The 72,089-nt window shown below is 40.4% G+C and overlaps 2 long non-coding RNA genes across 2 annotated transcripts; both read left to right on the top strand.

Moving 5' to 3' along the window:
• The first annotated feature begins 20,009 nt into the window (after positions 1-20,009).
• LOC121685515 lies at positions 20,010-21,160 on the top strand. The gene is made up of 2 exons (XR_006023373.1): positions 20,010-20,517; positions 20,754-21,160. It is a non-coding gene; the product is annotated as an uncharacterized LOC121685515 (long non-coding RNA).
• An 11,900-nt stretch (positions 21,161-33,060) lies between these two features.
• LOC121685521 lies at positions 33,061-44,066 on the top strand. The gene is made up of 4 exons (XR_006023380.1): positions 33,061-33,073; positions 33,628-33,630; positions 35,605-35,608; positions 43,988-44,066. It is a non-coding gene; the product is annotated as an uncharacterized LOC121685521 (long non-coding RNA).
• Positions 44,067-72,089: the final 28,023 nt, after the last annotated feature.

Below are 72,089 nucleotides of genomic sequence, written 5' to 3'. Positions count from 1 at the left end.
ACACTATAACATTACAGCTACTTGTCAATGTGGACTTGTAGTGCAAGGCGTATAATTATAGGCTGTTTATCTTATTGACTCCGACACAGTTGTAGCCTATAATTATTTGTTATTCTTATAATATTTGTCATTTGTTATACATACAGGGTTGCCAACTTTGGGTGTTTGGCTGGAGTGAGATTTTGTGAAGTCATAGTGCGTGTGCATTAAATTTTTCCCTAAACCTAATTTAAAAAATGTCTGTCCCCTGACTTTTTTGCTATGTACAGTATAATCTCTGATTTATGTTCTTTTTTTTTAAACTAATAGAATGGAAAAGTTTCTTTAAAATGTACAATTAAATTATTGATTGCACTTTGCAAAACAAGACCAGTGTTTAACCCCGTGGCATGGAAGGATTATGAGCCACTGGGCCCCTGGACACAGACATGAAAAGGGCCCCCCTGCCCACCTGAAAAAGGTAGTAGCTCAGTAGAAAAAATTGAAAAATAACCCCTCAAATGATGACTTCTGGCGAGTTTTGTGGAAAGAAATGGACAGATTGAGACTTATGAATGTGTATGAGTGTACGTATGTATCAGGGATGGAAATAGCCTAAAATATTTTTTTTCCACCTACCATTGTGGCTGGTGGATTCCAAAGTCTACCAGCCACTAGAGATACAGTATGAACATTTGATGAAAAATCATGACCAAAATGATCACGGTTATTGGTATTATTGCAATATGATTAAAATGTTGACTTTTTTCCTAAACCTACCATCAATGTTGGACAGAACTCATAATTGGCCTGCCCTTCATGCCCAGTAGCAACAAATCTAAAGGTCAACAGAAAAGCTATAGTGTCATAAAAGTGGTGTGGCTCCTTTAAGACCCAATCCACTGGTGTGAGTTCTGGAGCCATCCAACTTTATCTAACTCTATACTATCCTACATAATCTGATTTTAATATTATGTCTAGGCTATATTTAACATTTATTTTCTATTTGGCCTGTTATGAAATTATGCATTGAAACTGTGCTGAGAATGTTGTAGGCGGATATTAGACCTACCTGCTGTTGGTCTAGACATATGTATCCTGTCATTTAGAAACAATGCTGTGGTCTAGTCTAGTCATCAACAAAAAATGAACGGATTGCAAAAAAAAAAAATGGATTTGGCGTGACATTTCTTGCGAGAGCGTGAGATTGGTGCTGAAAGCGTGAGTGTCACGCCAGATGCGTGAGAGTTGGCAACCCTGTACATATTTAGTCGGCTCTTCCACTTGACAGAACAACTATCGTTTAAGGATGTCACGCATGAAACAATGCTGCAGAAACACGAAAATACGACTTTGAGTTTAGTAGGCTATAATTTTCAGTTCCTGTTTATCTATTGCACGATGGGTAATAATTTAAAGGAATCGTGTTGCAGTTTTGTAAATAGTGTCTGTGACTTACAACTCTACTACTTGTCTTTAGATGTGAGAGGGTCTGAGACTGTAGTTTTTAAAAAATCTTTTCCAAATCTTTGCAAATCTTTCCCAAGTCTGTCAGTGTAAGGAGGGTTTGAGGTGAAAGTGCTGTGGAGAAATTGCAGCGAGATTGTGCAATGTGGAGAGATTGTTTGGCTCTGCCACCTAACCACACCCAGTTTACTTGCTGGGAAACCCTGTAGCTCCGGAGCAGGGGCTCAGACCAGGATAAATTGTTTGCTCGCCCTCAGTTCACTCTTTTGTTCATCTCAACCCAGCACTCCAGTGTGTCCTGCTCTGTGTGCGTCTTTGAGTTAACGTAAGTCATCACTTTAATGACCCTCACTATGACTTTTGTGATGTTTATCAGTTTGTAGAGTAGCTCTGCCATCATGTGTAAAGTTAAGGTCTTTGTTTGTTGGTTTGGTGTGTTGGAGTCCCATGTGAGAGATGATTAGGTGATGTTGGTTGACTTGGGATGTCAAGTATTGTTTAGTTGTACCTTATATGATTTCAGTTTATTGTTCAAATGTCAATTGGTTTGTTTTCGAGTTGGGATCTGTACTGATTTACCCCATTTCACTGATTACTCCATGTTCTGTGTATTCCTCTTTAATGCAGCACACATACAAGTAAAGAACAAAAGAACAGATGAATTGAAATTCAAATAAAGTTCACTTGTGTTGCACCGAAACCTGCCATCTCCGTGTCATCACTCCATAGGATTGAGCCTTCTGACCGAGGCTCTGCCTGCTCGCCACACACTCACTCTACCTCGACCCGCATTGTCCCCTACAGTTCCTTCAGTTGGGTTGTGGAGGTTAGCATACTAGAATAGAATACTGTTAAGAATACTGTTGGGTTGTGGAGGTTAGCACACTAAAACGTTACAGCTACTTGTCTAGACTTGTCGTGCAAGGCAAGTATAACTGCATAATTATAGGCTGTTAATCTTATTGACTCCAACACAGAACCCACCCCCACCCCCCTTCATCTACCACCACAAATACAATTTCATTCTGTGGGAAACACTGCCTTCGATTATCAGACCCTTCATCTTATCCATGACAAATGCATAGTCCTGTAGAATAGAGTATTGTTAGAATACTATTGAGTTGTGGAGATTAGCGCACTAGAATACTAGAATACTGTTGGGTTGTGGAGGTTAGCACACTATAACGTTACAGCACAGGGTAATCCTAATTTTATGCATCAAATTTATTCCAATCCAACTCAAGTTTTGAACAACACAAAGTGAAGGTTTTATCCAGATCAAAACCAAGAATAGACTAGACTGCATTTCCGGCGGGAACTGCGAAAGTGTGCTTGCCCTGGTCAGGTCACCAACGTGAGCAGACCATGACATATGCTATGCTGAACCTGGCTTGATCCAAGCATTCTAACAGTGCCTTTCAGTGTTGGAGCAGTAGCAATACCTCAAAAGCCTCTATTCAACTATTGCCTTGCGGGGTGAATGCGGTTCGTTGGATTTTACCTGTGGCCTGCCTTCGAATTTAGTGATTGGCTGCAAAAATAAATGTCACGCATATTGCACCTCTCAAACTGGGCTGTCAGGTAACCTAGAGAAAAAATTGAAATTATGAAATATGACTAAGGCATTAAAATGCTGCTTGTTTGTCAGGTACTTTTTCACTGATTTATTTTAATATATTCCATCCCCTAATTCTGTTTTACTGGTTTATTTGACAAATGATCTATATGGATTTGCTCTATAAAGACCTTATGTCTTTATAGAGCATACATATCATACAAACCCTTGTACCAAAAAACCTTGTGCGTCAGGCATTCTTGAGATCACACTCAAGGTGGGTTTGGCCTTGACATTTGACTTCATCATTGAGTCCATACAAATGTTCACACCAAATTTGAAGCATGTGCGTCAAGCCGTTCTGAAGTTGTGACACAAGCATGAAAGCTGGCCTTTGGAAAATGTAATTCAGAGTATGCAATGCAAAACTACTGTACCTGCAAAACGGGGCTTTCAGTTGGTGTTGATGACTGCTCATTCTGCAGCCAGCTAACAATTACTTTGTCAACGTTAAAATAATTGAATCAACGTCGCACTGCAACATTTATTCTACATCACTTTTGCACCCTTCATTAATATTAAAGCAACGTTGAAATTCTATCTACAGATCAATGGGATTTCAATGGGATTTCCACTAAAATGAATATTGAAACAATGTTGAAATTACAACCAAACTAAAGATCAACGTGATTTCAGTGCCATTTCAATTGATATTAAACCTCAGTAAACCACTATTAGCCTAATCTGGCAAAATATTGAGAAATTCATATCCTGCTTTATCTACAGCCAGGATAAATTTGGCTAGGCCTAGGTATGTCTTGTTTAGGCTACACAAGCTTGCATAAATAACCATTGACAACTTGTTATCAGTTAAGCAAGTGCATTTATTCACTCTTCATCTAGAAATTCACGTGTACTGTGTTTTCCTGCCATCCATAGCAGTTGCAGTCAGCCTGATCCTTCAGTAGCAGAGTGAAGCGGCACAGAAAATCAAGTACTGCTTGTGGAACAATGGAGACATTGAACCAGTCTATGGAGAGCTGCAAGTCACCATCTTGGTCCACTCTAGACCACCCATGCTCAACTGGGGAAGGAACTTCAGGGTTGTTCGAGGCATCTTCTCCAGATAGCACTTTAATAGTCAGCTCTGAGACAGTGTTTCCTGAGAGAATCTGAGCATGGAGGTAACTGCCAGGATTCTATGCCTTCTATGCCTATACCTAATTTCATTGATGTTGGTGATTCTGGACTTGGAGCTGTACATTAACTCCTGTAAGGCTGCATACAACTCAGGTGTCATTGTCCAGTCTGCCCCAACCTTCTGAAAGGTCTCATAGAAGTTTTCATTCTTCTGAAGAAGTTTTAGGGCTGACACTTTACCACGACCTACAAATGCACCGTGTCGCAGCCTGTGTATGCGTGTAAACGAGGCAAAGCCTGACATAACTGTGAACCCAGACCACGAGTGAGTTGTGAGATGTTTATGTAACTGGTGCGATTCTTTGTCTTGTCTTTGTCTTTTTTTTTGCACCACTGGTACCCAGGCTTATCACCAAGACATCAGTGTCATCAGACACAAGGATGACAGATTTGTGACCAGTCCTTGAAGCATGGCAAGCATGAAGTAGCATACGGGTGTCAGCCTCTTCCTGAGTGGACGACCGGTCTGCTACCTTGTGCACTCCCTGTTGGATCAGCTTGTAACACTGATCTTTGGTTGTAGTATACAGAACCTTTTCACCGAGTCTTGTTCTAGACTGTTCTTTGCCCCACTCTTTGAGCAAGAAGGTAGCAAGATTTGTTTTGTTGTTGTTGCATTGTAGGAATTTCTTCCATTGCTGAACTCTGTGCCCTGCAGTGATCTGTCTGACCTCTGTGCCTGAGTCCGCACCTCTGGCCACTCTCTCCATGTGTTTGATAGAAGCCTCATTATATACATCAAAACCAATGTCAACACAGGTGCTGTGACTTGCTTCAGCTAGCACAGTGGACAAGGCATAGTCTGCAATATCAGCAAATGTCTTGCCATTACAGTTCTGCTTCTGAACAAGTGCCATGCCATCTATTACGCAGGTGGAATTTAATGGCAATGATTCAGCAACACATGGGAACTTGAGCAGTTGCTTGGCAAGTGAAGATTTGCAAGTCTTCCTCACATTGCCATCTGGTGAAGCAAGAGCCCACGGAAGTGGTCCAAGGGGATGAGAACACCTCCTTCAGGTTGAGCTGTCTACTCTGTGCAATCAGTACCATCTGGGCAAATATTCGATTATCAGCCTTGAGGATAACTTCTTCATTCCCAGTTTTGCATGTCTTTACCTTTTCCTGCATTGAGGAGAACGTTTTCAGTTTCATCTTAGAGAGTGGTGCATGGAACTGCTTTGCAGGAGGATTACACTAAACACGCTCAGCAGAGAAGGTTCTGTAGGCATTCTCGCCAATGGTGTGATGTTGCAGAAGGTCTTCAGCAACATCTTCTGGTGCTGTACTTCCAGTAGACAAAGAAACAAGGGACTCGCCACCTGCAAATGGGTTTATCCAACTAGAATCCAACAGATCCACAGTGCTTGTAATGTGTTCTTCGTCTTTGGCAATTCTGCTTTGTCCAAGGTCCTTGTAAGAACAGTCACTTTGTTGGAGTCCTAGGGAGCTTTTCAATATAGACAGGTAAGTGCTTTTGTACTCAGCAGTAAGGTAATATCTTGAGACAGCTGCTGGGTTCAAGCTGAACCCTTTTGTGCCTCCAGCTGTCTAGCTAGGATGCAATTCATGAAGATTGGGCACTTCTGGACAAGTTTTTGATTTTTGGCAGGGTGTTTGGTATAGGCCTAAGGTTTTCAAAAATCCATGGATACAAGTTGGGGCGGCCCCCCTAGTGGCAGTTATCCATAAAATCCAAAATGGCCCCCGCCGAAAAGAGAAAAGGTTATATCTCAGCTTCCTTTAGTCTTAAATTGTTGTATAATGTATTTTCTCTATTTTGTTTGATACAAGGAATCCCATTTTGATATGTTCTTCTCATTTTAAGTCCATTCCATGTAGTATTATAGTCATATTTAGCTCATAAACTGTCAATATCTCTGAAAAAGTCACATTGAAATACTCAGGTCCCTAGACCCATATTTTTACCTCCAAGGTATGCTTTTCTTTGTTGATTGGACTGGTCACCATCACTATAGTGTGAAAAATCACATGTTGTGACCAAAAGGACCTTTTGTTGAGGCCTTAAATAAACACAACTTCAGAACTATGCCAAAGTGAAAAGTTATATTAGGCTTTTCACCATGTTAAGGATCAATATTATATTTTAGTCCAATAACACAAAAAAAAACAATTCATACTTAAACATCATGTATTATTCAAAAATGTTTGGTTTCACTCTTCATCATTACAGCCTCCCTCACACTTGCACAATGTGGTACAGCAAAGTCCAGCTCAGTGGCACTTACCAGGACCCATACAGGCTACCACACAGCTACAGTAGAGGAGTGAGCATCCCTTGCTGGCATCTAGATAGATAGATAGATACGTTATTGATCCCCAAGGGGAAATTCAAGATCTGTCTTCTGTCAAGCATCTTCCAGATCTGTCCAATATGGCACCCAGACTTTGGTTCTGTCATTCCATTCCCAACCCCACTCACTAGGGTCTGGAATCTCTGGAGTTTTGGAGAGGACTCCGTCAGACCCGTCAACCTGACTCCGCCAGATAGATTGCTTCGCATTTGCTCCGCATATCCATCTGGGAACTTTCCGTTGGAGAATGTTTGGGAAAGGGGTGAAAATACTGGTTAGCTGATTGGATACCATCTGTCTATCACCACCTATGTTGGTCGGTCCAAATCAACCAATCAGATAAATTAAGCGTTCTTCTAATGCCATCTTTTAACATACAAGTTAGATAAGTAGCTAACATTAATGTTTTAAAACTTACTATTTGTATGTGACATTAACCTCATCAATGACAATCCCCCACCAAGTTTTCATGGTAGGCTACACGTCTGAAGAAAGCATATTTCTTCTCATTAAGTAACTAAGATTCAGTGCTACCAAACACTAACTTGAATTGGCCGTGGAGGATGTCTGTGTCCTTCCTTCCTCCATAGCTACATTGCAGAGACTCCTAGCTTCCCCAGGAATACTAAAATATATTCGGATAAAACTTTAATGATAGCTATGCTCATCTCATCCGTGGAAGTCGCCATGTTGTTTAGATTGAACAGTAGCTTCTCGTTGCGTCACACCTAAACCCGCCTCAAAACCAACATTGATTGGACGTTCGTTTGGCGAACTGCTCCAAATTTTGTTTATCGGAGAGATGCCAGACTGATCTGCGAGTGAAAATCTGAAACTCGCAAGATCAGGATGGTCTCACGAGGCTAGAGAGGGACTGCTTCCAGACAAAAGCTGCAGCGTCCAGGACACGCTTTCCATACTGGAATAAGGCATAATGGGTCGGGGGGATTGAATCCAGGGATTTGAGCCCATGAGTGAAAAGAAGCTTCTGGGTTTCATTGACTGACTCGACACCGCCGTTCTTACTATACATGAGTACAGTCCAGCGTTTGAGAACTTGCATGTGCACTGATTCCAGTGTGAGGCTAGTTGGGTCTTGGGTGATCAGAATGAGGGTGCCAGTGACTTCTGGGTAAGCTGCCCACGCATTCCATGCTTTTTTTTGCCAACTTACTGATACAACGTCACATCATGTGAACGTGTGGAAGAGGGGCAGTGATTGACATTTTTGAGGTCCCAGCATTTCTGAGATGTGGTGGATTGGAATATCTTTATATGCCTTCCCTGATCCAAATCCAATCCACAGCTCTGAGAGGCCTAACTCCTGGAACAGATTGAGGGACCGAGTTGAGGGACTTGCCTAAAAGGACTTTGCTTAAACATCATGTATTTATTCAAAGATTTTTGGTTTCACTCTTCATCATTATTAGTACAGCCTCCCTCACACTTGCACAATGTGGTACAGCAAAGTCCAGCTCGGTGGCACTTACAGTTGCCCATACAGGCAACCACACAGCCACAGTTCAGGAGGAGTGAGCATCCCTTGCTGGCATCTTCCAGATCTGTCCAATATGCAGATCTGTCCACCATATTGCAATGCCTTTTGGGCACTTATCGGGCATCTATTTCGGCAGAAATGCGCGTGTGCAAGGCTTCACGACACCAATCTTGCTCCAGCGGTGAGATCACAACACATGATTGGCACGATGTCTTCACAACACACCACATTATTGGCTCAATGTATTCACAACACAGCACATTATTGGTTCAATGTATTCACATGTCAATATTTTGCCGCGGAAGGGGTGTGATTTGCGTAGACAACTGGCATATTGCCGTTACAAACTAAGCTCATGCATTTCTATGGAGGATTTTTTGAGTGCTGTGTCTCCTCATTAGAAAGTCTATGGTTTAAGTATGAATTGTTTTTTTGTGTTATTTGACTAAAATATAATATTGATCCATAACATGGTGAAAAGCCTATACTGTAACTTTTCACTGTGGCATAATTCTGAATTTGTGTTTATTTAAGGCCTCAACAATGGTCCTTTTGGTCACAACATGTGATTTTTGACACTATAGTGATAATGACCTGTCCAATCAACAAAGAAAAGCATACCTTGGAGGTAAAATATGGGTCTAGGGACCTGAGTAATATTTCAATGTGACTTTTTCAGATATTTTCAGAGATATTGACAGTTTATGAGCTAAATATGACTATGATACTAGATTTAAATGGACTTAAAATAAGAAGAACATATCAAAATTGGATTCCTTGTATCAAACAAAGTAGACAAAATACATTATACAACAATTTAAAAGTAAAGGAAGCTGAGATATAACCTTTTCTCTTTTCGGCGGGGGCCATTTTGGATTTTATGGATAACTGCCACTAGGGGGGCCACCCCAACTTGTATCCATGGATTTTTGAAAACCTTAGGCCTATACCTAACACCCTGCCAAAAATCAAAAACTTGTCCAGAAGTGCCCAATCTTCATGATTTTTCACATATTCCTTCCCACCTAGTCTGAGTGTCCCGATTGACAGGGTCAATTGGAACCCTGCCAAATGTGTTTGTTGCACTCAGCTGGGCCGAAAAGCCACCTTCACAGAGAAACATGTACAGTACAGATCTCATGTTCAATGTGGCTCATCTCTGAGTAGTAAGCAGTGAGTGACCTTGCATAATTCAGATTAAGTATAAGTATATATACACTTTTGATCCCGTGAGGGAAATTTGGTCTCTGCATTTATCCCAATCCGTGAATTAGCGAAACACACTCAGCACACAGTGAACACACAGTGATATGAAGCACACACTAATCCTGGCGCAGTGAGCTGCCTGCAACAACAGCGGCGCTCGGGGAGCAGTGAGAGGTTTGGTGCCTTGCTCAAGGGCACTTCAGCCGTGCTTACTGCAACCCTCCGGTTACAAGTCTGAAGCGCTAAACAGTAGGCCACGGCTGCCCCACGGCTTATGATAGGCAAAGGTCCAGGGGATGATTGATCGAATGCTAGCCATGTGCAATGCCCAGTTTCCTTCACGTGATGCCCTCTTAAGTACAACCTCCACCGTGTCAATACATCCAGAAGCTGGCCAGTGGACCTTGCTGAGACCTGAGATGCTGCAGGAATTCACAGAAGTACTGATGGATCTTTCTGAAGACTGTACGGTCAAGTGATTCTTCTACAGTGGTTGATGATATACCCTCACAAAAGTCTAGGGGCAGGATATCTAGGAGATCATGGGCATCAGGATGGTTCTTTGTGAGCCACTGGGGAAACTAATTCCAGACTAGCCACAGGAGGCATAGACATAATATACATAGACGCTGCATTGGCTGCTGGAAACAAGAAATGCGGCCGCCATCTTGGACCGGTCACACTTCTCGTTGCGTTGCAGCAGAAAACACAAGATGACAGCACTGTGCAGCATGTTCCTGCTCAAATCGGCGGACCATACTCGGGGGATTTACTTTTCACAAGTAAGATTTAACATTACCGTACTATTGGTTGTATTTTGTATTTTCGAACAATGTGGCCTGTATCATAACTACATGTATGACCTTTGCAGAAAATCTGTTCGGTATTGAGGTATGAATAATTTAATGCGCTGACAGCTCATTGCACCAGCCAAACAGATTACACTGAGTGGAGTGGATGACCGATTAAAGATGGTGGCTCCACGTCTCTTCAGCGCTAGTAGGGAGTAGCGGTCGATGCAGCGTCTATAGTATATTATGTCTATGACAGGAGGGCTTCATACATGATTTTGTACTTATGGCCATCCAAAACACCACTGACAGATCCCTAAGCCACAGCTCCAGATTCAGTGTATATGTCCCTTAGGCCTGCAGCCTGGATGCGCTTCCCAATCACACCCAAGAACATACAGATGTCTTGGCACAATGTTGGGAAACCTGTCTCTATGTGGCCACAGAATTTCTGTAACTTTACAGTAGAGAGCCTGATCAAAGGCAACTGACTTTGTTGCTGATGTGTAAGGAAGTCATGATTTTTTTTACTTTGAAGAAGATTCTCATGAACAGTTGCCATCTGGGTGGCCGGGGCATTGATGGTTGGCATATAGCTGACAACACTGGGAATAACATCCACAGAGTTTGATGCTAAGATGTTGTAACCTGTCCAGCTAGGGACGCTTTGATTTGTGGCAGAGTGCAGTCTGCATAGCAACCATAAGAAGATCTTCAAAGCATCAGCACAGATATCTGTCTTGACCTCAACATAGGATCTATTTGGAGGACCACACCTAGTTCCCACAGCATACACTGGCAGAGCTGGCAAAGATACAGAGAACTGTCTCTGTTTGCTCTTGGGCACATCACAAGCTGGTCTAGGCAGTTCAGGACCAAACATCCGAGGCTGCACTGCTATACCCTTGACCCAATGGGATGTTCCACGGCCTGTCAGTGTCTCTTCCAGCCTGTCAATATTGTCCCAGGCTAGGAAAATAGAGACGAGGAGTTTGATTAGTGTTGTGGCCTTGAATGATGCAATCTCTGTGAAAATGTCATAAAATGTCATTGACCATCCCTAAAGGTCATGACCTTGACCTTTTACAGTAATGGCAATGACAGAATTGGGCTTACCGCACCTTAAAACATAGGAATCCATGTCTCATTTGTTATACATATTTGTTATATGTCTCATTTGTTTTTAGATTTTCAGCTATGTCAGTGTTCTGCTTAATTTATACACATTATTTTCTCAAACGCCATGTCTGATATAAGACTGAAAATCACCCCCTCCAAATCAGATAATATGGGTAAATGATACATTTTCTGAATCCTTAGGGTCACAGGATTATAAGACAAAAGATGATTTAGGCGGAAATGGCAGGAAATTGTGTGTGATTAAAAGTTTGAAGAGCTCCAGGGTTAGCTGTACCTATCCAAAATGTCCACAAAATGATTTAAATGAAAGCTCAGAGTACCCCCTTTAAAATGATACCAAACATAACAAAATAAAATATTCCAATATGTCCAATATAGATTTTCAGATATGTCCGTGTTCTGCTTGATTTATACGCATTATTTTCTCAACCTTTGTTTTACATTATGTGTGATAACTCAAAACAGCTACTCTTGTCAGATGGCCATCATACATCATTGAAAAGCTGAGATTCCAGGCTTTCAGAAAGCCTTTGCCACTTTTTCGGTAACGACCAACCCCTCTGGCTCACGGACTATTCAGACAAAGCCGAAATTACTCATTTTGAAACATTTGTAGCCTATGGTTATATTGCTTGACAATCCCAGAGAGTAGGCTACCGCACCCCACAGTGATGGGCCTAGCGGTCTTACGCGTTCAGTGTGGGGTATAAACAAGCTGAGAATTTAGCGGTGTCACGTCTGCCTGTCACAGACGTGGGGAGCTGAAGCTTGGGATACAGTTACTACAGTAACAGTATTTTTTTTTTTACTTCTTATGGAATAATTTTTTTTTCACTTTTATAAAGGATTTGTTTGAATGCTATTGGAACAAATAGTAGTTGATTATAAAGGCAACTTTCTGTTGCAATATTCTGTGTGTTCTGGAATGCAGGTAACTTGTTAAGCCAGTGGTTCTCAAACTTTTTCTTTCATTCTCCACTTTGATCAAGGGGGCATTGACTGATGATAGTGGAGATAACGTGTTATCCCGAGGCCTTTGCAAGTCAGCATCTCCGACAGTAGTCTACCATATTAAAAATATAAGTTTTCGATGTCCCAAACGGAGAGCCATACTTTATTGTTTAAAGGATCTCTATCACCAAAATGTAGGCATGGGAACATGATGAAGTATCCAACTGTCGTGTGTTAAATTATTGTGATTACGAGCCAGTGGTTTTCAAACATTATGCGTGACTCGGACATCTAACGAAATGCAACAGACTCATATCGTCCTCGCATTCGCAAAATGAGGACATACAGACTGCTCAGATAACAGGTGTACCTCCAATTTCCAATTTCAATTCTTCAACACGGTCACCGTTAGACTAGAGGGGAGAAAGAATGGAAAAAGATCTGGGCACAGTTCTTCCAGAGCTTCGTGCCAAGTAATAAGCGTTGAGTTGAGATGTTTGTGTGAATGAAACGAAGCTTCGGTCGGACTTAACGCAAGTTTACAACCGGCAAGTCGGTCGGACTAAAAGGGGAAAAAAAAAAATATTTGGGTCGGTTCTAAATTGACAGAAGTCAGCCAAATATGAATGTAATTCTGCGGCATAAAGCAGATGTATTTGTTTATTGTACAGAAAAATAAAAATGACATGTCAAGCAGTCAATTGATATTTGCAGTCAAGAAGTAGGGCAAATTAATTTACGAAACCAAAACGTGGGTCATAGTTGTCTAAGCCTCTTGTATAGCCTGTTAAAAACGTCGCCAGATAGTATTAAATCGGCAACAACATTGTTTTCTGCAGAAGCCTACCTGCAGAAGCCTACCTGCTGTAGTGGTGGCTACAGATTAATTCTGAACAGTTATTTCTCTACTGGCTCAATTATCACACAAGACACTGTTTTGATTTGCGTAGTTGTGTTACCCCCAACACTGACAATAATGTAGACAGCGATTTCGATTTTCGTTACCACCGTGTAGTCAAGCCTTAAGCCATACCCAAGTAGCCTAAATCGAGGTAATGTTTAATTATGCATGATTTATTTTGTTATTGAGTTCGTAGGCTGGGATTACTCTCGGCAACAATTATGTAGCCTCCTTATTTTTCAGAAGGGGCTGCAGGCAGAGCGATGTACAGTGGCAGAGCGACGCACAGTGGCTGAAAGTGGTACTAAAGCTTTACGCAGCTTCACAGCTCGTAATGCGCGACTGAAGTGGTCATTTGAAAGCGATGCCCACTATAGTCAGTGTTTGTCCCCAGTACATACCTTTTCTCAGGTTTTTTTTTTTTTTTTACCTTTTTTTTTTCATGTCACCTCCAGGGCTCAGTATCAGCCACTGTATAAGAGGCAATAAAATTCAAGGTAAACACCAAGTAAATGTCTGATAATTAATTTCAATTTATTGTGCTTATATAGCGCCAAAACATTACACACGTCTCATGGCGCTTTACAGAATGTAGGCAATCAGAGAAAAAGAAAAGAGGGAGAAAAGAAAAGGAAAGAAGGAAGGAAGGAAGGCCCATGGGTAACAGGGGCGAGGAAAAACTCCCTAGAATTGGAGATATATATAGGAAGAAACCTCGAGCAGATCCACGACTCAAGGGCCTGACCCATCTGCCTAGGGTCAATACGGATAGTAAGGTCTATAAACAATGACAAATGCATATGACAGTCAGGTGTGGAGAGAAGGACATGGTGTTTAAAGCACCTGAGGTGAAGGTTACAGAAGGTGGGATGATTACGTGTCCGGTATGATAAAGCATAATCATAATTTAGTGAGAGAAAGTGCAATAGTCCGGCGTCGGAATTGTCCAGGAAAGAAAGTTGTGATGGGGCCAGTGGTGGGTCAGCAGACAGGCCAGAATCCGGGCAGAGTTGTCATAGGCAGGTGATGGGGCTGTACGGGCCAGGAATCCAGGTAGGGGGACAGTAATACAGCAGTCAAGGATGGGACTTCAGGTGGGATGGGTAAGAGGAGGGATAGTCGAAGGTCAGTAAATGTAGCCTGTGATGAGGATAGGATGTCCCTCATCTTTTTAGGACCTACAACCATGACTTCTGTTTTATCGGAGTTCAAAAGCAGGAAATTATTTGTCATCCATGTCTTTATATCTCTTATACATGTGTCAAGTTTGGCTAACGGAGTTAATTCGTCAGGTTTTACGGAGAGGTATAGTTGTGTATCGTCTGCATAAGAATGAAATTTAATGCCATGTTTCCTAATTTCAGAGCCTAGGGGAAGCATATAGAGAGAAAATAACATGGGCCCTAGTACTGAGCCTTGAGGCACCCCATATTTGACTATAGTCTGATTAATGAAAGGTAAATCACAGGTTAAACAGTACAATTGAATAGGGACTTACCAAGAGGCAAGCAACTGAAAACAGCTGGTCAATAGACCCAGACATGGACAGAGGTATAAGCTTTTCAAACAGTTTGTTCTCCTTGACCCTCCTGATGCACCTTTCAACGTGGACTCTGAGGCGGGCAATGGACTGAGTGCACAGGACATGCCCTTTGGCCATCTGGGTGTTCTTTACCAGGAAGGCAGGTCAGTAAACCTTTCGATAAGGTTGTCTACTAGAAAGCCTTTGTCCACCATAATAATTGGTTATTTCAGACAATTTAAAAATGTCCCTGTCACTCATTGAGCCAGCATACAGCGGGGAAACAAAGTTGACGGGACCATGGGGTGCGGTGCCAATCATAGCTTTGAAGTTGGTATGAGATTTATGTAAGGGATAATGTATAGAACGCCGGTCATTATCGGGAAATAGGTCCCGACAGGGCAAACCGTAGAAAATGAACACTGCAAACTCGAGTAGCGCGAGTTGGGGAGAAGTTGTCCTGCCGAATCTTTGCTGTCCACACAGACTTCACCTCTTCATCCACAGGGAAACAATGAAAACTTAGGATGGAATTATACTGCGATGAATTGGTACACTGTGGTACACAAGAGTGAAGAGAAGTCTTCTTAACTTGGTGCTGAAGTTTCAAACGTTTACCGGCTTTAATACCAAAAAGACTCATGTCAGTAGGGTACGCTGGACCGTTCACCACAGCAATTAGCGGCTAACATCGTTTAAAAGCTGAGAAAAAGCTCTTTCATGTGATGTGATACTTGTGATGTCTGTATGATGAGTAGGCTACTTCGCGAGTAGTTCAACTGAGAAGAATGGATGAATTTGGACGCACTTTTTGCCGTGCACTGTCACTTTATCCACTGCGTAAAAGACTAAATTAATTTGTGCTGTGAATGCTAAGCTTATTTTGACAGGCCATAGGCTAATAAAATACGTTATTAGTCGGACGCAAACCAGAATAATGAAAGGAGGGGGCACAAAGGCCACAGTGGCCTGTAAACCTCTGATTTTCAAAGGGGCATCACAGCCAACGCAAGGGGCATGGCCAACGTGGCCGCCGTGAAATTCCTACCCTGGTTGTGCACCTAGCAAATCTCATTCTCTTAAGACCACAGATCATGTTCTTCTGCTTCCTCTGCCCATAACTATGTCAAAATAAAAGTCCTCACTACAATAGTTCACTTTTAAATAATGTAACCATTTAAACTACTCAGCTATTTAACTGTTCAGCCATTCCAACTGTCAATTATCATACACTATGCATCCAGCCAACTATATTAAACCACCACCTAGCAACCAGCATAGCAACCACCATAACTACCCTAGCAACAGCCTAGCAACCACTTACACAGTTACAACCTAGCAACCAATAAAGCAACCAACATGATTACCCTAGCAACACCCTAGCAACCTAGCTAGGTAACATTGTTCACATAGTTAGCAGTGTTAACATTGTTAACATAACTGCTAGCAAACATTAGCTGAGTTAGCAAAGTAACATGGTTAGCATAGTTAACATGGTCAGTATGCGGCACTGTAGATTGTCGTGGAAGTTCAGGTTAATGGCTGTTCACGGGAGTTTGCAGGCAACGCCGAAAACTGCCATGAATTGTCAGAAATTGACGTGGGCCTTGCTTGGCAGTCGTCCCCCCATGACCCCCTCCTCCTAATTCTAGGGAAGGCTTTAACATGTAAATGAAAATGCTGTGAGCTATACAAATGCAAATCAGGGTAGCAGGGGGAGTGGGGCATGCTGGCATGACTGTGGCCTTTGGTCTTGCTTAAACAGTGGATGTGTTAACCACACAAATCCCAGCTCATGATGCTGGGTATGATATGTCTGTTTCCTGCAAGCTCCAATAACGTAACCTGACTTAAAAAAATCGATAGACTCGAAGTTTAGATTCAGATTTTCCCTTCACACCAACACAATGAGAATTTCAAAGGCAAATATACAAATGATTGTCTTTATCACTATCTTCATTCAACATTTTTTTATTTTTTATATAAAAACAGGGCTCCAGAGTGCGACCAATTTGGTCGCATATGCGACCTGATTTTTCAAAAGTGCGACTAAAAAAAATCGGAGGTCGCGGTGCGACCAGCTATTTGAGAGAGGAAAAAGTGTCCGCATTGAAACTCTACCTTTGGTTCAATAACAGACACATATTTGGCCAATATCGTGGTTTAAACAAATCACAGATAGTGAAGGGCGGGACCTCCCCTCTGATTGGCCGTGGCCCAGTGCCTGTGTGTAAATTTGAAAATGCGTGTGCTACAGAGAGAGAGAGAGAGAGAGGTCAGAGACCCGTCAGATAAACAGAGTGGATGTAGTTGCATTACAGTGTGGTCACATAGGCCGAGATAAATGTACCCTCTCCCCACAGCCTTTCGGCGGCTGGCAGCAGCAAACCGATCAGACGAGCCTGAGATGATGATCATCGTTGCCTACGATAGGCCTAGTGAAACTTCCCTTCACCTTCCCTTCAGTCCGAAATAATTATTCACCAGAAAAATAGTTTGAACGTAAACCCGACGTACAGGAATGCTACTTGCGCCAAATTTATAGGAGTCATTGCAGATGAAAAGATGTCTTAAAATTGCGAACAATGCATACAAGGCCTTCGCGAACGACAGAGATACAGATATCGCCGAAAAGGAGTGTGTCATTGACCGCAGTTACATGCAGGGAGTAACCCGTTTTTTTAACAGCAATATTCGTTTTGCGCGCGAGTTGTGTAAACTCATTCTGATGGCATCAATCAATTTAATCTGGTATTTGGCGCAAACCGAATATCACTGCTACATTTAAAGCCCAAATATTCCCTGCATGTATAACTGTGGTCATTGTGTACGGTGAATTGAATGGACACATTTAGATCGAGCATGGCAAGTCATTGCAATAGCCTATAATAATAGGCCTACCATTTCGTTACTGCATTAACATAGTGATGTTCTTATTGAAAATTTAAAAATACTAAAATTAAAAAGTAAATTGCATTGTGGGACTGTCAAATGATTATTGCAATCATCATTGCAAAATCACATACAAATCCCCCAGGCTACTTGGAACATCTCTTTAAATTGTGCTCAAATACATTTCTATGGAAGATGCTAGCATGGCGAGCTGGTTTAGCCAAGGCCTAAAGATCATGAAAGATAGTATGTAAGACATTGAGCCATGAGATGTGCAGTTTGAAGCCCTTAAAGATGAACTGAACTGAAATAATCAACATTGATAATGTGTTGATTATGACAATTAAAAATAAATGACACTAAAAAATGTAATTAAAAAAATCAGTGCGTAGCCTTTTTTAAGCAACACCAAAATTGCGTTTGTTAGTATTAGAACGCTGCCCGTTTCAATGACGTCACTGGCATGGTAGGACCTGAGAAGTTCTATAGGCAACAGCTGCAGCATATTATGTATACACGAAAATTAGTCATTTTAATGGCATGGGTTACACATTTGAGCCTGTGAGGGACAAGCCTGTAGTGTCTTGACTACCACTAGATGGGGGACGATCGGTTTCAGGCTCCAGCTCAACCTTCAGTAGGATCATTTGGGTGAAAATGACTGTGTGGGCGCTGCCGGAGCATGGACACTGGAATCTATCTGTTTCAAAGCAGTGGCGAAACGTAGGGAAAATGTTCGAGGAAGCCAAAGTGACGGGGAAAATATGTTTATTTATGTATGTGTTTATTTTGGGGCGTATACATTTTGTGCAATGTACAACATAGGCTACTGTAGGCCTAGCCTACAGGTCATGTAGAAAACTGGACAAGGGGCGCTTGAGACAGCAACACGCACGCTGTCTCTCTGTCTCCCTCCATCCCTCACACACACACATTGCCTACTGTACATCCTCCACACAACTGCATACTCACTCACCACCACTACATTAGGCCTATGCGAAGCTACGGTGCATACAAATAAGCTATACACGCATTGTCACGGCAATGTAAGCTAACGCAGTCTGGACTACTGGCACTCGTAACAGCAACTCACACGGGCTCTCTCTCCCTCCCTTGAAACTGTTAAAAAACTTCGTCACCCCAAGTTGACCCCAGATACACGGAGGATACACGAGTTTGCCGTTTATTTTAGGCTAACGTTAGTGGAACGTTTGCAGATTTTTACCTTGTGGATGTTGATATTGCACGAGTCTCTTGGATAGCAGCACTGCGAGTTAAACTCCCTCGCATCAACAATCTGCCCTGAGACGGTGAACAACTGGCTTCAGGGTGAGTAGAAAGGGACATTGGATTCTGTTTACAGACCCGCTGTGATTTAGTTACCAGCTAGTAAACGCATTATTATCGATCTGTGATATCGTCGGAGTCATGGTTTATACTCTCTATGGTCGGAGTGCTAGCTTGTGGAGTTTGACATAAGAGTGTTTCCAAGGTGTTTAGCTGCTAGCCCTTTCCTAGGTTGGATCGTAGTGGACCTCATCTGAGGCTACTTCGAGATATTATTCCAAAGGGGACAGATAGGCTACTGCACTTAAAACTTTAAAAGATTGAACGAACCTTCCCGGACTTTGTAATTGCGACCAGTGACTGCATTGGGTGAACGAAGCCGAAGTTGAAACTTAGGCTCCATGGCACATAGACAGTGGGCTCGCCCTTCTACGAATTGAAAAAGACTACAAGCTGCCCCACCGAGTTTGCGATAAAGTAAGCAAGAAAAGGTTTTTCAGGATATCAGGATATGTCAAGTCAATGGCATTTATTCGTCCAAAGTTACAGACCAGTTTCCATAGTGCACATCTTATCAATAGTTTGAATGCCGTGTGTGTTTCTGCTCATTGACAAAATAGCGTTCAGTATGATTCATGCCCAATTAATTTCCCCTGTTAAAGTGTTCGGCTTTGTTTCACTAGTTTGGTTTCATTTTGTATGAGATTTTGTGATGTAGGCTAGCCTATGATAAACAGCTTATGGCCAATATGTAACTCAGCTAGGCCTAATGTTAGTTTCCTCAGTCATGTCAGCTAGCCTCAGACTCATTATCTGCTATGGCTGCTAGTGCTAGTGCGGAGTAGCTTACCATGCCAGTGACGTAGCCGATTGTTGAAATCCAACATGGCGGCGCCCATGTAACAACAACAACACTTTCAACGTACAATTGTATCCTTTTTAATAAATTCAGCCATTTTAATCATTGTACCAATGAGAAGAAATAAAATACATCTGTTATATCACCTTTACTTCAAATTCCAGTTCAGTTCATCTTTAAAAGACGTGCACTGTTAATTTACTCACTGTTATTTTTATTTAATTCATCTTGAGATGTTTTAAGTTTAAATTTCAGCTCAGTGAAGCACTTAAAGCACCAACACTTCATTAAGTTACTTTTCTTGTAGAATTGTAAATCACAAGTCATAGGACAACCTATATAGGACAGTAATTAAGGAAAAAAAGTGAACCTGCTGCGGTGTTAAATGCGATGTGGTTGAAAATTTGGGTTCACCTAACTTTTGTGCTGGTGCACCTAAGAAAAAAAAGTTAGGCGCACCAGTGCAAAAAGTTAGTCTGGAGCCCTGAAAAATAGATAGGCTATTTCCCCGGTAGTAGACTATTTACATATTCCAAAACATTCTCAGTCTTTACGCCACAGCAGAGAAAACGTCACTTCTATAAAGTCCAACCGTTACGCCCCCACACCAGCAGGGGAGACACTTTTGCTACCAGGGTTCACTCGGAGACAAACCGGAGCAATGGTAAGATTTAAAGAATAGACTATGCTTTCATTCTGCTGTAGGCTATAAGGAAATAGATAGGCTACGTTAATAGATACCGATCTTAACTGTACATTTTGTTTTCACAGACTAACTTTGCCTCTTAATGGGGCCGTGACCCCCTTTTTGCTCGGAGCTGTCTGCAAGTCATTCAAGCAATTCGGTAAACTCCAGGTTGCTGTCCATAGAGGACCGGTTGGCTGCTCTGGAGTCGAAAAACTGTGAGGGAGAGACTAAGAAGAGAATACGGGATGCACAATCCCAAGCTTGCGGTAAGAATATGTTCGATTACTGCTAGCTAAGCTAAAAGTAACCTAGCCTAAAACCAAAGCTAAAAGTAGCCTAGTAGCCTTGCAAAAGAACAAGTGAGCAGAACCAGTGTAAGTTGCTTTATAAGTGTATTTTTTGAGTTGAGGGGTAAGACTTTTTTTGGTGACTATTTTCTAGGTGCATTGATAGATGTGTTGTGTCCAAACAGTACTGATTGTCTTTAATTGTTTTTTTACAGCTGCTGGAATCGTGACAGTGTGCTAGCAGAGGACGAGGGGGAACTTTGGAAGTCCGCCACCTTAGACGTCTAATGATGTCTAATGAAGACGGCGATGTTGGCTGGGTGTCTGAATGGATTGTACGATCGCCTTCCTTTCATAGCCCGGAGCTCTCTGAACTCTGTGGCACGCTGCAGTTCCGGTTAGAGGCGACTCTGAAGTACAGAGCCACGCACCATAGGCGTCTGCAAAAAGGGCCTGCCTCAGAAAGAACCACCAGTTACAGTCCCGAGGCGGCAAACAGCCAGTTCACGGAGTTGTAGCTTTTGGGCTGCTCGTGAGCTACCCATATGTTGTGGTGGCAGATCCTCGCTTTGCACATAGTTGTGTGTTTGTTTTAATAAACCTCTTTCTTTGCATAAACATGTTCCTGACAAATGTTCCTTTCCTCTATAAATTCATTCATGTCCTTGATGGTACTCAGCCAATACTGAGTAAGGATATTCAAGCCAGGCCTGGCCAGGCGCGGTTTCGCTGCATTCATATGCTAATTAGAGACATTAGCTCTCTGCAAGCTCTCCATATACGTCATAGTACGGTTCCGACAATTTGTGGCACAGACAAACGCGACATTCGCGGGTTGCAAATTGTCGGCAACTGCTGAAAATGAGGGAGATCTCCGGGCGTTTACGGGGACGAAAGTCACACTTTTCACGCAGTGGAAAAGATTAATTAAGTTAGCTAACTAGGATGGTTAACATAGTTAATATCAGACCTTACTGCCCTGTAATTGACCCTAGGCAGATCGGTCAGGCCCTTGAGTTGTAGATCTGCCTAAGGTTTCTTCCTATATGTATCTCCAATTCTAGGAGTTTTTCCTCGCCCCTGTTACCCATGGGCTCTCTTTGAATGTTTTAACACTCTGTGAAGCGCCTTGAGACATGTGTAATGTTTTGCCGTTCTATAAGTGAAAATAAATCAAATAGTGAGACTTGCCTTTATCTTAGACAGGTAGTCAGACCACATTGCTACATTGTTTGCAGTACTCATGTAGTAACCACCTGTTATTCCCAATTCCACATTAATTCCAAAGCCCCTGTTTTAGACAACGTTTCACCATGAAATGGTTTTAATCTGTACACAAAAAATGCTCTACTCAAAAACATACACAACATAGATTAGATTCAACTTCATTGTCATTGTGCAGAGTACAAGTACAGAGACAACGAAATGCAGTTTGTGTCTAAACAGAAGTGCAAAAAAAGCAGACTATAGGCAAGGTGGTGCATAAACAGTATAAGTGTATAGTAATAACAGTAACATTATAACAGTAGTAAACGTAAGTGTATGTGCAGGATGAATAGTACAAAGAGCAATAGAATATGGCTATATATGAGCACAGGCAAGGAGGCGTCGGGGGTGGTTCTCCGGGGTGCAGAGCTAGAGTTCAGTAACGGGACAGCTGCAGGGAAGAAGCATCTTTTGAACCTGCTGGTTCGGGTGCGGAGAGACACCGGTGAGGAACTGGTGATGCGTTGGGCAGTTTTCATCACCCTCTGAAATGCTTTACAGTCGGAGGCAGTACTACTGTGACACAGTTGCTGAGGATGCTCTCAATAGTGCAGTGGTAGAAGTTCACCAGGATCTGACGAGACAGGTGGACCTTCTTTAGTCTCCTCAGAAAGAAGAGACGCTGGTGAGCCTTCTTGACCAGGGTAGAGGTGTTAAGGGTCCAAGAGAGGTCCTCAAAGATGTGGACACCCAGAAACTGATGACACGCTCCACATCAGTCCTGTTGATGAGTGTGTGTGTGCTAGCTTTTGACTTCCTGAAGTCCACAATGAGCTCTTTGGTCTTCTTGGTGTTTAGAACCAGATTGTTTTTGTCATTACATATAGTACACACAGAGATGTAGAATTCATCAATATGCACCCTTGCTCACCTTTTCCTAGTCCAGTAGTCAACAGAATTCAATGCAAGATCTTAAACAATTTACAAAAATAAAACAATTTATTATCAACCCTTCAATGCACCCAGCATCACGTCTCACTAATATACACTACACAAATACACATTCAAGTAGCGCCAAATACACAATCAAGTAGTGTGTGGTGGCGTGGGGATGTCTGGGATAAGACCATGTTTTTTCAGTATGGGGGTGATGGCAGCAAGCTTGAGGGGCAAGGGGACAATGCCAGAGGCCAGTGAGGAGTTGGTGATAGTGAGAGGAGGCAGGTGATGGAGGGGGAGCAGTGGTCCATTTCATTATAGATGTTGTCAATGGATGGTCATTAACTGTGCAGCTATATATTTATTATTATTATTATTATTATTATTATTATTATTATTATGTATTGATGTGAAGGAATCCACTGTGTCGGTATGAGGAAATGGCAAAGATGGTTTCATTTCAAAATAATTTCACAAGAGGGCACTATTTCACCGCTGTAGTTGAATAAACCACTGAACGTACAGTATTAGTCATTTCCTTATCAAAGGCAAAGACCTAAACATTTTTTGTGTTAGTTTGAAACAATTATGAATCAATTAATCATAATGATGCGATGAACAAAGATTAGGTACTGCTAATACCACTAAAATCTTCAAAATGATTTCTCCTTTTTAAATTGTTTAACTCCAACAACACCATTAACTGGAATTCAACATTTAACAAAAGATAACAAAAATAGTTTGAAATACATGTCCCATACCACTCACCCACCCACCCACACACACACACACATTTAAAGAGAGACAGTATGCTGTAAATAATGAAAATAGCATTGCATGTACATTTGAAAAAATAATTATATGAATGATGTGACTGCATGTTTGTTTTTATATTTGACCCCCTCTATGTTTATTCATATATTATTGCTCATTATGAGAATATTTCTGTTGTAGTTGGAAGTGCACTACTGGAATGATCTTGTATTTCTGATTAACCAGACTGACCCTGTCCCATGTAATGTCTGCAGTATTAATGCAAAAAAATGTTTATATAATTTATTATGTTTGGCAGAATGACACAGAACAAGACGAACTGTGGCATGTTATGCACACAGATGAGGGCTATACTCATCTGCCCTTAACAGGCATAGTAGTACATCAGCAAAAGCCAATAATTTTACAATTAATAAAATTCCAATTTGCCTTCAGTGCACTTCCCATTGACATTTTCCACATTTCAACTGTGCTTTGATAAAGTTTTTTAATGCAATAGCACATCTAACAGGCTGCAGACTAGACTGGGTGTCAGTGAGCCTGCCACAGAACTATAGTACTTAATTTTTATCATCAGGTGCCTAAGGCAACAAAAGCCTGAATGTTAACATTGGCTCCATTTTCATTATCACCATATGATTATGGATTTTACTGCATTTAGCTGATAATACAACGAGGAGCTCACCTTAAAAGAATTTGCTGGAAGGTTCCATTTCTCTCTTCAAATGAAATTTCATTTGACAAACAAGTACAATTAAGCTGCACTACTTGTTCAGTGTCAGAGTCTTTTCTGATTGAACTTGGACCAATTTACTGCCACTAAATGAGTTTGAATAATTTACATTCCAAATGTCTTGGGGACATTGGGTTTTGGAGTGCTTACTGGCAGCATGGTTTTTGAAGTTGATAATGGTTTGATGCCATTCCCTCTATACCTATATGTACTTAAATGTACTTCAAAGTTATGAGGGAAAATCCCATGAACCTTTGAGTACAGTGAAGTTTACCAACATGTTGGCGATCCTGCCAGGTAAAACATGAATTCAACTTCACTTTTCAAACTGTGTGATACATGAGATATCAGTTAGTTTATTTTATTCTGCCCAGTTAATACTTTGTAGCATCACCATTACCTATGATGTTCTCCAACTCTAAATACAAATTCCCACAGTCTATTAATAGTTAGGCTACTTATTACAGTATGTCCTATCACAGCTGCAGTAGTTTCTGTAAACTGTAATCAAATGTGCCATTTTTTAAGTTTAGCAAACCCAAGATACCTCAGATGAATCAGATGATCTGGAATAAAAAAAAAAATGCTACATTTTGCATTAACGGGTGTATAAGCTTATCCTCCTTCACTTGCAGTATCTTATGATAAGAAATAATCAATTTAAAATAATTTTAATTGAACATAAACATCTTAAGATATGTAACCACCCACATTTGATACAAAGACTAAAGAGTGTAAACTACTTGTATGTCAGTGTATCAGTACATTTGATGTCTATACTCACACATACACCACACCATTCAGATAAATACAATGTACAGTATCCACCATTTTACCGTCCTTAGCTAAGGTCTTTACCTAAGATCATGAGCTTGTTGTATGCCTACTAATTGAATTTCTTTAAGGATATCCAATCTCTTTACAAATGCACCCGTTGTGGGTTTTTCTTGGAAGGAGAGCATCACTTTCTTTAACATTAGGACTTGATAACTGATGGCATGCTGATTTAAAGGACATTTACACTTTGGTGGCTTGCATTTCTAGATAATAACTAGTTTCCATTATTAAGAGCCAACATTACTACTTTTTTCCATTTTTTAAACCAACTCTGCTTTTGGAAGGTTTCATAGCTACACTCTTGATCATTTGAATAAGTGTGCATAAAAAGACAGTAAAATATACAATATTGAACAAATTACATCTAAACTCCATAAACAATATAAATTAATAATCCATATTTTGTGAGCGAGTTGTAAGAAAGTGTAAAATAAACAATTATGCATTCATACGAACACAGGATATTAATAGTAGAGTTAGTAGTAGTAGAAGTAAATGATACATCCATTAATGCAATTAAGATGGCAATGGAAAAAAGTGTCAATGTTATAATAAAGTGCTCAGTTCATCAATAGGGCTTAGATTGTTAGGGTGGTCAATGATTGATTTTAAATATTCTATTAGAATGGCACTCAGTAAGTGCCATTGGATCTGTAACAGTACTTTTTGTGCACTTCTGATAATAAACAAACCAACTAACAAACCAACAAACAGATATGGGTTAAATCATAACGTACTTTGTGGAGGTAATCATCATGTAAAGGTGGAGATCTTAAAAAGTATGGCAGTGGGATTATGAAGATGTGAGTTGTGCGTAGGTGAAACATTATGTGAATGTGAGGCACAGTGTCCTTTCCCAGGTAATGGTTATGTGTATGGTACTTAACAGATGATTTTAACCAAAGCAACTTTAAAACACATTAATAAACATAAATTGACATCAAAATTACATTTTTAAAGTAGTCATATAGCCTGAATTATAATAATAATAATAATAATAATAACAATAATAATTATTATTATAATTATAATAATACCGAAACTATTGCTAAATTAAAGAGCAGTATGTGGATCATTCCACCAATGAAGGATCACAAGAAAACAGTTACTTGCGGCACTGACATGAGATATGGCACTCCATGCCTTTATGCATGCCATAAAGCAGTCTACATTTAGGTACCCAACTATATCAGCATACATGGTCATAGAGACCTCCTTCGGTTTTGGTAAGGGAGCAAATACTATATACTATAGATCAATTTGTCATTGCTTTTAAATGCTGTACTAGCTAACACTACCCTACAACAAGATCTGCAAGCAAAACCCTTGCCTTCCAGTGTGTTATGGCACCTTGTATCAAATCCATTGCTCATACACTAACTCAAAAGGTCATCCCTTACAATTTCATCATAAACCAATTCCAGGTATCCTTCCTCCACAGGTCTAAGAACCCCATTATCTAGCTATTTTGACTACTGACATTCACAATATGTTGTAAAAGGTTGTAACAGAGACATTTCAGTTCAATTCAGAATTCTAATTTGTCCTGCATTAGGGTCAGTGAAAATGGTCTCCTTTTAAAAAGAGGTTCTTACTGCGTCTGGTTAATGTAGCACGTACAAGAGCAAATAACTTGCCTTTAGTCTCTTTTCAATGTACTTGGTACTCGGTAAGTTTAATCGACAAAAATATGAACACAAACAATTTTGATGGCTGTCTAGTTCCATATTGCTATACTGGACTTGCAGCAGTTACTACCAGCAACATCACCAGTAATGCAGGGAATGTTAACTAAGGCCTAGTTATTTGGCTCTCAAATTCTCTCAACATATTAAAATACACCTGATCAATGATCGTGGTCATCAGATGAGCTACACAATTGTTTGTAGCTCTGAAGAAACTTAACACACCTTTGAGAACTATGTAATGACACTGGATATTACACTCTATGCCAATGTGGCTGTGGTTGTGTGGAGAAGTTGAGAGGTATGAAATGGTCAGCTATTTCAGGGAAACATTTATAAACCTTTGTGCCTCATGCATTTACAGGCATTAGACTGAGGCTTTTGTTGTCAGGTATACCACTTACCATTTTTTTGTCAGGGGTTGGTGAATGCCAAATAGACTTGTAATCGGTGACCAGTAATGGAGCTAGAGAGTTTTAATAGAATGCCAGGATGAGACCATTACTAACAAGGGGGTGGCACAGAACTGCAGCAAAGACATGTCATGTTCTACTTGTAGACAAGAACAGGAAGTACAGATTTGCTAGTACTTGCAGATCTGTAGTAGACAGAAAAATAATGCATTGTGGAAAATGTTTTTTTTTTTTTACCATTATAGTGTTTGAACACATACTATCGTGGAGTTTACGAAATGCTAAGTCCTTGCCTGGAATCGTTTTCCATAGTCATGTGAAAGAAAAATTGAGCTTTCTGGTTTCGAACACTTGTGCCTAGAGGGATGTCTACACATAAAAGAGCCCCATTTCTACTACATAGTATAGTGAAGGGTCTGAAGTGTTGTGGAGCTGTTTTATTAGCAATGAAAGGATTTACAAAGTATTCAAATACAGGGGTGCCAAAAATTGTGGCACATGATTTTGTTTAGATAAGTATTTACAGTATATTTTCTCAGGATAAATTAACTTCCCTTTAAGGTTAGATCTTTACCTCCACCAAGGAAGTTATGTTTTCATTGCAGTTTGTTTATGTCTGTGTGCAGGATTACACAAAAACTACAGACCCCACTTTTCATGAAACATGGTGGAAAGGTGAGGCTTGGTCCAATGACAAACTCATAACATACAGTAAGGTGTCTCAATAAAGTTTTGCTTTCACTACTGTTGTGGTACATTATATGGCCAATAATGTAATAACGGCCAATAACGTAATCATTTTAATGTAATAAAGCCAATAATGTAATAACTTACCAATAATGTAAAAACATTTCTGCACCAATAACGTTAACTTTTTGGCTGGCTATTACGTTATCGGCCAAAAATGTAATAACTGCAGCCGATAATGTAATAATCACCTTATTGGAGGCCAAGCAGCAAAGGCATCCATAGTGTTTCTACCTTTTCTTTCTTTTATTATTGGGGGCCAAGCAGCGAAGCTGCGAAGGCACCCATTGTGTTTCTACGTTTTCCTATTATTATTATTATTCCGTCATGGAAGTCTATGGCAGCCCATAAAACCGTCTGGTATAAAGTTGTAAAATTTGGCACATAAATTAGGCACAGTCCCCTGATTAATTTCACCAAGTTTCAAGTCGGCACCTCGAGCACTCCAGCGCCACCAACAGGCCAAAGTTGGACGTGCGTTCATGCAAGTAACTTTTGACCCGTTGGCCCGATTGTCAAATATGAGGTATCGTTGGAATCCTTCGACCAAGCTGAGTTCAACGCACCCATGACGTAATTTTCTGCCATGATGGATTTTCCGCCATATTGGATTTAATCAAAAACACCTAAAAGTTTCCACAGGTCACAAAGTTTGTCCGATTGACACCAAACTTGACACACATAATCTTCAGTCCAAGCCTCAAAAAAGTTATCCCTTTTTGTCTTCAAATCTAAAACCGTTCGCCCATAACAGCCAATCAAAATTGGCGATGAAGCCACCAAACAGGAAGTGAAGTGATATCTCAGCAAAGCTTTCACGTATCAAAACCAAACTCGGTACATGGGGTCATGACCCAATTAGGAGGAGGCTCAAGAAATTTGGTAAATTTTGACCACTGTGTGGTGCTATAATCACAGGAAGTAGGCTCATATCTCAGCAATGCTTAGACATATCTAAACCAAACTTGGTACATGGACTTAAGACCCCATCCTGAGGACGCACAATACATTTGGAGTCTTTTGACCACTAGGGGGGCGCTATAATCACAGGAAGTAGGCTCATATCTCAGCAATGCTTTCACATATGGAAACCAAATTTGGTACTCTTTGGTACCAAATTTGGACTTGGGACTCAATCCTGTACACAATACATTTGGTGACCTTCGACCACTAGGGTTGCGCTAGAGATACAGGAAATTAGCTCATATCTCAGTAACGCCTTTACGTATCAAAACCAAACTTGGTATATGGACTCGGTACCCGATCCTGAGGACACACATTTGGTGTACTTTGACCACTAGGGGCGCTATAATTAGGAAGACTTTCTCGTATTGACACCAAACTTTATCTCAGGAGTTAAGTGGTTAGCTAATGATATTTGTGATTAATGATAGTTAATGATATTTTGTGAGCTCATCTAAAGTGAGGACATTTAATGCCTTGCAACACATTTACAAATGAATTATAAAGTTTACACTTGCATTTATTAATTTAGCCGACACTTTCACCCAAAGCGGCTTACACATGTCAATGAAATTAAAGGGCAAGGCTTGAACCCCCAACTTTATGGGTTACTGCTTGTTAACCCGGCTCCCTATCCACACTACCTCTGTCCAGTAGTATTACAACAGTCAATTCAAAAATATAATATAGATATGCGTGTTTACTATGAACAAACCATTTTTAACTGTGTGTAAACATGATTTACAGAATTAATGTAGGAATAATGCTTTACAAACGAAGAATACAGCATTTAATAATAGTTTACAGATGCTTAATAACAGTGTGTAGTAGAAGAAAACAGGGGTTTCTATCTGGGCCAAGGTAGTGTAGTGGATAAGGAGCTGGACTAGCATGCAGTAGCCTGAAAAGTTGAGGGTTTGATTCCTGGTTTTCACTGTTATGTCAATGGCCTTCAATTTAATTGACATGTACAGTATACGTCGCTTGTCTGCTAAATGAATGAATGTGAATGTAATCTTTACAACTCATTTGAAAATGTGTTGCAAGGCATAGAAAGTCCTCACTTTAGATAAGCTCACAAAATATCATTAACTAACCACTTGTAACTCCTGAGTTAATCATGAATTATAGTATTAGGAAGTGGTTTATAAAATATGTATCCTCACCCTAACTAATCATTAGTGCATGTGTATGTAACAACTATTAAATAATGGAAATATTACTTCATCAACAAAATATTATTGCATAATTTATTAAGTATTAACAATAATACATGAACATATTCTAGATATAGGCTTATTTACTATGAACAAACCATTTATAACTGTGTGTAGAAATACTTTATTTATGAGAATTAACATAGGAACAATGCTTTACAAATGATGAACAAAGCATTTTGTAATAGTTTGCAACTGGTTTATAATAAGAAAATGATTTCATTATACAGTGGTTGTTTCATTACTTATTATGTATAAATCATGTACTTACAAACATATTTTTTGGATAGGATTATTTACTATGAACAAACCATTTATAACTGTGTGAACAAATGCTTTACTGATGATAAATTATGTATGAACAAGAAATTACTAATTATGAACAAACCATTAACTAATAAGTAACAAAGGATTAATAAATGATGAATTGTGTGTAGTTATTATAAAGTGTTACCCAACATTTTTATCTATCCTTTGTCAATGTTGATGTATAATTAAACTAACCGTTTCAATGGACACTTGAAGCATGGACATGCGATGATCAAGTGAGGTGTTCCATGTACTTTAATGATTATATGACATATGATTTGGACCTTGGACCTTTGGATCAATGACAACCACAGAAAGTTCCTCAGGTTCGCCTTTCGAGGTGTGGGCTACAAGCCCTCCCATTTGGCCTTGCGCTCAGCCCTCACGTCTTTGTGAAGGTCACCGAAGTGGCTATCGCCCCACTAAGGGAAAACTGTAAAAGGGTTTACAGTACGTCTGACTACTTTTATCGACGACTGGCTGGTGGCCGCGGACTCGTGTCAGGAAGCACAGCAACATACGGCTCTCCAAACGAAGCACCTAATGTTACTGGGTTTCAGAATAAATTGGGAGATAAGCATTCTGCTCCCATGTCAAATTACCACCTTTATAGGGCTGTCTCTAAACTCTGTTTCATTCAGAGCATGCCTGGGGAGCCACTGTAAAATTATGGGTCTGCCTCAGACTCCTGGGTCTCATGGCGTCAGTCATGGTAGTCATACCACTCGGCCGCTTATACATGTGAGCATCTCTGAGATTGCACCCCTCGCGTAACGGCCATCGCCGCGTTGCAATCTCAGCAGCCTGCTGCGCTGCGGTCCTGGAAACGGCCACTCTTCCTCACAGAGGGAACCCCGATGGGCGCAGTCCTACACAGGATAGTGGTGACAACGGATGCCTTGTTAAGCGGCTGGGGAGCTACTCATGAGGACAGGTCGATAAATGGGCTGTGGGATGCACACATGCGATCTTTGCACATAAACTGTTTATAACATATGGCAGTGTGGCTCACACTCAGACGTTTTCTGCCTGTGAGAGGGCATCATGTCCTGGTCAGAACAGACAACACCACGATGGTGGCTTATGTCAACAAGCCATTTTCTGCTTGTCCTGAGAGGGCATCATGTCCTGGTCAGAACAGACAACACCACGATGGTGGCTTATTTCAACAAGCAAGGGGGACTGAGGTCTCTTCATATGCACACTTTGGCATACAAACTGATTTAATGGACGGCTCCTGTCGCTGAAAGCCACACACGTCCCTGGTGTATTGAATTTGGGTGTGGATTTATTATCCAGGGGAAATTCACGCTATGGAGACTGGATACTCCACAGCGATGTGGTGGCTTAAATCCGGCTGCAAACCTTTTGGGCGAAAGTGGACTTATTCTCCTCTGGAGAGAATGTGCAATATCCGATGTTTTTCTCCCGTTAGGTATAGATGCATTGGCACACCAGTGGCCACATGTCCTGCTCTATGCCTTCCCCCCGTTGGAACTGATCACTCCAACACTCACCAGGGTATGGTAATGGGGCCTCTTACTCATCCTTATAGCCCCACGCTGGCCAGGGAAACCCTGTTCCTCCCCAACGTGGCCGCTGTCTCTCCGCAGGGACCTGCTGTCCTAAGCGAACGGGGAGATATTTCACCCACATCCAGAGCGCCTGGCCCCCTGGATTTGGCCCGTGAAAGGCTGAATCTAACAGCTGCAGGTCTGCCCTGCAATGTCATAGCGACCATTCAGAAGGGTTTCTAAACCACCCTTCATGGGATCTACCTATGGTTATGGATGTTCTGTCTCACCCTCCCTTCGAGTCATTACAGCAGTTGGATCTTAAAGTGCTCTCACTTAAGACGGTATTGTTGGTGGCCTTATGTACGGCTAAATGCATAAGTGATATTCACGCCTTATCCGTGAATCCAGTCTGTATGCAATTTTTCCCGGGTGACCCAAGTGTTGTATTAAACCCAACCCAGCGTTTATTCCGCCAATGGCGTGCTGTCTGATTAAACTTTCCCCATAGAGAATGTATACTTGGTACCCTGGAAATCCAGAGTTCTCGCGAGAGCACAATGGAATTGTCACTGCGAGACACTCTGGCAGTGAGCAATGATGCATGTTACCCCATCCCGTGGAACCAATCAAATCGGCGTATCTGATATAGGCGGGCCAGAGGCGAGCTAAACTGATGACGACTGCAACGTTGGAGGTCAGTAAACATTGATCGTAGTGTTATCCAATTGCGTGCAGTGAGATTTTCAAATGCATGCTTGGTGCCGCCCCTCGAGTTGGGCCATTACATTGTTCGTGGCCAGACCCTTAATCTTTCTAGATTACCAGGGTCTGGATTTTCCAGGCTATATGCTTGGCAGTGTGTTGGACAAACCCTGACAACGTCAGGTTTTACAGACATCATGTCACAGCCCTGACTTTGGCGCATTCAGTGTTGGGACATCAGGGAACAGGCCACACTGATTCATTGATGGGGATTGCAAGCCTAGTATTCCAAGGATCCGGTGTGGGTAATCGGGAGAGTCGGGAGAATTCCTGGTGGGCCGCTTCACTTTTGGGAAGGAAAAACATATTGACATGTCACGTTAGTCTATCTTCTCTTAAAGTAGGCTACTCACGTTCCACAATCTATGCCTGACACCGCAGCCTCTTCATGGGTTGCAGCCTACCAAAAGAGTTGGTTGGGTCCATATAGCCCGTCTTTTCTAAAAAGTTTTCTCAGATAGACCGATAGCCGGGCCGGCCTTACTGTAGCAATAACATCAGGGAAGATGGATGGTATAAAGAGGCCAGAAGGGACTGAAAAGGCCAGGTAAAAAAAGAAAGGAAGGCATTGGAGGAGGATGTTGCCAAATGTGCCAAGCTTCCAGATTTTTTTAAGACAGACACTGGCATCGTTATGGATTTAACGGTTTCATGTTATGGATGTGACATGTGATCAGTCCAATTTGTTGGAACCTTGAGTCCATTTATCCCCTTTTAATGGGCCCTATCATGACGGTCTAAAACACATGGTCACTTGCGAAAAGCTTATTTAAATTTAGTGGGATTTCCAGTCCACATTGGGAGTGTTTTCGTTATCAAACGTCAGGCGGATGGAGCAACAAGGCGTTCCTAGGTTTCTTAATCAGTCATGGGTGTGTTTTGGCACACATCTGTTATTCCCTTTAACAAATAGCGGTGCAACTTTAAACAGCGCATCTGTATTTTCATAGTCAGCGGCGTATTTGATGGAATCTGCTTGCACGCCAGACCGTATGGAACAGTTATTCCACTAAACCATGCTTTCCTAAAACCTAGCAGCCTATTATTTCAACTGATTGACAAAGTAAAACTAACTTAACCGTGGTGTCAGTCAACAACAAAACAGTTATACACAGTTAATTACTTTCAGTATTGACTGACAATGGGTTACCATCGAAAACATAGCCTGGAAAAAGCAACACTTGCATAGGAGGTGCCTACATCTCATGACGTCTTTAGTTGTTCAACTCATATTTGGCTCGCTGTAGGGGTGTAAAGATTAACCGATACGTATCGGTATCCGTTTTTAATGTGTAAGATACGGCTACATCGATATGTGAAGCCCCGTATCGGAATAAAACTGAAATGAACCGGTCGTTATATCGATTTACTTGTTACAAATCAGTTCATAACCTTTTCTGCTTGCTCAGACTCTGATTTACGTTGCAAGCAGCGCGTTCATCCCACTTCCTGTTTTGAAACTACACGTGGCACGGATTTGTGGGTAATGAAGTTCGTTTTGGGCTACACTCATTGCCCAAAGTAGACAAAGGACTTCATTACCCATACATCTACTGCAACTTAAGCACATGAAAACTCGCACTCTGTCGGTGTTTGACAGATTTTACTCTTTTGTTTGTCAAAATCCAGCGCGAAATTAAACACTTACTATAGCATTCCTAAACGGCAACGATAGTCTGTAGAGTAGCCTTACGTTTGATGAAGGGATTTCCTTAATGTTAAAGAATAATTTGGCCCTTGCTTCTATAACGATGTACAAATTATTATTATTTTGTTCATATTAGTGTTGCACAGTGTATCGATACTAAAAAGGTATCACGATGCCTTCACGCAAAAAACGATACGATTTCCGACGTTTTTAGAATCGATACTTTATTAAAATTAACGTTCTGTGTCTACTTGAACTGCTGCTCTCATTGCTCCTTGCATGCATCTAGGCAAGTGGGCGTGTCAAGCAGGCAGCTCTGAGTGAGTGAGTGCGCAGCCAACGTCAACATACAGTAGTTCTTTGCCGACCGTTCTCGGCCTTGTGGATAAAACAAAAGGTGAAGTGAAATCTGCAACTATTTCGGATACATCGCGAATAGTGAAGGCAAGCCATCAGGTACACAGAGGCCCGTTTGTGAAATATGTTTCAAAGTCATTTAAAAGCAGTAGGCTACGCATGGAACTTGGCTAAACACCTCGCAGACATATCCCAACATTTTTGTTCAAAGAACGGCAGGTTAACGAATATGCTATAGAAAACACGACTACATGGTTAGTGCCAAGTTCTTCTCTTCTGTTTTAGTCTAGCCTAAGTGAAACAAGTAAGGTTCTCTGGGATAAAGCGAACCTTCCTTCATCAATGAATTTTGACGAGACATAATGAGCTGTAATCATTTTGACGAGACATAACGAGCTGTAATCATAGGGTGCTAACGTGATGAAAGCGCAATGTTCACGCCAGAATAACATTACCATAACTTGTAAACAATCTATTTCATGTTTGGTCAGTACTACTGGTAATATTTGTCATGGTATGTAGACTGCAATTTGTTCAATAAGTATTGCCCAGATGTAGGATAGGCTACCCGAAATGCGCTAATTAAAGCCCACAGCATATAATACCACCAAAGCGTGTTGAGTCCTAATAATAATAGCGGCTTATTGTTACGTTGTAGCAAATCATGTTATCAAAGAAATAGACGTGGGCTAATGTAGGAATGCACACAGACATATTGCAACAGGTAATGGTGTAGGCCTATCTGACGAAGACCTGAGTGGTTGGAACGTTGTACTTGTACACTGGGCGCAAAGAAGACTATCCTCACATTTTTCCCTTTGCAACTGTCAAAGAAATCCCATGAACACGGGAAGGCCTAGGGAAGCCTATACTGTACATCAGATGGCCTAAAGATTAGGCCCCTCTGCATAGCATTCAGTGATTTGCATGCAATAATTTCAACACTGACCTTGATCTAGCCTAGTTTGGCTATTTAAAGCTACTTTATTGGCAAAACACAACACAATGTAAATGAACTGTAACAAAAAATAAAGGACTTAATCACACAAAGTAGCCCTACGATTTTACTGACTATAAAAATAATAATTATGTAGGAAGTTTAGAACCCAGAATTGACCTACACACTACAAAAGTGCACCGAATTCAACACAAATGACTCAATACACTTGTAGGAGGTATGAGTCCTTTCTTTTCCAGATATCTTAGGATTTCGCCGTAGTATCATTTCAGTATCGAGCATCGTGATATTTATGGAAGGTATCGTATCGAAGTCATAATTTTGGTATCGTGACAACGCTAGTTCATATTCACTCAGACTTGGAACAAAATAGGCCCAGTTCATTGATATGTAGGCCTATGTTGTTCTTGTAGGCTATGAGAAAAGGCCAAGATTGTCTTAAGCACCGTTTTATTTTATTTCGGTATTGTCTTACCTCAACAATAGGCTACAGCTCCTTGAAAACAATCAGATATAACTCTATAAAATCTATAAAGTCTATAAAAATGTATTTTTATGTTGTATTTGGCTGCTTTGTTTGGCTGAAATGTAGACTATTCTTTTTTCATTTCAATACAATATATGATACAAACCTCAGTTTAGATAATCATATTCACACATTTGTTTTTGCCTAATTGACATGACCATGATAATTTATAATATAAAATTAATGTGCACCTTAAGCAAATGATAAAAAAAATCTTTCAGAATGCTTTCCATTCTTCAACTGCATCGAATCGTACTGAATCGTTTTTTATGAACATGTATCTTTTCTTGTATCGAATCGTGCCCATGTATCTAGATGTGAATCGTATCCTCTTTTACATGAGAGATTCACACCCCTACCTCTCTGTCATTACCAATTTGCAAATGGTGAATAACTACTCATGGTGAGATGAATTTCGTAATATCTTTATTCTAATTATGTTTCCCATGGTAATCGTGTAATTTGTAATGTTTTGTATGGATGTGCGCCGGTGCGTATTTGTGAATGAGAGTAGCATGGTGCGTTGAGCACCCGCCCCAATCACTGTTGATAATGCACTCTTAAAATAACATATAAACAAGTCGCCATGGACTTCTGACCAGGTTTCTCTTGGTCAGAGGTAGGGGTCGACCAATTATCGGCCGGGCCGATTATTAGGGCCGATATTTAGCATTTTTATAATAATCGGTATCGGTCATTTTTCCACCGATAAGCCGATATCGCAATGGATAAAGAATGAAACGCGCTACTTTGTCTGTAAAGCGTCTCTCACTCCCTGCATTTGCTACTCTGTGGTCGAGAGCATTGTCCACTAAACCGTCTGATTTGTTAGTTAGCACGAATGCAGCCAATCAGGATCGAAGACTGAACACAGAGAAACTTTAGGATTCTCACTGAGGCAGACAGACTGGGCTTCAGCTGTACGGAGCTATTTTTCAAAGGTAAGGAAGGTACCTTACATTGCTGAAGTTGCAATGAATCACAAGCATCTACACTGAAGTTACAAAAACACCACTTTGTAAGCTATTGTCTCTTTGATCCCGATCAATAAGTAAAGCACCCACTTCCTTCCCCAGATAGCAATTTCCTTTGGGCCGGATCCGCATAAAAGCCATTAGATCCGCCTGTAGCGGACATACGGTATCTGACTGTGGGCCAGGTCTGCTCCTGATACAGGTTTCAGCTCTGCTAGCAATGCTGTTTTATCACCGGTTTACAGATTTGTCCCAGGTCCAATTTCCGCAACTCAACTGGAAGTCAGGAGATGCGTTTAAAATACAAAACACCGATTTGGCCCAAACCTGTGATACGGATATGAGCCGAAGGACCATTTTTTCACAGCAGACCCAGGTGGTAATGATATTAATTAAGGTGCTGATTCTGCTAAATTGACCTTTCCCTACTTCATTGACAACTGGCTGCTAAAGAAAAAAAAGGTATTTTGGAATGGCACAAATTTAGAAACCATGGGGGTGCACTATGTTCCCATGGCCACTTCATTTCTACAGTAAGGCTGGAAAAGAAGATATAGTTGGCTCAATATTGATCATATGCTCGTTTCATTATTTTTATTATTACCTAGCAGTGGTAAAAGTAGTCAATTGTTGTTTGTGTCAGATCAAACAGTGCTATGAGACAACCCCATATTCTTGCCACGCATGCAGAAGTCCAAGCAGTAACGTTAATCAAGGATCTTTGGTTTGCTCACTATCAATCTTTTGACATGATTTGCCAGCCTGGACTAGGACAGCCCAAGTTTTCAAGGTAAGCTCTGCTTTTCTGCTTTTTATCTCTGTTGGTTTATTCAGAGACAACAATAAGCAAACGAGCGATTGATAACTTTACTGTAAGGTTATACTATTATTTTCCAGCAATATAGGCTAGGCTACTAGCTTAGCTTGAGCAAATCCATCACAATAACTAGCCTATTTTGGTAACAGCTAACGCCAACAGGATCACTGATGATAAAAAAACGAGTGTAATTGTGACTTAACCTATTTTCAAAAAGGAATAAATGGCTCATATTTATTTTTTGTTGTTTCAGATTGACCATGGAGATGACTGAGGAAGACAGCCTGAATATCGATGGGAACAGTGGAATTAACACGACTTAAACTTTGTCTGGGATTGCACTTCTACAGCCAGGTTGTTGAATAAAAAAAATAATAAGACACTTATGTGTAAAGTTTTTTTTACCCCCCTTGTGTTTGTAGCCTAGCTTATGTTTATCAGTTGAGCTGTTGGGAAAACGTTACAAACTTTAGCCTGGGTGAACCTATAACGAACCTGTTAGCAAATGTGTAGCAAACAGATTTTTCAGGATAATTAGCCCTAATTACCAATCACATTTCACATGTCAAATAAAGCCGGCTGATGTCTGATAAACGGGTCCGTACCACACACAATAAGTGGACCCGTATTGCATATGATAAACAGATCTGGAACACGTCAGTAACACAGACTACCATACGGAACTGGGCCAGTCTTAGCCCTTATTGGTACCAGATCCGTCAAACGGATCCAGACCAATTTTGGACCGATGTGCGTTTGGACGCCGGATCAGGTCCATTATGCAGATCCGTGCCGGACGTTGTGGTAGGTGTGGCCCAGTTCCGTCCCAGTGTATGTTTGCTATCTGGGTCATTTAGCTAATTCCCGATTTATGCACGTTTATGCAGCATGATATGCTGTTTAGCCTACTAGTTAGCCTACAAACTCGGGTGCTGCACGTCGGGAGTTCTTTGCCTCCGCCTCGTCCATTAATTGTGAATAACGGGACACCTCGGCGGACGTTATCCCTTTGGCCTAGGCTACATAGTAGACAAGTCCTAAGTTATGCGATAGCGAACGTCAAAAAGTCTAGTTGCTCCTTTTTGAAACGGACTGTCAGAAAAGACAAGGCTACAGGCACCCAGGGCCAGTCGTAATTTAATCCGACCTGAAGTAAAACGCGTCCTAAGCTGGCTATTAACGTGCCTTTTAGGCTCACAAAAGTGTAGCTTATAGCCTACATATAGACACAAGTTGCATGCTTAAATAGCCTAAAAACTATTTTAAAACTGTTTTGTTAAACTATTCAACCGTAACACTTGCCATCACACATGCACCTCTTCCTCTCCCTCTCTTGTGCACTCACACACACTATGGCAAAGCATCCCATAGGTGCCAACTCTCACGCATTGGCCGTGAGACACACGCATTTGATTAGTTTTACACTCACACGCCACACCCCCGATTTCTCAGGCTTAAGTGTCAACCCGGTCGGTTAGATGCCTGAAAAATGTGTTTAGCCTATCTATAGAGCTAGCCTACCTGTTGAGCCACGGTTATGCTTTCAGAGACGGTGAGAGGGTTCAAGAGCACCCCCTATCTGTGGAATTTTCAAAATTTTCTCTCATTTGCGATGCTTCAGAAGCCGTCCCAGGCGCATTCCCCCCGCATTTCCCCGGCTTCAGGTATGCTTTGAGTATTATTGAGTATTTTTCACGCTGAAGTGTCAACCTGGTAGGTCAAATACCTGGCAGATGAGGTTCAACTAAACTAAACCTATACATATGATATCACACATCAGGTGAACGTGCGGAATCTAGGCTTTCCAATGATATTAGCGCCAAGTTGCTGTGATAAATGGTTCGCGAGAAAATTAACATTGAACCGACGTGCAATTTAGGCTAATCATATTTGCATTTTGCACACAGTGCACACCCATTACTCTCGGTTTAATATTTCACTAACCCTTCACACAACAAGTGGCAAACCCAATATCACAATAAACAGCAAACCGTAACGAATATGAGGATATTAAGCATGCCTCTGTGCAATAAGTGGTTCCTGAGTAATCCGGTTTTGAAATTGCAACACATTTCTACATAGCCTCATTGGGGCGAAATTATAATGTATTCTAATGTAAACTATTTGTCAGTAGGCCTACATACATTTTTGTAAATTGCTCAGCCATAGATTATCCCACTATCATGGTTCTTATATTGTCAGGTTCCAGCCAATCCCATTACAGATACATGAATACATTTATATTGGCATGCTTCCTAGTGACATTAATCAAAAATATGAAGAAAATCAAATAACGAGACACAAATATTGATATAACGCCTGACATAAGCCATATACAAACATTTACATCATGCAGATATGGGTACATCCTGAAAAAGGAATAGCATGTAGGCTATGGGCTATGGCCATTACAATGACCAATATATTATCTTAAATAAACTAGCTGAATAACACAGGTGACCACTTCTGCATAATTTCATGGAGTGCTGAAATGTACACACATTTTTGAACATTTCTGAACTGTGAAATGTAGCATATGTTTTTGTGGTTGTGAACTTATATCACCATAACTATTCCACCTGTGTGTGCATGGTTATAATTCTGAAGTGCAAAATAGCACCTGATTGATGCATTTAAAAGTTAAAATATACAAACATTTCTTAAATTCTTACAAAACACCCACCCACTTTTTAAAATTATTAGTTTGGACCCCCCCACTTTTGCCGTGCGAAATACCAGTGCTGTTTTCAGCATCTGTTTAGTGCTTCATTGTCATTTTCATTGGATTCTCCCATTTGCGCGTAAATCGCTCATAAACTTGTTTTTTTTGTTACACGCATTCTCCCATTCCTCTTCTGTCACACACACAGTGACAAGCGCCAAATCCCCCGCAGTGTTGAAGAGATCTGTCATCCCCCTCACTTTTGATAAGATAAAAAGCCTCATAGGTACGCCAAATAAATAATAACCTATAGGTTTACGCTAGGCTATGTAAAACTCCCCATTAAAGCGATGGTTCGGAGTAATTTCACCCTAGGGTCCTTTGCACCATGACCCCGAGCCAAACACCCTCCCAGAACCTGTTTTTCCTTGGTCGAACCCTGGTCGAGTAGCGCTGTCAGAAACGAATGAGTTTCTGCAGGCGTAATGGAACCAACTTTTATCTCGTAAATTACTCCACTAATAATGCCCTGAATGGTACGAAACTTCTACAGTATGTTCTTTACTCATAAAACGAGGCATTGAAAAGTTTGTAAGTACACCAGGAGTTTATTTAAATAACACTTGCCTGATGGATGCTACTTTCTGCTACGTTGATGTAATCTTAAGACAAAGTACAGGCCTTTAGGGGCAGGATTGTATTCGAGACAGCCCTTTATTTCTTATTCGAGTTTTATTTTGAGACATGCGTTTCTTGGAGCATCATACTGGTAGGCCTTCAAAAACATGACATTTTCGGTTTAGTTTGATATTTAATTTACTTTTGGACTGTTTGATTATATTGTTAAATGTTGGGACTGATGGGCGCTGAAATCTGGGGAGGTATTTGATGATCACTATTACGTTCCATGTAGTTGAAAGAGTGTCGGGATTTCAAACAAACCATCCGCTTTCATGCGTTCATTGAACGTCTGCGGTGCTGTAATGGAAACCTTATTGCGTAGCCAAGTAGCCTATTGAGTTATTTTTAAATTATGCATGATTTACTTTTTATTCATTTCGTAGGCTGGCTTTATTTTGTTATATAGAAGTATCTAAATAACCTGTTAGAATGTACCAGAATTCAGGAAATTGCATCTAGTCCAAAAAAATGTTTATGGGGGAGGACCCCCATACCCCCCCTCTGAAAATTTCCCACCCACTTTCACAATGCCTCCGACGCCCATGGTCCTAGTAGTAGGCTAGATCCCTTTGATACCAATGTTCATTTAACTCTGGGAGCGAGCTCACAAGCCAACGGAGAGTTGCTAGACTAGCCCTGGAAGCAAATGTAATTTGTAATTTGCTGCCGCTAGGGTGTGTCTACATTTCTAAGCTACCAAAATGCACCAGAATACAGGAAATCACATCAAACAAATGAAAAAAATTCTGGGGGAGGACCCCCAAACCCCCCGTCCACATATGCGAGTGGGGAGCCCCTAATACATGTGGGCCCAGGGGCCCGAAAGTTCATAATCCGTCCATGCCTGGTCCCTACACCTGAGAACCACTGATGTACGTTTTTTTTACTGTACGGTATAATGCTGAATGAGCCAAACAAAAATTTCCGCAGCAAAAGTTTGGTTGGCCCCACCAAATCTCACTCCAAGGTTTTTTGAAAAGTTGGCAGCCCTGGGATCATCCTCTTTGTGACAGGTCCCTTAACAAGCACATAGTCTATGAAAATAATTGCTCAGTTTTTGGATTAACATCTACACAGGATTTACACTTGTGATGCAAGTGTGTATCAAAGAAAGAAAAGTTGACATATTGGTTTTACATATCGGTTATTGGCCTCCTGTTTTGGTAATAATTGATTACCATTTTGCACAATATTTGAGATTATTGCCTTTTGCACACTGCCTACGGTTACCCTTACTGGTGGCGATTATATCCCATTATCGTCCTTGTATTTGTAAACAACTCTGTGAAATAAATAAGAATTTGAATATATGATAGCTGTATCCTGATCAGTTTATTCTTAGTGGACTTGGTGGGGAAGTGACCTAGGTGTATGGTATAGGGTTCTCCCACCCTCCTAACTGGGAGTGACGTAGTCACTATTTAAAATGTTATGCTACAGGCCACACTTGGGCATGTTAAGCCCGCTCGAATGGGGTATAAAAAGAGAACGGCCTCTTGATTAGGGTTCTTGTTCTTCTTTTTCATTTTTCTTCGGATCGATCCGCAGACTTAGACATTTTTCTTTCTTTTTATTTTTATTTGTACTTAATAAAGTCAAAACCCTAACTTTTGGTTAGGGGTTTGTAAAAAAACTGCCTAGCATTCTTCTCGCATTTTTCGGCCTCCCCTGTGTTGCTGAGAATATCGAACGCCTTGCAACAGAGACTTCGGTCTACAGAGGTAACTTTACTCCAGGTGAGTAGGTTTGAAGGCTACTTTCTAAGACATCGTATATGGGCAAAAAACATACTGCGCAATGCACTGACACACAGGAGTAGTGAACTCAGCCAGGCATTTAGGAAGGAAAGTCCTATGCTCCAGGGCAGACAAAAAACCGAATAGGTTTTGTTAGCAAACTTATTGTTTGTGAAACTAAGTTCTAGAACCTGTTGTGGTCGAAATACACATCATACAAACAAGGATACGGAAATCTGTCTGATAAATACAAGTGTATTAAGGGATAGAACCTAAATTGTTATAGATCCGTTGTGATCACTTATATTTCATGTGTTATAAGAACTGTCTTCAAGAAGAGCTTTAATTTTGAATAAACTCACCTAAGAATAGGGTAGTTAGTTTCCTCTTTGCCCCGGATGGGCAGACAAACGTCTGTAGTAAGGATTTTTTGACCTCATTTTTAAGTATGACTAAGCAACTTTTGTAAACACAGCTCTGAAGTTCTACCCCTTTTTATTGAGTTAACCACATTATGAAGTATGAACCAAGGGCACTTTGAGACAGAGACTTAGTTCACCTTTGTTAGCCCCAAACCCCAAATTAGGGAATTTGATTCAGATAGAGAGAACCTCTCAATCAAGTCAACCCCCTCGTAGTGTTAATTTCGTCAGGCGAGACGAGAGGAAATATGTTCGTCAACGACCTTTTTTTCATGACTAATGGCGGCCTTACATTGTATGATTGTGGTCTGTTTTCACAGTTGGCGACTAAAAAGCTAAAACCCGGACAGAAATTATGGGAGTTGTACTGGAATTGCGTCGCGCTCCCATCAATGAGATTGTTAAGTGTAAGGTGCTAGCGGTTCTTAGCGGTTTTAAGTCAATCTTTTTCTAGTTTTGCCATTACGACAATATTATTGCAAGTCTTTTTAGTCGTGGCTCATGCAAATAGTGACGTGAACAATATAAAAACCAATAGTGACCTCTCTCCAACACCAAACAGGAAGGGGCAAAGTAGGCGACAGCTGTAGCCTATATGATTATTTGTTATTTCATTTCTTATAAATTATTAGTCAGCTATTCCATGTGACAGAACAACTCTATCTCTGTTGTCACACATGAAACAATGCTATAGAAACACGAAAAAATGACTTTGATATGAGTAGGCTATCATATGAGTTCCTGTTGATATGTAGTGCACGATGGAAATATTTTATTTTTTTTTAAGTATATATTTTTTGGCCTTTTTATGCCTTTAATGATAGTGACAGGAAGCGAATAGGAGAGAGAGCAGGGGTAGGATCCAAAAAGGACCACGGGTCGGGAATCGAACCCGGGTCGCCAGCGTACGGTGCAGGTGCCCCAGCCAGTTGCACCACAGCTGGGGCCATGATGGAAATAATTTAAAGGATTCTAGTAGTAGTGTTGTAAATAGTGACCCTGCATGATCCCTAGTTTTTTGCAAAATCATAGTCTGTGACTCAACAACTCTATCACTTGTCTTTACATGTGAGAAGGTCTGAGACTGTAGTTTTTCAAAAATCTTTTCCAAATCATTGCTAAGTCTGTCAGTGTAAGGAGGGCTTAAGACAGGACGATGATGAGACTGCACTAATGTCCTGAAACACTGACAAAGACTATCTTAAGATGCATTATTGTTGACGAAAAAAGACGAGACTAAAATGTTTTGCATGAAATACAAACTAAGATAAAATCTCTCTTCATTTTCGTCTACAAATGAGAAGACAGAATAACTAGCTGTTACGTTTTCAAAAATATTCCGAATGAGTTCATGCGCAGCATCTTTCCTGTAGGCTAGTCTACGTGCTGTTGCTGCAACACGAAACTACATGAGATTTCTGGCAGAGTTAGCAAGCTAACTACCTAAGTCAGGGGTCTCAAACTCCCGGCCCAATTCTGGCCCGCAACCTAATGTCAATATAATAATGTAATCGGCCCTTGAGGGTATTTTTTTAATTGCGACAAACAACAACACTGATTAAAATAGACGATAGATCCAAGTACGGTGACATTCCATTTGTACTCTCCTCCACTAGTTGCTAGACTAGAGTTCTCAACGGGCCTGAAAATTACAACCCGACCCGTGGCTTTTAGAGCGCGGACCCGATGTAACCCGACACATCAACGTGAATTACCTGCCCGAACCCGGCCCGCGGCCCGACGTAAAACATATGTTTTGACTGTTAAACCCTGACGTTATTTAGGTTAAGATTCAACACATTAGCATGACAATTTACTAAAACGGTGATTTTCTCCTCTTCTGCGTATCGTGATGGAAGAACCATGTCAACTTTGGATGCGGTTATCTTAGCGATACTTTTTGCAATACCCTCGATATACATATTGTTGGAAATCTTAGTTTATGACCGTTCATGTGAGCACAATAACTTAATTTTGTAAATTTTACCAAAGCGACTGGTTTCGCCTTGCAGGGTCACATATTTAATCAGCACCTTGCATTTTGAGCATTGCACATAACCTGTAGAATTTCCATCAGAATCCAGCACCACTCCAAACACTTTCCAGACCTCTGATTTTCCCACTCCTGTAGTAGCGACGGTGCATCACCTGCGGCAAATTTACTTTTCACCAACTCCATCTTCTTCTCCAGGCTAAAGACGTGCACGCAGCGGCGTCAGGTCTGCCCCCGTTCCTCTCTATGATGCACGTTGCACGCAGCAGCCAGACTTTCTTTACGGTGAACAGCAGCGATGATTTTTTTTTTTTTTTCACTGAGCGGAAAAGATTAAGCCCGAGGTCCAACCCGACCCGAGTCATTTGGTTATATTTTTCGAACCCGAACCTGTTGAGAACTCTATGCTAGACATCCAGAGCTTCGATTCAAGCTTGACTAACAAAAATGATATTTGAATGACTAAATATGACAAAATTAACACTCATACATCCTAAACCCGTTGAAAAGGGGCCCCTCGAACCAGACATATACACTGAAAGATACCTCTTTCCTCTTTTGCTCTGTGAGAACAGCACAGACCTAAGACCAGCACACACACCTTCACACACACGGAGTAGCGACCTCTACTGTGTTACGGGAGCCCTGTTTCACCAGAGTGGACACAAAACGCAACACTGCCCATGAGCAGCTGCGCTGGGGACAACTCTACTGTCTCTTGCAGGGTTGTTCTGTAGTCAAGCAATGCCAGATGTTTGTCTGGAGCTTTGCTCCAAAGTCTTTTCATTGTTTGTACTGCACGCTTGGCCTCTCCATTTGAGTGAGGTGATGTGAGATGTGATTTGCCATACTGTAGCTCTCACAAAAGTCTCTGAACTCCTGACACATACTGGGACCCTGTCTGTTTGTAGGACAGTTGGAATCCCATGTTGACTGAACTGTGATTTCAGTATTTCAATGGCAGTGTGGCTTCGCTGATCTTTGAGCTTGTCCAATTCAATGTATTTTGAAAAGTAATCCATAAGAAGAATGAAGTGCTTGCTCTCAAACTCAAAGATATCAGAGGCCTCAATTGGCAGTTCTGGGGTTTCAGTTGGCTTTAGAGGCAATCTTGGTAGTTATAGTGGATGGAATCCACTATCTTGAAATCTCCTGGCTTCTTATTATTATAGATAGATAGATGGATAGATAGATACTTTATTGATCCCCAGGGGAAATTCAAGGTCTCAGCAGCATACAGACAACACAAACACATTCTTTAACAGCAGAAAGAGTAATTAAAGTATATAATATAAAAACACAACTAAGCAATAAGGACAGTAGAAGATAAAGAATATTATGACCGCCGCATGAGCAATTTTCCGTCCAAGGATTCTCGGGACACTGAAAAACCGAGGTGCACGAAACTTGGTGGGCATGTAGCACCACAAGGATAGCATGGAACCATTGTTTTTCACCGTCGCCGCCCCGCCGGACTGGACCCCCGAAAGGAGGGTAGGGCAGACACAGTTTTCTGTGAATATCTCGAGAATTGTAGGGCCTAGGAGGACCACCTTTTTTTGTATGTTGGTTTTAAAGGGCCATGTCAACCCATCCCATAACCACTCATTTCATGAATAGCGCCACCTAGTTACAAATGAAAAAGCAAAAATTAGATGTAATCGCAGGTATCTGTGACCTGACATGGTCAAAACTGCACGAAATTGGAAGTGTATTATGACACCCTCTGAATGCATGCCAAGTTTCGTGGACTTCTGTTCATGGGGGGCCATACAATAAATTAATTTATGTGTACATTTAGTGACTGTACACCAACAGAGTTTTCTGTCAATATCTTGAGAACCGTAGGGCCTAGGATGACCGATTCTTTGCATATGTTTGCCTCCAGGGGCCATGTTAACCCATTCCATATGCACACATGTGCATAAACAGATACACACACACACACACATACATTCACAGTAATCATATGTCTGACACATACACACACAGTAGACATGTACGCATGCATGCACATGCACACACACAAGCACACACACACACATAAATATGTACATGCACACAATTCAAGAATTTCTCAGAATTATGAACAGGCAAGATGAGGGTGGGGTTGTATAAAATGTATTTTACATGTGAAATCTATGAACTAATCATGTTTTGGTAATTGTTGTCTAGCAGATACCAGTGAGAATTGAGTGTGCATAATGCAATTCAGTGAGACAGTTGGAATCCTATATGCCTTTCACCTTTTGTTTTTAGCCAGCAGCCAGACAAGCAGATACCCTGACTTTGCTGAATTACTGAAGCTAAGCAGGCTTAGTTAGTACTTGGATAAGAGACCTCCTTGGAAGAGTAAGTTCCTGCTGGAAGTGGTGTTGGTGGCACTCTTCCCTGTGGCCAAAAGCTACCAAACAAATATCAATCCCACTGCCCTATTGCAGTGACAGGGACACTGTACTGCAGGAGATGTTTTCCTTTGCATGCATGTTAAATTGAGGTCCTGACTCACCATGGTTGTTAAAGATCCCATGGCACTTATCGCAAGAGTAGGTGGTTCCCTGATTTGCTTTATTTACGTACACATACATAAAGACACACACACATACATGCACACACACAACACGCACAAACACACAAACACATAAACACACATACACACACCCTTACACACATGCACCCACACATACAAACACACCTACAAACACGCGCGCGCACACGCACACACACACACACACACACACACACGCGCGCACACACAAACACAACCACACACTCTGCACACACTCAATTACAAACACAAAAAAAGGAACAAAGTAGGAAATTAACACAATTTGACAAGCGTCACTTATTTTTGTGGAAAAAATGTGCTGGACTGGGCGGCGGTCATATTTTGAACCGCTCTGCAGTACATCTAGTTATTAATATAACCTTTTCTTTTTACCTTTTCAAAAATGAATGCGGCTCTAACCGCTTAACGTACAGACATGTTGAAATAACCGTTGTGTAGGTCTGGAATTGGACAAGTTATCATTTTTTTTACTTTTTTAAAAAAAGTTTATACTTTTTGAGAAATCGGGGATTAAAAATGTAAAAAAAACCCATATTTTTCTCTCTATGACATCACAAAGGGGGCTCATTTAGAAGGGTCGTAAAGTAATCAGGTGCGGGTCCACCTGCATACAATCTGGCACGCTGCCTAAACTAGTCCTACACATCCTGTAATTCATCGCTTTTGAACCACACTGCTTTCACACTGCTCAATTCTCTTCAATAAAGTTTACATTCTTGGTGTCTTCGTCTAACAAACTACAACGAAACAGACGTTTTCCTACCACACCCAATGTAAGTTACAATTAAATTGTGTTTTTTATTCGAATGGAGTATGTGAAGTCTGTTTTTAACTACTCAGATAGACAAGTAAGCAAGCAAGCTGGCGTTACCTGTCATTGATTAGCAACAAACTCGTAGCTGCTACGAGCCACTATTCACATATGGTGAGTTGACTTTTTGTGTCCCAATATGGCTGAACACTAGTTGGGGCATCTCTCCTGTGCTCCGGCCAGCCTTGCTGGATGATGTGTTGTAGGGAGCTCAGTTCTTTTTTGTGCATTCCTGTAGCTCAGTGTACGTCTCTTCACTTACAGTCACATAATTCAGCATGGATACATTCCAACTGTTCCAATTCTGGAGTATTGTGTGTCAGTTGCGCTCTGGCAGGTCCATATCCTTCCCTTTCCTGTACCTGACAGTCAAATCATACCATTAGATGTGCAGGCACATCCTCTGTAGGCACATGGGGGTGGAAAGCAGAGATTTCTTAAAAATGTCCTCAAGTATGGTTTGTGGTCATTATACACAGTGACTGACTTTCCAAAGATATAGTGATGACATTTTGTACATGCATGGACAATAGAAAGCATCTCCTTTTCTATCTGTGCATAGCAGGTCTCAGCATCGGTCAGAGACCTGGAGGAGAATGCAAGAGGGTGATTGTCCTGCAAGAGCACAGCCCCTAATCCACTGCTGCTTGCATCGCAGAAAATCTCAACTGGCTCTGATGGGTCGTAGTACTTCAGTACAGGGGTGTGTGAGCACAGTTCTTTGAGCCTTGCAAAGGCTCTTCTCTGAGCCGGTTGCCGCGCAAACTCCACATTGCTTTTCAGGAGCTGTCGCAGCAGTGCATCTTCCTCGCTGAGATTTGGTATGAATTTTGACAAATAAGTCACAAACCCAAAAAAGCGGCGAACCCCTTCCTTGTCTATAGGTTCCAGGATGCCCCTGACTGCTTGGACCATATTTTTTTTGGATAGGCTTATTTACAATGAACAAACCATTTATAACTGTGTGAACAAATGCTTTACTGATAATAAATTATGTATGAATAAGAAATTACGAATGATGAACAAACCATTAACTAATAATAAGTAACAAAGGCTTAAACCACTCGGTGAGTTGCACAGTTTTGAAAACAAACGTTAAGGGTTGTTTTAAGGACATGTTTGTGCATGCCTGAAGCAGTAAAGGCGATTCAAAACAAATCAGAAAAGTCAAGACAGGACCAATCGTCAAAATTTCGGTGTCCACCACTCTAGTTCATCCAAAACAAACCAGAAAAGGCACTCAAAGTACTAAATACCGGAATTCCTTTAACACTTAACACTAAAGTTACCATTACCTCCTATGTAATCACCTTTAGCTTACTAGCTAACGTTAACTGTGGAACTTTGGTATAACCATCCCAGATAGCAAGTGCACGTTAGCCCAACGGCATAGCAACCGTTGGCATGACGTTGTTTACTGACTTTGGGCCAACGTAATTTTGGCCGACGTTGCGATGTTGACATTTCAATAGAAATTCGACAATCCACAAAACATCAGTCTACATATTGGACGCATGGCGGAGTTACCACTTGCAGATTATCTTTATCATTGAAACATGGCAACGTTATAACCTATAGTTTAGACATACATCAAACCAACAATGCATATCAACATTATTTCATACTCATTAGAATGGAAAGTCCATTGTAACATGATGATGCAAGCTCATTCACAATGAGTGTCAATATCCATTCTCGCCAGGTGGAACGTCTACCTCACGTAAACTAAATTAAATGACTGCTATTTATAGCCCTTTTTTCCGTGTATATAATGGTCATGGTGACCCAATAGTTTATATTTTTGGAGGGTGCTTTCATTCTTGTCAGAAGATCATAAAAAAATGCAACTTATCTTATTTGTTGTTTATTTGTGATTTCAAAATTTACAAAGGAACAAGGCCTGCTGGGAGTTGGGAGAAGTAGCCTATCTTATTTCGTGTAATTCGTGATTAGGCTCACTGAAAATGTATGTTTGCTTTGGCTAGTGCTTGGGTGCTCATCTAACCTTTTGTTAGGAAGTTGGATTTCAGTTCTATCGTGAATAATTTTGCTAAACAGAAAACTCATGAGTGAATTTTAATGGGTGAGTTACAGGTTTCTTTTTCTTATGGTGTAGCGATAACATTAGGCTACCTATCAGCTGTTGGAATGGTTTGTGACCTGTTTGTGGGTAGGCTACATTCTGGCTGCTATGCCATACTGATAAATGAATATAGCTAGGCTCGGCTACATCAAAGTCCTGCATGGGTCCATTTTTGGAGACCCGCCCACACCCGCAAAGTTCAGCTCCAGATCCAACCTGTCACCCGTGATAATATCAAAATTCACTGATGTTTCCAGAACGTTCCCTAAAAGTATAGTTTTGTGCAACTATAAGGGAACCTTTTGGGAACTGAAGATGACAAGGACAACAACAGCCTAATGCACAATTTTTTTGTTTTTAAATAGGCCGCCAACTCCAAAACAAATTGAATCAGACCAATTGGGTGCAATCTCGATGAGGAATCTGAGGAATATTTCACAAAACCTCTAGATAAGGGATTAAGCTGGGATTTTTTGGTTATCCTGGATGAATTTAGCCTTGACTCAGTTTCACAAAAGAAATGGCACGTAAGTTACCATGGGGATTTATTCTCTGCACATAGCCTGGTCCAGGCCAACAGCCAAGCTGTTGATCAAGCACAGGTGGAAAATGAGTGTACTTCCCCAAATGGTGGAATATCCCTTTAACGCCAATCCAGGATGAGTAGGAGCAACTATGTCAAGCCAGATGTAAGTAATTCAGGATGTGTGTGCGTTGTCCTTTTTATTTTTACAATTGTTGTTGATTTACAATGATTGAAGTTCATCCAGCCGTTCTCTGAGTCTGGCGATACCACTTTTAGCTCTAGCCTTGATCAATGAATCAGATTAAACCATTAGCATCTCGCCTGCTAGCATCACACTTAAAAGTGACTAAGATTTCCGGTAATTTTCCTATTCAAAACTTGTCTTTTGTCAAGTTAGAACGGAAAAGGAAATGTGGTGATTTTCTAGGCTGATTTGACATGGAACTATACTCTCATTCAGGCGTAATAATCCAGTCACTAACCAATTCGTCTGCTGCAGCTCAACCTTGTTGCTCGAAGTTAGCCTACGGGGACTATTTTCAGGTGCTGCGTGATATCATTGTGCTGTTGCGCCCATGGTACGTTCGCAACGTTCCTTGATTATTACGACGGTGGCTCTCGGTAGATTTTCTACACGCAAAATCCGAAAAAGAGAGCTCATCTGTACTGCCCTACAAAGCCAAAAGGCAGTAACTGACCAGAGTGTCAAACTGAGAAAAATGACTTTAAAGTTTTTGTTTTGTCTACACAAATGTATTATAGGTAGAGCAATGAAAATCTGGTGACTTGATGAAGAAATGTGTGTATATTAAAAAATATTGTGCTCAAAGCTGACCTTTGACCCTTATTCGTCAGATACTGTACTCTGCCTTTGTATTATGTACTAAAAATAAGGAGTCGTGCAAAGGCAAAAGGCAGTAACTGACATATAATCAATATTTGCTTACCACCATATAGAAGATCATTAACTGAACACCTTCAATAAGGTCTAAATCATGGCATTTGTTTTAGATGACACACATTACTTAAGACATTTAGTTGTTGCTATCCAGTGCTGGGAGTGTATTCAGTTGGAGACAATGCGTAGACTAAAGAACTTCAATTTTGTGTGCAGCAAAACCAACAGGGTGACTGCAGATAGGTGACACAAGAGTGTACAGTATGAATAAATACAACAACTATCTCTGATAATTAAAAACAATAATTTATTTCAAAGAGAACGCAAAGATATCAAATTAATGGATGGTTTACAATCCATGTATGGAGATAAAAACAAGTGAATTGAGGTTTCTTATGACAGTGGGCATAACATAAGCAAAGTAATTTCCATTGTTTTGGATGCAATAAACTTGACTGGAATTATGCTGTCACCCCTCCACAAGAAGTGAGAGCCAGAAAGCCCTTCTATTGGAGGGCATAAGTGGACAAAGTTTTTTTTGCAGTCTTCTTTCTTTGTCTCCTCAATGCCCCAGTTACTGCCTTTTGCCTTTGCACAACTCCTTATTTTTAGTACATAATACAAAGGCAGAGTACAGTATCTGACAAATAAGGGTTAAAGGTCAACTTTGAGCACAAGATTTTTTATATACACACATTTCTTCATCAGGGCAACATGTCACCAGATTTTCATTGCTCTACCTATAATACATTTGTGTAGACAAAACAAAAAAACTTTGAAGTATTTTTTCTCAGTTTGACACTCTGGTCAGTTACTGCCTTTTGCCTTTGTATGGCAGTATGGTTTTGGGAGTTACTGTGAACACAACCCTCTATTTTTTCAAAAAAACAGTCAAATTGAGTATAGATATTTATCCATATGATAAAGGAAGTCTTTAATATCCCAAAACCATGACCAAAAATGCAGTTACTGCCTTTTGCCTTTGTAGGGCAGTGTACCAGTCTCAGTACTGAAGGGAGACGAAATTGAGCAGAGGTACGTAGCCAGCGGAAGCCAGACTAGTTGGAAGTTCCACCCATGTCTAATCCTCTTAATCCTGGTCGATGGGAAGATTCTCCTAGACAAAAGTGGCCCCATTTATCACTGTACCATGAGATGTCCACCTCCAAACTTCACTGTAATATACTGCTTCACTGTATATTATTTGTAGGGTGATTTACAGTGGCATTTCTCCTCCAAACATGGTGTGTAGTAGGACAGCCAAAAAGTTCAATTTTACTCGCATCTGCGACTACATTCTCTGTATTTCATTGGCTTGTCCAAATGTTGTGTAGCAAACTTTAAACAAGGTTCGACATGTTTTTCTTTAGTAATGCAGTCTTGCGAGGTGAGCGTGCATAGAGGCCATGGTGGTGGAGTGTATTGCCTATGATTTTCTCGGTAACAATTGTACTTGCATATATTTCAGGATTTGCTTGGGGTACTTTCCATAAGATCATCTCTCAGTGTAAATCAAACCAGATATTAGGCTAACTGAAATAAAACCATGCCAATCTCTAGGGTATGGTGAAGGGTACTGTATGTGATGTGGGGCTATTTTAATTCCAAAGGCAAAGGGAACTTTATCAGGATGCATAGTATCCTGGATCCATGAAATAACTGGCCTTTAAAAATAAAAGTCTGCCTGCCTCTATTGGAATTTCACATAGGGGTATGTATACTTATGATCCCCTGTATTTTAAGGAAATTAAGAACATTTATTTATTTACAATACATTATTCATTCACAAAGAAAATTGGTGTCATTAAAGGTTGTTTTTTGTAAATTTTTTATTAAGGCATTAAGATTAATTTTCAAAAGAAGATTTGTTATTCCTCTTTAGTCTACTTTAGCATGTGAATGTACAGGGTATGTACATTTATGAGCCCATGCTGCACATCGGAATGTTGCCACATAACCAAAAAATCAGAATTGGGTCACATTTAACGGATGGTGTAAATGTAGTCTTATAGAGGTACAAAAGGAACAGGGTCATTGTGTTGTACACATTCTTCACTTGACTGTTTTATACCTCAGAGAAAAAACAGGATGAAAAACACAGTTTATTACCTACTTTGCTCATACCCTACCCACCATTCTTTGATTAATTAAGTCAACAGGTTTCATTAATTAATATTTCAATTGATTAATATTTCATTTAATTAACAATAACATAACAGTGTGTTCCCATAAATATCCCATATAATATACTATATGTCAGATGGGTACTTGTTTTTCTGGGGATTGGTAGTGGGCAGTTAGGTGAGGGCTGTGGGGGCAGTTAACATTTTTCATTTTATAACAAGAGAGTAACACTATTGCCTTTCTTCTCCTATGTGAGGAATGAACTGATGAGCTGGGTGAAAAATCCAGCTTTTACACATTACTGGGAACCTATGAAAAAATAACATATCCAGTGTATTTCAGTGCATGTTAAGTTAATAGAAATGCCATTGAAAATCATGTAAATAATTTAAAGTCATCTTTCAAGCAATCAACATAACCATTAAAAAAAAACTAACGTATGTACTGAATGCAGTATCATGTATTTGTGAACTTTCTTTCTCTCAGCCACATACATACTGTACACGTGTACAGAGGAGTACACTCTCCTCTTAGACCCAGGTGGATACATTTCACCCTGAATGGTTCTATTGAATTAGGAAGACTGACCCCTATTGGTATCCTGCAAAGTGAGGAAGGCACAATATAGAGACCCACCACTTGTCCCTTTAGAGTAACATAAGCTGAGTTCAAGAGGATTTAGTTTACAGATGTTATTTAAGTTGCTTTGGCATTATATCAAAATCATCTATTTGTACACTTATATATGAAGAGTATTTCAAATGGGATCCAGGAAGTCCACTATATATCTAGTAATGTAAAAGTATAGTTTGTTTCTTTTGCTGCCACCCAACTGCAGTGATTACATAAAAGAGAATTTCACATATTAAAACATAAATCATAGATTTTCTTTATGGTGGTACCGTTTAATTGTTTTGTGCCTCAAAAGAAACTGACAGAACACAGTATTTTGAATTAGTTCTACTTCACACAATTTCTGTTTTGCATGTGAAAGTGTGAAATATTCCTTAGTTTTCAAAACATCAGTATTTTCCTTTGGGGTTGGTATACAATTGGAAAGAATATAATTACAATTGAGGCAGAACTGCAATGAAACATCTGACACCATACCTTCCAGGACAAATATTTATTGGTATCAAAGCCAGAGAGAACACATTTAAATCTTATGTTTTCAATATCAAAGTGTCTGCCAACTAACCAAGGACTAATTTAAGTCAAGAGCCAAACTACAAAGAAGTATCTTGAATGCAAAAGAGATGAGCTCAGGGATCATTTCATAAACAAACAAAATACCCTCCTTGTCATTACCTCCTCTGTAGTTGCAATGCTGAAGAGTAAGTGTATTGTCTCAACAAAAACAATAACAAAATTATTTTAGGTGTCAAAACTCAAAGGGTGTAGAGATCACTTTCTGTACAACTTTCTGTACACTAACATTTTGTGTGTTTGTTTTGTTGCTGCTGCTGCTAATAATAATAATAATAATAATAATAATAATAATATGTGTGTGCATAATTAGTGTAAAACAACTTCCTGAAGACAACTCCAGAAATCACGAAAGGCTGTTCAGGCTTTCCACTTCCCAACATATAGTTGGGAAAGAAGTGCTGATGCACAGTTCCCTAAATTTGGATGCTTTAACAAAGCAAATTGCATTTTAAAATCACTAAGTTAATGCAGATATTAGTTATTTTCTCACTTTATTCTCATAGTAATCTCTGTAATAACAAGCAACACTCCAACCATACACACATTAGCCTAAAAAATGAAAACAACAGAATTTTGAGAAAATAAAGCATGTCAGTGAACAACAATATGGACATATGATTTACAGATTTGTTTGAAAAGATAAAATCCACTATTTGTTTCCAATGTGTAATTTAAATGCACTCTGTATGTGTTTATGTGTATGTAGAACTTAATGTATAATTATTTAGGCTTTATTCCTTGAGAGGCTTAGGCTATAACATTGGTTCAGATATACACCCCACTGATTGGCTCCAAATGTTACAATTATGAAGAGAATTAAAGTTTATACAATTTCATAATGTTTCAAAATGGAGACCTTGTCAGTCTCCTGTGTTTGTGCCACATTTGTTGAGTGTGATCTCTGGACTAGTTCAAATTAAACAGACAGACATTGTTATTTTTAAATTAAATGGCAGTGCCATTTGTTTGGAATTTCCACTACAGTATATGATTTGACCAACACATTTAATTTCACTCCAACTCAACATTCAGGTTGGAAATACATATTGGGTATTTGTCTGATTTGAATCATTTGTGCCTATACTAGCTTATATACTTTTTGCAGTATTTTTTCTTATGCTACGATATTTGAGTATCTTGAAAGACACTATAAAAGTGAAACTTATTATTATTATTATTATTATTATTATTATTATAAACAATACTTAATAATACACAGTACATGCTCAAAAATTGGTAACTTCATGTAATTAGACATTTGAACATACAAGTCTTCAGACTGGACTAAGCAAACAAATGAAAATTGTCCTATAAAGAATTATTTACAGTATGTAATAATATATTGTATTTGTTATTTAAACACCCACCTTGTGCTTACCTGTGTCCTTAAAATAGGCTATGTAACAAGTGCTATCCTTCCAACAAAGTCTTTGTTTGAAAAATTAAACATCAAGAGCTAAATAACCACATTGTATAAGGTCAGACTATTTGCACACACTTACTGTTTTAGTAACATTCCTAGCTTTAATAATTTTGAAATGAATATGAGAAATCTTCAGATACGGTATAACATGCATTGAATAGTGCTGTGTATGAACTCATATGATTACTCCCATGAAAAAAAACCCACATAAATCTAGTTTTAACTAAACCCAACATCTTTATTTTGTAAAAAACAGAAATACTCCTTCAGTATCAAAAAGAGAGAGAGTGTGTGCATGTCTGTCTGAGAAAGAACATGGAGAGAATGGAGACAGAAAAGGGGGAGGCCAGGCGACTGGCAAACATGGGAGAGTCAGAAGTTTGCATTGCCCATACCAACAAGCTCCTATCTCATTAACACACCCCTGAAATAAAAGAGGGCATTTTTGGCTCACAGCAAAAAAAAATTATCATAGTGATGATGTTCCTTTGCCGTCAACAGAGCTGCGATAACGTTGTTTGATGATGACTTTCTCATGAATGTTAAGCAGCCACTGCAGCGGAGGAAAGGGGCTTATCAGCGCCTAATGCCCATCTCTAATTCCTGCCCTTCTTGAACCACCCATTTTCTAACAGCGTTAACTGTCAAATTTACATCCCGTCTTAATGCCACTAAAGAGTACAGGGGATGAGGAGTAAATGACAGCAATGTAATGAGAAAGGCATTCCTCTCTCGCATGAAAACATGCTCTCTTCCTCAGTCTCACTTACAGGCTGGAGATTTGCACAGTCAGAGAGCTTACCCCCAACATTTGGAAAGCAAAATGATCCCAAAGGGTTTTTGTGCCTAAAAATAAAGTGGTCTCCAAACAAAATCTAGAGACAATGTACTGCAATGCAGACTATGTGCCATAATTTACAGATTTGTATTGTGAAATCATATTTAATTTACCAAGGCTCCCATTCCCATTATGCACCTCAATATGATCCAGTTGATTTCTTATTACAGGCCTAGTCAGCAAGTCAAAGAATAAAACGGTAGAATTTCATTTTTCCAGGTTTAAAGAGAGACCTCTAAATGGCCATTCTGAAAAAATAAAATGGTAATTTTGTGGATGTACTATTGTATTTGTTCTACAAATTGTTTGTAGTACTAATGGTTACTACTAATACTAATTAATACTAATAGTTCAACATTCCTGATTTTGAGGGAAAGAATGCCTTTACTCAATAAACATGGTAATATGGTAAATGAAACATGGCTATAGAACCATTCTACTGTAATTAATGAAAGAAATCCGATGTCTCCCATTAAGATTTAAATAATTAATCTGAACTTAGTCGGTATGTTTCAGTTCCACAGATTTAATTGATTAATTCACTATACCACTTGTTTTTGTCTTGTGCTTATTGTGTAGTTTGCTAAATTCAAGTGTAGAGTGATTCTATTGTGGAACAAGTAAAATGTATAAGGATCTACACAGAACTAAATGGATAGCTAAGAAACTAGGCTATTTCCAGACGTACAAGTTTGCCCATAGGCCGCGGTTGTGTAGCCTATTACTTAGATGTCAATAAACAGTAATTTCATTGCCTACTGTAGGTTAGCGACACAGGATTGAGAGATTATCAGCAGATCAGCTTAACATTGCTATTATTTGTTGACATCAAACCTGAAGAGGAACACAAGTTTACCCAACTGCTAATCTCGCAGTTCACTCTCATTGATTTTTTTTCTCTCTTTGCATGCCCTGAAGGATTGTTCCTCTTAATCTTCTCATCAAAAAATATATCTCTCGCTAACTTGGCACAAGGGGGAGGCAAGGGTCATTCTTTGTTACAAGAAAATAATGATATCAGTTCAATGGTAATTTGTTTTTACCATTGTAGTCTTTGAAATTATGCATTTTTGGAGGGAAAGGACCACAGAAATGTATGGTTTACTGTTGTTAGCTAAGTTATGTTATTGTCGTATTTCTCACAGAATCACACAAGCAAAGCACTCCCTTCATTTATTGGCACCTCTGGGGTCCAAGAAGAGGAACCCTATTGTTTTTGTTCTGATTATTCCTCCTTATTAGAGGTCCAGACAGCGAAGCTACAAGAGCCCTATTGTGTTTGTTCTGATTATTCTTCCTTATTATTATTATTATTATTATTATTATTATTATTATTATTATTAGGGGTCCAAGAAGAAAGCTGTAGGAACCCTTTTATGTTTGTTTTGATTATACATATTAGTGCATGATCTCAACACACATCACCCATTTTTGTCCATAGGGGGCACTATTTACGTTTATGCCCATATCTCCAGAACAGAATTGAATTTTTGAACAAAATCGTTTTCCTCTTGTTCGCTCAGAGCTTCAGAGTTCAGTTTAATCAGTCAATTTTCCTGCCATTTAAAAAAAAAAAAAGTTAAACTAATATATCTCCTCCTAGACCAGTGTTTCTCAAACTTTTTCAGACCAAGGACCACTTAACCAATAAATAGAAACCTCATGGACCACCTAGCTAAAAAATAAAAAACAGTAGACCTACTTCAACAGTATATTACACAATAGACATACTCACTGAACAACCTTTCTTATTGTCTTGGCACCTTGCTTATTGTGTCAGAGGACTCATATGATTTAAACTAGCGTAGCTTACACAGTGTTGCAGAACTGTTTGGATTTACATACAAGTTGGTTCAATATTGCAAACAACTCATCTATATTATATTTTACCACGTCTGCCCGCGGACCACTTGGGATAGCTTGCGGACCACCAGTGGTCCCCGGACCATACTTTGAGAAACACTGTCCTAGACCGTTGATCGGATTCCAACAAAATGTGGTACAAATCTACAGACCAAGCCTAACAAAACAGCTTTTTCGAATTTTGATTCATTGCCCGGTTAATGTTACATGTCAATCAACTTTTGGTGCGTGGCCTATAATAATTCTATTGCTTCTATCTTATCTTGTATAGGGTCAATCCTATTCAAATTTGGTACACATTATCATAACAGCATCCTTTGGACGCACACTGAATTTTGTGAAATACCATTTATAGGGGGCGCTACAGCAGCCACATTTCAATATCCCATGAACCGTTTCACATAAAAAAGTGAAATTTGCAAAACTTATACCTGGCTTGATTTCATCACATTTCCTCATCTGCCAATCATCAAAATGGCAACCAATGGCCAAGCAAATTTCTGTTTGATAATATTGCCAATATCTTCTCTTGTAAAGGTTCATTCTTATCCAAAATTGGTACACACAATCATTATAAAATTATTTGGACACACACTGAATTCCATGACATTACAAGACGATTTGATTGCTGCACTTCTGAAATGATTTGGTAAGAGTTTAATGCACCAATTTAAGTTTAATTTCACTGCTGGTTATGCCCCTGAAGGTCATAAGTCAATGACCTTTCCAGACTAAACCCGGCAACATCGGCTCCTTTTAATGATTCGGGTTCCTGTGAGTCAATCACTAAACTGATTTGGGTGTGCGAGTCACTTGAGTACATGGTCCCTGCTCGCTGTCTCCAATCCCTAACATTAGTTGGAATTCTGTCTGAATTCACTTGTGGCACACATACACTTAGGCTATACAAATATTGGAGCTGGAGGAAAATATAAACTAATAGAGGCTACTTAGGCCTACTATGCAAGAGATGTAGCCTAGGCAGGGATGGGCAACTTTGATGATGGGGAGGGTCAATATGTTCTTGTTGCTGTCAGAGGGCCAAATGTGACCGCACACGTCACCCACTGGGGATAAGTAGGCCATCAGGAATCAGGAGAATTAAACAGTAATGTTCATTAAACCAACATGCATGAATTTCATATTTTCTATACTCAAATGCACTTTTAATATTGCTTCTATAGACCTCTTAAGTTTACGTACAAAAAAGCTAGCATCTTTGCCCATATAAGGAGATCCGGATTCTTGAGATTTTTCCTATGGGAAAATAACATGGGGATTTTTAATTATCCCACCTGTTAAACTCTTGCAGGGACGAAAAACTCTGAAATGCAAATGTTTTGCTTTACACACTTTTGTCCTCTGCCTTTCAGTGGATACTGTGATCTCCAGTGCGTGAAGACAGCACACTTTGATTTTTGCATCCCTAATATCTCATTTGGGTCAATTGAGGGGGAATAAGTCTCATAGTGATTTTTTTACAAGGTATATCACCCTAGAATTAGAAAATATGTGATAGTATTGCATTTGGGGTAGCTTTTTGTAACAGCCTGTTTATGTCCATTATATGTATGTATGTCTATGAAGGGATATCTTACAGGTCACTTTACAGTATGACTGACTTTTCCGGGGCAAACTACTTCTTAGTTCTCATGTAGTTGTAGTGTCTATACTATCATTGGTGCCATTACAAGTCACACACACATCAGCCGTATCGCTGCATCAAAAGAATAACATCCATCTAGGAACGAAGACCGGCTGTCGGAAGACTGCTGTGGACCGAGAAAATTACCGAAGTTCTTGATTATCAGTCCGTGTTACCATATGCCTAATAGGAAGTGAACGTAGTGTGGTTACCTCGTTGCTAGGCTGCCTGCCAAGTCATAATTCTGACTTTTTCCCTCATAATATTGATTTAGTATTTCATAATTATGATCCCATTATCCCGCTTATATATGAAAAAATATATAATTGATATGTTTTTAAATGTTAAATCATATTAACTGACATGAACCCTACATGAAACATTACCGTCTACAGCCGCGAAAGAGCGCTCTCAAATGCACAAGTTCTGTGCACTTTCAGTCAGAGATTAGTGATTGCACTATGCCTGAAACACAGTGCATACCTACATGTAAATCCTCAAATTATGGCCGGGATTCTATTTATAGCTGGGCCTCAGATTCGGACAAACAAAGGCCAGTAATAATTTTGTTTCCATTTAACTCATAAAAGAGCTCTTCTTAATATTTTATATTGTTGGTTGGTTTAATATTGTTGCCAATGAAAAGGCCACCCCCTTCTGAGCTTGCCAGAGGCTGAAGCAGTGACCTACACTTAAATACAATTGTATATATATAAGTATATATATACTCTTTTGATCCCGTGAGGGAAATTTGGTCTCTGCATTTATCCCAATCTGTGAATTAGTGAAACACAGTCAGCACACAGTGAACACTCAGTGAGGTGAAGCACACACTAATCCCAGCGCAGTGAGCTGCCTGCAACAACAACGGCACTCGGGGAGCAGTGAGGGGTTAGGTGCCTTGCTCAAGGGCACTTCAGCCGTGCCTACTGGTCGGGGATCAAACCGGCAACCCTCCGGTTACAGGTCCGAAGTGCTAACCAGTAGGCCACGGCTGCCCGTGACCATTTTATGGTTCTGTATCGGGTTGCTTTGCATCGCAGTGCATTTCATCGCCATAATGCTTGGTGTCGCCTGTGTCTGCGTCGCTCACCACCGAAAACAATAGACTGTATGACCGAAACGGTACTCAGAATGGCAAACCCCATAGACTGTCAAAATACTAATCTTATTTGTTTGGACTTTTCTTGCTTTGATTTTGTACAAAGTATCGAGAAATAGACACAGTAAAATCCATTGGCCTAGTTACTGTAACCAGCAAATAATTCTGAGTCTAAATCTGAGTAATATGTCTCAGTTTATGTGCAAAGCTTATGTCAGTGAACTAGCATGTTGCTAATCCCCACAGTAGGCTGCTTGAAACACCGACTATCAACACACATGACGAGTTGACCAATCACAGTCCTTGCGGTCTGCGTTGCCTCGATGCGAAGTTACAATTTTTTGGAGATGCACGTCGAGCTATTGCAGAGGGGTCGGAGAGGGGTTCGCAACGACGCAGAAGAGTCTGCGGGGGTACGCCGTCAATTCGACACAGAAGCATAAAATAGGCTTTCTACTCCGGAGCGACTAATACTCCGGAAAATACGGTATGTCTTTCTTGCCCCTTCCCACAGTAGGGCAAAAAAGAAAGACCAAGGAATCTGCACGATAAAGAGGCAGACATCCCAAGTCTCCCGGAATTTCCAGGAGTCTCCCGCGTATTGATAGCGGCTCCCTGATGCCTGCAAATTAGATAAAATCTCCCGGAATCTAGAGCAAGCAAGCAAGCAAGAGCACGCACATGAGACCGAGACCTCAAAAAGCGTGCACATCTGAGTGTAGCGCGCACACAATGGAGAGGGAGAGAGAGAGGGGTGGTGTGCATGTGCCTGAAGCACATGCAAGACAGAGTGCATCCTGATAGGCCTGTTTCTCTAAATCAACCAATCAGTTTTCAGTGTAGGTGGGCCTTTTTGTCTTTTCTCCCAAACTAAATTAATCAGTTCAGTGTATCTAGGAACAGGAGCGTCATGGCAGAGTCAGAGTGCCCCAAAAAAGGAACATTTAAGACCCATTTCACATCAGGCTACACAAAAGTGTACCCTTGTCTCAAGAGTAAAACATGTTTATAGTCTTGCACGCAGCACTGTTTGTAACAGTGACTTTAGCATTGCCCATGGCAGGTTAAATAATTTGCAAAAAATGTTGAGGTGAGTTTAACAAGTGTCATTTCATGTGCATATTGTTCAGGCCTATACTAGATGGCTAGTTGCCAAAGCTGCATGAAAAGACCAAACTACTAAAATCTACTCATTGTATTGTTATTATTTTCATCTATAGGCCTTCCTTATTGGGTCAATTGCATTGTGTTTAAGTGTGCTATATAAATAAATGTGACTTGACTTGACTTATTTGGTGTACTGACTAGACATTATTGAATAAACATATTCTGTATTTCAGTATCTACTAAGTAGGCTAGTAAGTAGTTGTTTTTTTGCAGGGGATACCTCCCTGAGATGACTGTTTGCAGGTTGGGATGTCTGCGGAGGTAGAATGCTTTCAAAATCCCTGCTGTTCTCCAACTTTGTATGATGAAGAAAACAAAGGGCCCTATCTTGCACCCGATTTATTGGGGCACAAGATGTGACACAAGTGTTATTTTTCAGGTTTTTTTTTAAAGGTGGCATTATTCTGATGATGGATGGTTTCTGGCGCTGTCCTACCCCCTGCAGTTGTGCCATTCAACCCATGGATGGACATGACCGATGTGTGGCTTACCTAGGCCTGGATACTCAATTGGCACTCTGTACATCGACTTTCAATCCCCAGATTGAAACCACTACTGGACAATTGTTTGTCAGTCGGTGCCTGGGAGTCCCGCTTCACAGCCGGCATCATTGAGGCAGGTTCCTTATGCTGCAGTGTGAAGCCAGACATTCTCTTCCTCTTCACCCATGCACATGCCTTCAGTCCCGGGTGTCAGGAGTGGCACTCTACCACCTGATCCGTTAAACTGAATGATACCTCGGACTCCAATCAGGAAGCACCTAGTGTCGTCTACCAGTCCCAAACTGATGAGGCAGCCACTTGCAGTGCAGATGATTCCACCCGCCCTGGATGATCCCACATTGCAGGTCTCAGCCAGTGTTGCCAACTTAGCGACTTTGTCGCCATATTTAGCGACATTTCAGACCCCCAAGCGACTTTTTTTGTAAAAAGCGACTGGCGACAAATCTAGCTACTTTTTCTGGCGTTCTTGGAGACTTTTTGAGACTCTGATGTGATGGCATGTAACGTCCCTTTTTACTCTTCTGAGTGAGCAGTGAGTTCGTCTGTGCTGTGTAAGAGTCTCATGCCTGTTTCGTTTGTAAATTAGCCTACATCGAGTTTGCCCTCGAGCGTTGCCCCATGATTATAAAAGTAATGACTGGCCTATTGTAGTATCAGCCCATGTTATCCACGGAAGTAGATGTTCTATAGATCTAACAGCTCAGACAACGTTATTGGAAGATGCAGCAACTTCGGGTGAGATTACAACCAGAGTCAACGAGACGAGAGCAATGACATTATGACAGCGAAACAGGGACACGCTTTCCAGCACCCTAAAACAAAGTAAAGTAGGCTACAACTTCATTCACAAGCAGCTAGTTCAAAATCGAGCATACAAGTTAAGAAAACCTAAAGCATTTGTTTAGGCTATGTAGCCTCAATGTTGTCAATGCAGGACAGACTGTCGGCTGAGGGGGAACAAATTCTATTGGTCTGTCCCAGTGACATTAACTAAATAAATCCAAAATATAGCCATTGTCGTAAGGTTAAATTGTGTGTAGCCTATGGTGAAGTTATAATCAGACTTCAAGCTGTGCAAAGCAAATGCAGCAGTTGGGAATAGGTTGGAAATGACTGATTTCCAGCCACTTAATGGTCATTCTGGTGTATACTATGACAAGATGTACAGAAGTGTAAAGTGTATCAATTACCCTAACATACAAGTATATTAAATTAAATATATTTAAATTAGGCTCTTAAAGTTGCCTATTTGAGTAGGCCTAGGAGAAAAGCAAACAGGTGTAAAGGTGAATTAAAGGGCCATCACCGTTTTTTTTTTTTTTAAATTTTGGGGGGGGGGGGGTCATGACCTGGTGACATAATTGATATGCAAATTAGTGTGTGATGTCATCTAGCGACATTTAGCGACTTTTGGAGCTGGCTTTAGCTACTTTCCATTTGAAATCATTGGCAACACTGGTCTCAGCCACGCAGGCGGCAGGTCGTCTCTCTATGCACTTCTAGTAGCAAAAGCCTGCACACTCTACTCCGGAGTAGTCATAGGCTACCGTAGAGGCTGCGGATGAAAAGACCATCCGCAGTTGATGGCACGTCAGAATGTCATGGTCCAGCACAACCCACAAGCCTGTCACGGTCCAGCACAGCCCACCAGCCTGTCACCCAAATATGGACACTTAGCCTGTTGATTAAATGTCCAGTTGAGCCCTCTGTTGCCTCTCTCACGTCTCACTCTCGCCTTCACAACAGCTCATTCTTTCTCCGTAGTTCCGTATTTGATGGGGAGAGCTCTCGCATTTCAGGAGCAGCATTATTTAAATAGATCGCTCTCAATAGGACTCCATGAAAAATGCAAAACTAATCCGACTAAAACTAAAAGCATCAGTTGATAGACTGGCAAATAATACAAATTAAAAGGGAAAAAGAGGGAAAGCTGCTGTACCAGGCTGCAATACACTCAGTGTTAGGAAGGTAACTTTGGAAATGTAATTCGTTACTGTTATAAGTTACCATTATAAATGTGGTTTGGATTACTTTATCAAAGTAACATACACTACACTTAAATTATGTACATTGAATTTCAATTCTACTTCCTTTAATTCAAATTGGAATTGGAATTCTAGATTTTTCTAGATTTGGGGGCAGCCGTGGCCTACTGGTTAGCGTTTTGGACTTGTAACCGGAGGGTTGCCGGTTCGAACCTCGACCAGTAGGCACGGCTGAAGTGCCCTTGAGCAAACTCCTCACTGCTCCCCTAGTGCCGCTGTTGTTGCAGGCAGCTCACTGTGCGGGGATTAGTGTGTGCTTCACCTCACTGTGTGTTCACTGTGTGCTGAGTGTGTTTCACTAATTCACGGATTGGGATAAATGCAGATTCCCTCACGGGATCAAAAGAGTATATATACTTAGACATACAATTCAAGAATTGAATTGGAATTTAGGAGTCATAGTCCTTCTCAATTCAGTTCTGCATTTTGCACAAACCTGTTATCCACAAACAACTGCAATAGCCCATCACCGTCATCATATACTGCATAATTCCCATAGAAGGAAGCCTCTGCTCTCAAGACAGAACAAAACTGCCCGAACTTTCAGAGGCCTTCTGGAAGTCCATTCTCTGGACAGGTGAGTCCAAAAATAGAATTATCTGGTCACAATCCAAATTATCATGTTTGGAGAAAAGCCAACACTGTATATCAAGAAAGACGCCCTCTTAACAGTGAAGCATGGTGGTGGAAATGTGGAGGTGTGGAGCTGTTTTTCTGCCTCTTGACCTGAACGACTCCATATCATCCAGGAAACCATGAATTCTCAGGCCTAGCAACAAATTCTTGATCTGAACCTCATGTCAGTAATGGAATGGCTTAAAGGGGTGGTTCAGGATTTTGGACATAGGACCTCATTTCCAAGTAAGCAAGTGTGATATTTATCAGTGGAGACCGTTTTCAACACGTTTCATCCAGTCCTTCTAATTGCAGAGTTCGCAGGTGCTAGGCTAGCACAAGTCAAAGGTCACCCACTCCAAAGTACACCCAAGGCAAATAAATTATAACGCCAGACTATCGATGTAAATGTCTGTATTGATAGTTTTATTTCTAACATTATTCTATCCTTGCATTTCAACGATCGCATTGCATTTTGAGGGACTAGTGTCTTAGCAGCGGCGGAATTATACTTGCTCCAGTTAGTAGTACTGCGCCAAAAAGTAAACAGTAAAGCGCACTCCAATGGGGATACCTAGTAGTAGCCTTGGTAATATCAGTCCGCCGCTGAGATGCAAAATGACTACTACCAACTTCAGGGAACAAAGTATAACTATTGCAACGCGATGCGAGGGTAGTTGTATTTCTTACACTATTCTATCAACACAGACATTTACATCGATTGTCTGGAATTTGCCTCGAGTGTCCTTTGGAGTAGGTAAGACTGTTTTTAGTGGCAGGCTAGCACATACCGTTGACTTGCGCTAGCCTAGCACCTGCGAACTCTGCAATTAGAACGACTGGATGAAACATGTTGAAAACGGTCTCCACTGATAAATATCACACTTGCTTACTTGGAAATGAGGTCCTATGTCCAAAATCCTGAACCACCCCTTTAAGCCAAAGAGAATTAATACTCTGGATTGGCCTAGTCCAGACCTCAATTCAATAGAAATGTTTTGACTAGATCTGAAGTGGGCAGTGCATTCCAGTTGACCCTTCAACCTCTCAACTGAGTTTTGCAAGGAGTGGTTATGGTAGTTTAGTAGACACTTTTATCCAAAGTGACATGCAAATAACAACAATGCAAAGTTACATTTACAGTAAACAATTTAAAAAGTTGGTAGGACTACATTAAGGAGAATAGCAATAATAAACAACAATGTCAATGCAATCAATAGCCTAATGAAAATAAATAAATACTATTATAATAAATGCATAAGAAATGCTTAAAGGAATTATCCAGAGTAAAATGCACTTTAGATCAATTTACGAATGATTGGGAGTACATACGTTGAGTTGACATCAAAATCATGTCATTCGGATGTGTTTTGAGAAAGTTCGATTTTACCGTTTTTAGTCAAAACTCGTTAGCCTGTTAGTGACCAGGGCATGTCATTTCGCCGCTACAAAACGCTATTTTTATACCTCTTCTACAGTTCCAAACAACATTTCACTTACGTGGTAGTGAGTAGAGGGTCCCTAAAGCCAAACCGAAGTATCCCGAGGTCTTTAGGTGGTCGGATAGAGAGTCCAGAATGAATTTCATCAAGCCAGTACCTTTCCGTAAATGTTGCTGCTGCAGCTAGCATCTTTAGGGGAAAGTCTGTAGAAAGACTAACAGGCTAACGAGTTTTGACTAAAAACGGTAAAATCGAACTTTTTAAAAACACATCCGAATTACATGATTTTGATGTCAACTCAACGTGTGTACTCCCAATCATCCGTAAATTGATCTAAAGTGCATTTTACTCCGGATAATTCCTTTAATAAAGTGCATATTGAACAGATATGCCTTTAGACCCCCCTTGAAAGACCCAAAACTATCACTGGATCGGAGAGTACTGGGCAACTTATTCCACCAACAAGGAACCACTGAAGAAAAAAGTCTTGAATTTGACCTAGCGTTTATGGCTGGTCGATACAACAGACGCTCATCAGAAGACCGCAGTGGGCGGTTGGGGATATATATCTTGATCATTGAATTAAGATAGCAGATAGCAGATCCAGACAGTGTCATATAGGCCAAAGTGAGAGAATTACAATTAATTCTGGCAACTATAGGGAGCCAGTGGAGAGTAACTAGGAGAGGAGTTACTTATGTCCTCTTTGGCTGATTGAAGACCATGCTGCAGCATTCTGAATCAGTTCTAACGATCTTACTACACAAGCAGGTAGGCCAGTTTACAGTGAATTACAATAGTCCAGCTTGGAGATAATCATGGCCTGCACAAGAAGATGTGTGGAATCTTGTGTCAGAAAAAGTCTGATCTTCCTAATGTTGTAAAGGATAAACCGACATGATTTTGCAATTTGAGGCTACATGCTGAGAGAGGTTAAGTCAGTCATCAATTACAACGCCCAGGTTACATGCCGATCTAGTTGGGGTCAGTGAAGCTGAGTCAAGCTGGATGTTAATCTGTTGGAGAATAGCTGTTTTAGCTGGAAACACCAAAAGCTCAGTTTTTGAGAGATTAAGCTAATGGTGGCAATCTTAAAGCTGAGTGTCGTCCGCATAGCAATGACAGTCAAATCCATGGGAGTGAATGGTCTCACCTAAGGAAGTGGTGTAAATACAGAAAATCATGGGCCCTAATACTGATCCCTGAGGCACACCTGTGGTGAGGTCATGAGACTTTGATACCTGTCGCTGCCAAGACACACTAAAAGAACGCCCTTTAAGGTAAGATTCAAACCAGTCAAGAGTTTTCCCAGAAATGCCCAGTTCAGATAGTGTAGAAGGGAGAATGTCATAGTTAACAGTATCAAAGGCGGCAGATAAATCTAGTAGAATTAATACTTATGACTGAGCAGAGGACTTTACTCTCAATGCTTCAGTCACAGACAGAAGAGCAGTTTCAGTAGAATAACCACTCTTGAAACCAGACTGCATAGGGTCTAGTAGGTTATTCTGTCACATACTTGCATGAAGACCACTTTTTCCAAAACCTTTGACAAGAAAGGAAGAAGGGAGATAGGTCTGTAGTTTTTACATCAGTTGGATTAAGTGTACTCTTCTTTAGCAAAGGTGTAATTCTTGCCTGTTTAAAAGAAGGAACAATCCAGAACTGAGTGAAGTGTTAAACACGTGTGACTGCCGATAAAACAGCAGGTGCGATAGACTGTAGAAGAGTAGACGGGACAGGATCCAAAGGGCATGTTGTTGGACGACTTCGCTGAAGCAGTTGAGAGACCGCTTCCTCATCAAGATGAGAGAAAGAGTCCAATGATGCCATCATGCCAAAACAAGGCAAAGCCCTGCTTATAGGTTCATCTAACTGAGCAATTATTTTAGCAACTTTTTAAATGAAAAATGTTGCAAAGTCATCTGCTGAGAGTGCAGCAGTACCTTGGATCAGGAGTCGAGCCTGCTTTCATGCCAGCACTACTCTTGAGGTTTACGTTTACGTTCCACATGCACAGCTACAGTATCTCACAAAAATGAGTCCACCTCTCACATTTCTGCAAATATTTTTTTACATAATTTCATGGGGACAACACTGAAGAAATGGCACTTTGATACAATGTAAAGTAATGAGTATAACAGTGTACATTTGCTCAAAATAACACACAATCATTAATGTCTAATGCGCTAATGTCCAAATTGTGCCCAAAATATTTTGTGTGGCCACCATTATTTTCCAGCACTGCCTTACTCCTCTTGGGCTCACCAGTTCACCAGAACTCAATAGGGTTTAGGTCTGGAGACATGCTTGGCCAGTTCATCATCTTTACCCTTTAGCAAGGCAGTGGTTGTCTTGGAGGTGTGTTTGGGATTGTTATCATGTTGGAATATTAAAATGTACAAGCTGTATACTGACTACTTTACATTGTAAAGATACAATATTGTACATTATATTTTGTATATTGTATTCTTGAATATGTTTTAATGGCAAAGCATAACATATGGTTTATGTTATGCTTAGCTTATGGAGAACGAATAATTGAAGACTCACCAGTTCGATTGTCACTGTTTGGTCTTGCTGTTTGGATAGTGCAGGGCAGGCTGATACTGCTATTTAACCAACTTGTAAATGAGAACAGCATAACCCAACCACCTCCTTGTCCTTATGATACCTGATTTTATCCAGTTAGACAGGCATCACACTCTGCCACTGGAGAGTACAGTGTATGATACACTCTGAATGCTCAGAGAGTGTAATAAACAATAGCCCATCAACAACAGTTCCAACAACATTCCGAATATATGAACGGTTTACAAAGGACCAACGTAGCCTACACCCAGAGTGCTATTGTTGAGGACCGGATCCGCTAAATGGTTCCCTGCCAGTAGGCACACCATACCCAGAGGTCGTCATCACCATATTGTTGAGGTCAGAATCAGATATGTTTGTTTTTTTAACAACATTTCACACTTGTGTACTTGGCAAAACACCTGCCAAGTGTAAGCTCAGTCAAACAAATAGTTTGAGAGACATGCAAAGAACAGACAGACAGGCATTCTTTGCTTTATTAGATAGATGGTAAAAACTGCTTTACAATACACAGTAGAATGTTGTGACATTGTATGTATTAATGTTCAAAATGGGGTAAACTCCCACAAACAAAACATGCATAAACATAACTTTCTTAGGCCACACACCTAACACATTAGCCATAATCTATGCTTTAATGTCAAAATCCATTGCACGTAATGTGGTTCCTAAATGAATGTCTTTCAGAAAAGTCCCCTAATTGCATGGGAATAATATTGATTAAACTGTAATTAAGACAGTATACCACTACATAGTTAATAGACATCTCATTCTTAGTGCAACAGATGATCAAGGTTCTTCAAGGGTCAAGGATTGTTATGTTTGTGATTAAACAACATTGATGTGAATGTGAAGAAAGATCAAAACAAATCAATCTCAGTGCTTTCTTATTTTTCATAATTTCACCTACATAACTGAACCTCAATTCTAATTACCTTCAGAAAGTGTATTATGCCAACTCTGTTTTATCTATTACATGTAGCTTGCCAACTCTGACATAACTTTTATTTTGAATAAAATTATTAAGTGCCTATGAATATGTTGTATATGTTATTATACTAGGTTAGGTTAGGTTTATGGTTCTTAACAGATGTATTTGTCCAAAGTGACTAACAATGACATCAGTAAACATAACATAAGCATTTAAAAATTATAACAGTTTATAAAGTACATGTAAAGCACATGCAAAGTAATGTATTGAAACACCCTTAAAAACAAGA

The sequence above is a fragment of the Alosa sapidissima genome, chromosome 16 (genome assembly GCF_018492685.1).
Source record: "Alosa sapidissima isolate fAloSap1 chromosome 16, fAloSap1.pri, whole genome shotgun sequence".
Lineage (NCBI taxonomy): Eukaryota > Metazoa > Chordata > Actinopteri > Clupeiformes > Clupeidae > Alosa > Alosa sapidissima.
The sequence above is the reverse complement of the archived record's forward strand: the minus strand, read 5'-3'. Positions and strand labels throughout refer to the sequence as shown.